The sequence below is a fragment of the Neltuma alba genome, unplaced genomic scaffold (assembly GCF_004799145.2).
Source record: "Neltuma alba isolate B1F8T4 unplaced genomic scaffold, ASM479914v2 tig00008138_pilon, whole genome shotgun sequence".
NCBI classification, from domain to species: Eukaryota; Viridiplantae; Streptophyta; class Magnoliopsida; order Fabales; family Fabaceae; genus Neltuma; species Neltuma alba.
The window spans coordinates 1-51,544 of NW_021634957.1; the positions used below are offsets into that span (position 1 = coordinate 1).

General features: G+C 35.1%; 7 protein-coding genes across 8 annotated transcripts; 1 reads left to right on the forward strand and 6 right to left on the reverse strand.

The window, feature by feature from the left end:
- Positions 1–5,375: 5,375 nt before the first annotated feature.
- Positions 5,376–6,989, reverse strand: LOC114753779 (uncharacterized protein At4g22758-like). The gene is made up of 2 exons (XM_028942491.1): positions 6,141–6,989; positions 5,376–6,015 (listed from the first exon to the last, which is right to left on the reverse strand). The coding sequence occupies exons 1-2, from the start codon at positions 6,370–6,372 to the stop codon at positions 5,831–5,833; spliced, it is 417 nt and encodes a 138-aa protein (XP_028798324.1). The 5' UTR covers positions 6,373–6,989; the 3' UTR covers positions 5,376–5,830.
- An 11,481-nt stretch (positions 6,990–18,470) lies between these two features.
- LOC114753778 (protein C2-DOMAIN ABA-RELATED 7-like) lies at positions 18,471–20,794 on the forward strand. The gene is made up of 3 exons (XM_028942490.1): positions 18,471–18,636; positions 19,813–19,908; positions 20,232–20,794. Exons 1-3 carry the CDS (start codon positions 18,526–18,528, stop codon positions 20,535–20,537), a joined length of 513 nt encoding a protein of 170 aa, XP_028798323.1. The 5' UTR covers positions 18,471–18,525; the 3' UTR covers positions 20,538–20,794.
- A 9,804-nt stretch (positions 20,795–30,598) lies between these two features.
- On the reverse strand, positions 30,599–31,139 carry LOC114753776 (MLP-like protein 43). Its single transcript, XM_028942487.1, has 2 exons — positions 30,970–31,139; positions 30,599–30,872 (listed from the first exon to the last, which is right to left on the reverse strand). Exons 1-2 carry the CDS (start codon positions 31,137–31,139, stop codon positions 30,599–30,601), a joined length of 444 nt encoding a protein of 147 aa, XP_028798320.1.
- Positions 31,140–33,342: 2,203 nt separating this feature from the next.
- On the reverse strand, positions 33,343–34,330 carry LOC114753782 (MLP-like protein 34). Its single transcript, XM_028942495.1, has 2 exons — positions 34,105–34,330; positions 33,343–33,993 (listed from the first exon to the last, which is right to left on the reverse strand). The coding sequence occupies exons 1-2, from the start codon at positions 34,292–34,294 to the stop codon at positions 33,725–33,727; spliced, it is 459 nt and encodes a 152-aa protein (XP_028798328.1). The 5' UTR covers positions 34,295–34,330; the 3' UTR covers positions 33,343–33,724.
- A 4,234-nt stretch (positions 34,331–38,564) lies between these two features.
- LOC114753780 (MLP-like protein 43) lies at positions 38,565–39,461 on the reverse strand. The gene is made up of 2 exons (XM_028942492.1): positions 39,220–39,461; positions 38,565–39,082 (listed from the first exon to the last, which is right to left on the reverse strand). The coding sequence occupies exons 1-2, from the start codon at positions 39,407–39,409 to the stop codon at positions 38,808–38,810; spliced, it is 465 nt and encodes a 154-aa protein (XP_028798325.1). The 5' UTR covers positions 39,410–39,461; the 3' UTR covers positions 38,565–38,807.
- A 2,236-nt stretch (positions 39,462–41,697) lies between these two features.
- LOC114753777 (MLP-like protein 34) lies at positions 41,698–42,466 on the reverse strand. Of its 2 annotated transcripts, none has more exons than XM_028942489.1 (2): positions 42,265–42,466; positions 41,698–42,063 (listed from the first exon to the last, which is right to left on the reverse strand). In XM_028942489.1, exons 1-2 carry the CDS (start codon positions 42,452–42,454, stop codon positions 41,798–41,800), a joined length of 456 nt encoding a protein of 151 aa, XP_028798322.1. In that variant the 5' UTR covers positions 42,455–42,466; the 3' UTR covers positions 41,698–41,797. The 2 variants fall into 2 exon arrangements, with proteins under 2 accessions (XP_028798322.1, XP_028798321.1); XM_028942488.1 differs by having other exon boundaries at positions 41,698–42,072.
- Positions 42,467–46,308: 3,842 nt separating this feature from the next.
- LOC114753781 (MLP-like protein 28) lies at positions 46,309–47,265 on the reverse strand. Its single transcript, XM_028942493.1, has 2 exons — positions 47,020–47,265; positions 46,309–46,829 (listed from the first exon to the last, which is right to left on the reverse strand). Exons 1-2 carry the CDS (start codon positions 47,198–47,200, stop codon positions 46,555–46,557), a joined length of 456 nt encoding a protein of 151 aa, XP_028798326.1. The 5' UTR covers positions 47,201–47,265; the 3' UTR covers positions 46,309–46,554.
- Between the last annotated feature and the right edge of the window lie 4,279 nt (positions 47,266–51,544).

Below are 51,544 nucleotides of genomic sequence, written 5' to 3' on the forward strand. Positions count from 1 at the left end.
CTCCCTCTCTTACTAAAAATCCTTTTCCCACAACAAAACCCGACCAAATCAACAATTGTCTACAGAATAGCGATTGCAGAGGAATAAGATAATAGCACTTCCAGCATTCTTCTTTCCTTCTTCCTGTTTCATCAACGTCTTCTTCTGTTGCTTTTCTTCTCACTTTCAGCTCCTTTTTACCTCACTTATCGGGGCAATTCGGTCATTAGGCCAAAAATAAAATTCCAAATTGGTACCAATGCCCTATATTCATTTTGCTTATTCATCTGCCTTATTTGTCTTTTTAAAAATTCACATAGTATTTTGCTGTCATTTTTTTTTAAAAAAATCCTAAAATTTGAAAAACGCAGATAAAACCCACAATAACTATTAAATAAAGGAGAAATTACGTAGATTATCGCATCATGAAGTTGGAATATAACGTATTGCTGGCAAAAAATTAAAGTTATAAACACGACAGGTAATGCGACACAACAAGAGCAAGTGGGCTGATGGGCTGGGCCGTGAAAATAGATAGGGGAGCCCACTAAATGTCCACTGTATGTTGGGCCAACCGAATGGGCCAGGCCGGTCCATATTGCCCCTCATCGTTTACTGTCCCATTCAGGCTGGGGTGGGCTGTGCGGACCCCAATCCATTGGTGACGATTGGCACAGGCACACACTGACGATTCAAACTCGTGAATGTTCTGTTGATTTAGACTGTGAGTTAGATTTTCTTTTAATCAAATCATCTAATATCTAGTGTTTATAAACTATTCTAAACTAAAAACGGATAAATCTACAATTTTTAATTTATAAATATTTAGTTCAAGGTTTTGTATAAATAATCTTGAGTTCCTATTGTTTAATTTTTTCTTATTAGCAGACACAATTCCCGCAACCAGCAGCATTGAGCATGGCATATTTGGAGCCCAGTGTCAGTCCATGCCATGTGCAAGTTATTTAAAGGGAGAGGTCAGGTCAGTCTTCATTTGTTTGTAACGCGGACGCTATACTCTAACTAAACTGTCTCTTGCACACCTACCCCTGGATCTATCTATTTTTAACATAATAAATTTTTGTATAAATTACAATCTCAACTCGTTATTGAATGTAGGCAGCGCAATGTACTGGTCAAAAAAAAAAAGCAGCGCAATGTACAGATCACAAAACCGATTACAAAAAATGTGCAATAACTTATAGGAAAATGACAAAAAAAAACCACCGAAATAGAAAAATACACACAAGAACCGTTTTTAAAATTATTGTTAAAACCCATCCTATCTGTTTATCAAAACCCATACCAATGTTGTTATGTGTCTTTATTTACAATTTTTCTATTTCGATGGCCTTTTTTTTTGCCATTTTTCCTAAATTATAGTTTTATAGGGTTAAATTGCATTTAGCTTCTTTTTTTTTTCAGAAGCACGTATTATTTTAAACTGATTTCTTATTTCATCCAATTACCACGTTAATATCCTAAAATAAACTTTTCGTCCAAGTTAAATTTTTTTTTCTGTAACAATAAGTTCTGGAACTTAAAATACCGAGTACAATTGAAAACAATACTTTGAAGTGCATGACAAAAAAAAAACTACTTTAGAATCATTGAAAAATGATGTGGCTGTAATAAAAAATTAAAAATCGATTTAGGATAATTTAGTCCTATTAGAAAAATACTTGATACTACTATTTATGCTGGTAAGTATGTTACATTTGTTGGAGTTCAGTCTGCTGCAGAGTGCACGGAGTCGGTGATCTAAGACCCGGTTTGGAAACGAATGAAGTTTTGAATAGACTAATCGAAGGCTAATTTGCTAATTTGTTGGTGATATTTTGTTATTGATAATTATGGTGCACATGGCGTTTATGGGGTGTTGAAAATGACAGGTGAGGAGAGGGTCATTGAATTGGAATTGACGAGAAGGGTGAGAAGATTCCGGGCAAGAGCTGGAAAATGATAGCGAAAAGGACGGAGGAGAAGAGTGGAGAGAGTGAGAGCGGGAAAGAAGGGCCAACAGAGAAAGGCATAAAGATAAGTAGGGATCACTTGCTGTTGATCGGGTACAAAAAGGATTTGCCTACCGTACCCGCCCTTCATGCTGATACAGAGATTCCAAAACATATTACTGGGGCAACCTTAGCCTCACTTTTTACATCATGACAAACACAACGATACGAGATCTTTGCTTGATTTTTTGGCAGATCTTTTGCCTGTTCAATTATTTCATGACTCAAAAAGTTTGGAAGACGATCCATTTTCCAGTCATGCCAACAACACATATTAATTCTAAAATATTTCTTCTCGGTCCTAAATATAATACTTTTTTAGTGTAATTTATACTATTAAATGGTACTCCATCCGTTTCTTATTATAAGAGACAGTAACCGAACTATGTTGATAAAAAAACAATTAAAATTAGTCAAGAACATTAATGTGTAAAAAGTATAATTTTTTTCTCTAAAGATACCCTCATTAATAAGGAGAGAGAGCATGAGAAAAAAATTAAATTATTAAAAGAAAGAGAAGTGAGAGGGAGAGAGAGTGTTTAGTTGGAGATAATAAATATGGATAAATATAGAAAATCAACAAAAAAAGTAAAGACAACTTTTAAAGTGTCTCTTATATATAGGAACATGCCATAAGCATCAAATGTCTCTCATAATAAAAAACAGAGAGAGTATAATGTCTCTTATAATAAAGAAAGAGAGAGTATTATATTTAGGACTGGGCGAGTAGCGCTTTTTTTGTTTTGTTTGTTTTAGGTTAGGAAGTTAAAAGTGCGTAAGAGGAGGATGAGTTGAACTGCAAATCTGCTGATTTACGGGAGGTTTCAAGTGGTGGGAGTTTGAGAGCGAAAGGTGGAGAAGAAATGAAGACAAGTTGATGCAAGGAGAGGCGTGCGTGAAATGGCTCATGGGGAAGAGGAAGGGCGGAATAAGAAACGAAACACGTGCTTTTTTATCCATTATTATTTGACTCCAATTACAGTACAAGAAGCAAACGCCCCCATTCCCATTACCGTATCATATGCCGCGGCGCAAGGGCACACGTGAGCCTCACTCCACACTCTCCTCCTAATACAATCAAAACACAGCCACTGTATTGCCCGCTTCCCGTTTCATCCTCTCCATCTCCCCACTCCCCCCTGTTTGCCCCATAAACATCCCTCCCCGCTCAATCCCCATTTCTCCCTCCGACGCTAACGCTATGTTTGGTACGGGATTTTTGGAAGGGAGGGGAGGGGAGTTGCTCCCTTCTCTCCTTGTTTGGCTGGTGTAAATTTTTAGGAGGGGAGGGAAGCCCCTCCCCTTCCCTCGTTTGGTTAAGATGTTTTTTAAAGATGGGAGGGATTCTTCTCCCCTCCTTTTCCTTCTAGCCTCCCCTCCAAAAGTGGGGTTTTTTAGAGGGGAGATGAGAGATAATATTTTAATTCCTTATATACCCTTTTGATTTGTTAACCTCTAATCAGTCGTAAATATTTCTACATAAAAGAGTTTTTTTGAGTATCTAACAAGAGGTTATTAAGATAATTGTTTCCAAAATTAGTGAGCATTTGTAAACTTTTTTTTTCTCTTCTTCTAATTCCAAGAGATTGTTGGTATTTTCTTTCACCTTCAAGGTCTTTTCTCTGATTGAAATCTATCACTCGTGACTTTTTATCTTGATATTTTATAAGTACGTGACTATGTCTTGTAAATCAAATTGGTGAATTGTATTATATATATATAGTTATATCTTAACAAAATAAAAAGTGAGAAAATTCATTTAAATTTTATGAGGTTAAAATAGTCAATTTTTTATTAGAATAAAATAAAGTATTATTAAAATTGCTCCCTCCCCTCCCCTCCAATCAATCCAAACAGGAGATCATTAAAATCCCTCAATCCCTCCCCTCCCTCCTCCTCCCTTGTAGCTACCCTCCCCTTTCCTCCCCTCCCCTTCCCTCTATCGAGCCAAACACAGTGTAAGGGTATGTTTGGCTCAATGAGACAAGGGGAGGGAAGGGATTTTAATGGAGGGAAGAGGAGGAGAGGGTAGTGGAAGGATTTTAATATTATCTTGTTTGGATTTATAAAAAAAAGAGGGGAAGGGAGGGAAAAATATTTTAATATGGACAATTTTGCTCTTATTTTTTTTAAGGCGTGGGCATAATAGTCACAACATGACAAAATATAGACATAATAGTTACAAACATGATAAATATGGGCATAATGGTCATAATATGACAAAATATTACCCTTTCCCTCTAAATCCTCCCAATTTTGGAGGAGAGGGGAAAATTTTAAAAATTTTTCCTTCCCCTCCTAAAATTTGTGTGTTGCCAAACAAGAGGAAAATTAAAATCCTTCTCCTCCCATCCCCTCCCCCCCTCTCCCAAATCCCTCATACCAAACACACCCTAACACACAATCTATGATTACATGAGGTTTATATCTTCAACTTAGACACTAGACACCATCCTAGTGTACGCTTGTTTTATTAAATCACTACCGATCATACCATTTCATTGCCTAGAAAAAACCCCCTCCTAAATCACTACTACTTCATTGTATAACAAAAATCGACATGCTTTTGTGATTAGAATATCCAATTGAACCAAAACAATAATTTATACATGGCACATCAAAAGCTCGGGCGAATAAAATAATCATCCATTGATTGAGACATTACTTTAGTACAACTATCTGAATCATGCACGACGCGGGAGGGCAGTTACCATACGATTTTTTACGGCCATTGCCAACCAGAGTGCTTACTGGTTGCCAACCCTTCAAGATGACGTTGCGCAAAAACGTCCCGATCCCATGGAACCAATATACAACCGTCCATGACGTCCCCAATTCCGTGCTTCACGCGATCCCGTAATATCTACTCATGGCTTCGTTTTATTTGCAGACCCAATACACTGGTTAGGTCACGGTACAATTAATAGACCCCCTCTATTTCACGTTAAAAACTACTAAATAACAGTTTTGATAGAAACATGAACTCAGTTTAAATAACACAAGATAAAGAGGCATATGGCAACTTGTTTCCACCAAGATTATGGTTTTAGTCCTTTCCAAACTAGAAAGGAACACAAAATCAATCCACATTTCTATTACTTGGGGATGATTTTCTGGCTAGGTAATACTCGGTTCGCCAATCACTGAATCTAGTGTGCTTTGTGTCAATTCAATATTGTACCATCAACTAATTTGCACAAGATTGTACATACCTACCGTGCAAGTTGCAACGTGCCTCAGAAGTAGGATCCAAATAAAAGATATTACAATAGTTGGATTTGTTTAGATGTTAATTCCTTTCTCATCCACAAAGTCAACAAACATAACATATTTGATGCCAGGGGCATCCAAATTCTCCGTTCAATGCAACTACAAGAATATACCCAAGAATATTTGCCCCATTCATTGCCTTAATGAAAATGAGAACTACAAAAACTTGGAGAATGTGCCAAGCTAAAGTAGCATGGTGAACAATAAACGTCAACCAATATTCCAGCTTTATTCATAAATAAAAATGAATCTCTGATACGAGAACAACATGAATCCGGCAAGAGTTCGCTGCCCAGAGCAAGCCGTAATTGGTCATAATTTCCGACATAACTCAATGTCAAGGACTCCAAAAAAAAAAAATCTTAGCTAAGGCGAACAGACACCAATAGCTAATTCACAACTTTATTATATCAAAGGTCGAGGACACAATGAATCTCTAAGCCAGAGTTATTTAGAGTTCAGAGTTCACACAAGCCTTTGGCTAATAAGAACAGTAGTGAACAGCAACACAAGATAACTGACCCAATAAAGAACACAAGGTGGAATCAGGGGAAAGCTCAAAACCACGATCAATGGGAAGAAACTTTCAGGCTGAGGGACTTGTTGAACCAATTCTTCCAGCTGCCACTGCCCCCCTTGCGCACAAGTGCTGCAGCCACACTTGCTTGCTCTGCCTCCTTCGCAGGCTGTGGCTTCTTGCAGAGCATGAAGTTCCGAGCTCCAAATGATCCAATTGTATCCCATGGACTAAGAGCTGAAATAACATCCAAATTCAGGACAAAGAAGAAGCATGAATTATCTGAAGTACAAATGAATACATAATGAAGCTGAAATTCCCAGATTATATTTTAAAACAAGTTCACATAGAATGGAACCTACCATCTGATCCAACCTGAGGGGAATAAAGCAAGAAGCCGCTGATATCAGACCCCAGAACGGGAAGCCGACCCTCACGCGCATACAATTTCAGGACGTTGTCGATGACCGCAGCGACAAGCTCCTCCTCATAAACGACGAAGCGGATCGGGCCGGCGCTACCGAGCACATTGATGCTGATCAAGAGCCTCTTGCCATTAGCGTTCTGGCTCTTCTTGGGCTTGGAAAGCAACATTGTGTCACAGTCACGAATCAAAATCTCAAATCACGAATCAGCGATCGAAAACCCGGGACCCAAAATCCCAAAGAAAGAAAGGATCTAAGAATTGAACCGAACGGAGATCAGAAGAGGATGCGAGAGATGACGAATCAGGCGCAGGATTGATTAAAAAAGCAAAACGAAGGGGGTTGGGTCCGCACGGCGAGTTCAGGGGTCAACGCCGAGGCAGCGGTAGTACCAGCCTTCCTTGCAGGAGCCGAAAGCGAAAGCAGAAGCAGGGAGAAGAGCGCTCGCCCTCGACGGGGAGAAGGAGAGCATGAAATCGGAGGTACTCAGGGTTTCTACCATTCACAACGAACTATGAGACTCGGGAACGTGGGTGGGAAATTGGGATTGAAGGGACAAGAACCCAGTGGAAGAACAGGAACCAGACCAATCCAGAAATCAATTGGAGAAAGGTGGGGGGTTAATGGAGATGGGGAAAAGAGAAGAAGGCGGATTTGGGTGAGGGAGACAGAGAAGGTGGGGGATATTTAAACGGGAGGGAAAGCTTGAGGGAAGGGATTAGGGTTAGGGCTAAGGCTGGCGCTGGCGGAGGTGGGATTCGGAAATCAATCTTTTTTCTTTTTTTTCTTTCCCCTGGTTGGTTGACCAATGGATATCGGTTGGTTTCATGGTTTGGAAGTATCTGAAGTTGCGGAATTGCTTTTGAGTTGAAGCGTGGCGAGGTAACCGCTTCCGCTAATTTTACCCACCTCACATATATTCTCCCTTCATCTGCGCGCCTCAGTCGCCCGTCGCTCGGCCCTTTTTTTTTTTTTTTGCATCGAAAGTAAGTAACCGTGCACTGTGGAATACTTTCCCCTTTTAGCAAACTTAATAAACAACCGTAGTAATTACTCCCTCATGTGCTTTTTATCAGTTATAATTTTTTAAACGACTCTAATTTTTCTTTAAGTTATAGAAATTTTTGGAATTTTAATATATTTTTTTATTTTGAATTAATGATATGTTTTTGCATTATAACCGTTTTTTCACTTTTTCCCTTACTTAACTTCTCTTTAACTTGTAATTTATGTTTTAATTATTTGTAACTCATAATTTAGTAAGTGGTATTCATTGCAAGCTTTTCTTTATTGTTTAATGTTTCGTAGGGTGTGTTTGGATGAAACCAAACCGTGGTTTGGAAAAGTGATTCTGGAGAATAGATTCTGAAGAGAATAGATTCTGTGAAGAATAGATTTTGTAAAAAAATGATTCTGAGAAGTGAGAGTGTTTAGATAGTTGTTATCAGAAGTACTTTTTATATATACAAATTACTAAAAAAAAAAGGCATAAGTTAATATGATAATTACAGAAAAAATAGATTTTATGATATATTTTAATTTGAAGGAATAAAATTGTTAATAATATATTTTTTACCAACATAATTAATAATATATAAGATAATATAACTAATAAATAATTAATGTGTATATATTTATAAAATATAAGATTAAATATGTTTATCAAAAAATATGTTTATAAAAAAATAACAAGATACATATCATATAGGCTCTCACACTCTCCCTTTTTTCTCCAAAAGCAAAAAAATTTTGCTTTTTCCAAAACCATGGTTTTGACCCAAAACCATGGTTTTGGTTTTTAGAGGGGGTGTTTGGGTGATTGACACCCCAAACCATGGTTTGGGTCCCCAAATCATGGTTTGGGGTGTCACCCAAACACACCTGTAGGCTAGTTGATCACACATATTTAATTAAAATGTCAATTAGGGATCAATTAAGTTGTCATGGGGTAGAAAAGGTTTATTGTGACGCTAAGATCAGAACTAAATAAATATATAGTTTAATATAAAATTTATTTAATTAATTTGATCAGGAGGTAATTTACCTCCTAACAATATGTTGTGAATGTTATATTTTTAAAAAAAATAAAGAGTAGGGATATATAACAACAACTTAAATAGTAAATTATTGTCTCGGCATGATTCTCTTGGATTCGATCAAAGGATGAGATCCAGCTGCAGATAATCTGTCGACACTTTTCTCCGCCGTTGTTCAGAGCAATGAAACTTTTTCGTCTCGTCTCTTGAAATATGTTTAATTCGTGCATTTTATTTATTTATATGCAACCAGATGTTGATTTGATGATTATAAAAATTATTTTGTGTGGCGAGGAAAACCTATGACACAATTTTCTAAAGGAAAAAAAACCCTATGATTGATTTAGGTACTGAAAAAAAAAAAGTTAAATACCAAACACGAATCAGTCATAAAAAATTAAATTCATAAGGAGCCTCTTACTTGTTAACGGTGAATAATAAATAATACTCTTCTGGTCTTTAATATAAGACTCATTTAACTAATTCGATTAGATTAAGGAAGTTAGGTAAGTTAGTTAATTATAAAAAAAGTGATACATTTTTCCTAAAACATCATAATCATATTTCTTAATACACATTCTCCCTCTTATACTTGATTGTGGTTAATAGAGTATCCATAGGGACAATTTAGAGAAAATTGATAAATATGATAAATGGGTCTTATATTTAAGATCAAAACCAACTCAAAAAATTGAGTCTTATATTAAGAACCGGATGAGCACTAACTCATTCTTGAAGCACTCAAAAAAATCTAATGTGGTAGCAATTGAAAGAAGAAAATATCCGCCTTCGATTGAGAGTAATATTTCTGAAAAATTATTATTAAAAAACTTGGAAAGGAAAATCACTACAAGATCCCACAAAAATATAATCACAAAAAAGTCTTAATAATAAGTAAACAGCATGCACTTTATTATTATTTTTTTTTGAATTCAAACTTGTTATTTTGGTTATTACATTCCTTAATTAAAATCACAGAATAATATTTCTATTAAAATTCTATTTAATTTGAAAAGCCGGGCTTTGAAATTTTTAAAATCTAAGAATGGAATTAGTGTAATTTAATAATAATAATAATATTTGCTCAAAAAATAATAATAAGTACCATACTTGCATTAAATTTCTTATATTCATCAGGTTAGCTCTCCAATAACACACGATCACTTATCCTATTTTTAAAATATTATCATCTAATTAACGACTCATATGGGGGAAAAATAACACTTGTTCATATATATATATATAATTGAGAAACTTATTATAATAGATATAAAAATTTGAGTTGAGAATTTGCCTAATAGTAATTGTTGTGATGTTTGTGGTAATCATATTTTCTAGAATATTTTCAATTTAAATTTGTATTTGAACATAGAATCTTAAATATGTATGGTAGTAAGGGCAGGGCGGTGCGGACGGAGGAGCAAGAGGCGTGGAGGAGGCCATGAAATGCGAGGAATAATGGACGTACAGGGGGCTTCACATGTGGTGTCGCTATCTTACTTGTTGAGGAGTATAGGGGTTGCTTGCGTGCTGCCACACAGGACCACAGTCAGCCTGGGAGAGCATCGAGTTTCGAAAAGAGGGGTTTATAATGAGATGCTGTGGCCGGTTGGAATCATATACCATGTTAGGGCAGGGACGCCCGTGATCTCAAATCAACCATCCATGAGGGCGAATCATGCAGTTGTAGATTTGCGTCCAATCAAAATCAGTCTGAAATTCTACTGGATGAACGGTGCTCTGCTTCAGAAAAATATAAACAACGGGGAAAAAAAATAAAATAAAGCAGGGGTCTCCAATTGGTCACGCTCCTCGTCAGCATCAAGTAATCTACTGAGACGTAGCGTCCTCCCAACTTGCGCTCAGAATCACATTCCCCCCGTTACGCCCCGCCCCCACAACTTGGCGTACCCATCTCATTCTCATCAGCGCCTACGTACCCTCGGCGTCTGATTTTCACATTTTCTTTCTTTTTTTATTCTGCTTCGCACTATGACTTCATTTGCGTAAATGAGTTAACATCTTGCCAACAATGTAAATCAACTCCTTGCCAATTAAAATTAATTTATGTTGGCCTCTTAATTTTTAACGCGATAGCGGTCTCATTGGTCGCGTAGAATAGTATATCTTGATCTTCTTTTCACCCAAAAGAGGGCAATTTACGGTTTAACACGGGAATGTCAGGTGGAAATCCTGAAAGAGTGGGTAGTCTCCCAGTTACTGTTTCGTTTTCAGCTTTCAACCTTATCTTACGGTCAAGACAGCACACGTTTGCACTGAGAATGAACATCGCAATGCGCATCACCATGTGGATATTCCAATTCAGCGGTCTTTAGACCGTTTCTTTAATACTTCTCTGGTTCTAAATATAATATTTATTTTATAGTGTATATATGGGTTTTATATTTAAAACTGAAGGAGTACTAAAATTCCTATATGACTTCACTTATCTCAAAATGATTTTAACAAGACCTCCGGAAATAAGAAAGCTTAATAAGCAAATTATGAACGAGTTTTCCAGTTAGGTACTCAAAAAATATAATTAGCCCAGCCAGGCAACCGAACAGGAGTTTACACCAGTGTCATGATTCATGAAAGAATAAAATAAATAGAAAAGACATTTGAGAAAGTTTCAGGTCTGCGCCCTACATATATCCCGTATAAGCAGTCACGGATTTTCGGCAGCAAAAAAAAAAAACAGTCACACGTTTTGGATGGATGTCCTGTTTAAAATGTTGAAATTACGAAAGCAACAGGAGTAAGTCTCTAACGATTTCCTTTTTGTTTCTTTTTTATCTCAAGAGAATAATATAACAAGAAAGTTAAAAATTACTAAATTTCAACTCAAGTTTGATAATACTATTTTGGTTTTAAATATAAGACTTACTCTATAGTGTAACTTATATGATAAAATATGTCTTGTATTTAAAATTAAAAGAGTCATATTTTATTTGGTGTAAACAATACTGAATTTGTAAATGATAAAAAAATTTGTTGATTTCTTATTTAGCATTTATAAATTTCCAAAATTTTTGTTGTTTTCCCCCGGGGGGGTCCTATCTCACTGGCGGGCGTCACATTCATAATTGAAGGTCAATTTTTACAGCCGAAAACTTCAACAACAGAACAGTCAAAATAGTCGAAATCCAGAAAAAGAGGCTGCTCGATGGCAAAGAGGAAAAAAAAAGGGAAGAGAGGCGGCGGAAATCCCGAAGAGAGTGGAATCTCACCAATAGTTTCATCCGGCCTTCAACCTTACCCCGTCCGCACAAAAACCGGTCTGCATTAAAACGCATCCCAGAACATCCTGAGTGGGACCAAATAAGATCGATTAAAATATAATTTAACTAGAAAAAGTCTAAAATCTATCGATATACGTTATTAATAAAAATATTCATTTATTATGAATAATTAAATTAATTTTTTAATATTGGTAAATTAATTATCCAGCGGGACGAGCCGATAACATTAGACTGGCCAACAGCAAATATAAATGGCTTAATGTGGCGATGCCATTATTGGATACTGGCACAGAGAAAGTAGTCAGAGATCCGTGGCCCAAATGAAATCGAACGTCTTCTACACCTGTAGCTCAGTGTGAAATGTTTATAATCTTTAAAAAAAAACAAGAGTTGATCAAAGTAGAAAGAACTTAGATATTTTAAATATAATGTTTTAGGTTTGATTCTTGGGACAGTATGTATAAAAATTATTTTGCGTGGCGAGGAAAACCTATGACACAGTTTTTTTAAAGGAAAAAAAAACCTATGATTGATTTGGGTACTTTAAAAAAAGTTAAATAACAAACACTAATCAGTCATAAAAAATAAAATTCATAAGGAGCCTCTTACTTGTTGATGGTCAATGATAAATAATACTCCTCCGGTCCTAATTATAAGACCCAATTGACTTATTTGAGGAGATTAAGGAAGTAAGTTAAGTTGGTTATTTATAATAAATAAGTGTTGTCATTCCTAAAATATCCTTGCTAATTAAGTATATTGGCTAAAACTATCATTATTAGAAGGATTGTCTTGGAAAAAAATGCATAAATATAAGAGACAAAATGGATTGGGTCTTATAATTAGGACCAAATAAAAAGTCAAATGGGGTCTTATAATAAGGACCGGAGGAGTAGTAGCTCATTCTTTAAGCTCTCTGAGAGGTCTAATGTGGTAGCAACTGAAAGAAGAAAATATCCGCCTTCAATTGAACGTCATATTTTTGAAAAATTATTATTGAAGACATTGGAAAAGAAAATCACTACAAGATCCCACAAAAATATAATCACGAAAAAAGTCTTAATAATAAATAAACAGCATGCATTTTTTTTTGGCATTCAAGCTTGTTATTTTGGTTATTACATTCCTTAATTAAAATCACAAAATAATCTTTCTATTAAAATTCTGTTTAATTTGAAAGGCGGCTTTGAAATTTTTAAAATCTAAGAACAGAATTTGTGTAATTTAATAATAATAATAATAATAATAATAATAATAATAAATATTATACTTACATTGAATTTCTTATATTCATTATGTTAGCTCTTCAATAACACATGATCACGTGTCTTATTTTTAAAATATTATCATCTAATTAAAAGACTCATATGGGAAAAACAATAACACTTGTTTATATATATAATTAAGAAACTTGATACAATGAATATAAAAAATTTGAGTTAAGAATTTGCCTAATAGTAATCGTTGTGATGTTTATAGTAATCATATTTTCTAGAATATTTTCAATTTGAATTTGTATTTGAACATGGAATCTTAAATATGGATGCTGGGCAGGGCAGAGCAGCGTGGACGGAGGAGGCACGGAGGAGGCCATGAAATGCAGGGAATAATGGACGTACAGGGGGCTTCACATGTGGTGTCGCTATCTTACTTGTTGAAGAGGATAGGGTTGCTGCGTGCTGCCCACACAGGAACACAGTCAGCCTGGGAGAGCATCGAGTTTCGAAGAGAGGGGCTTATAATAAGATGCTGTGGCCGGTTGGAATCATACGCCATGTTAGAGCAGGAATGCCTGTGATCTCATATCAGTCATCCATGAAGACGAATCATGCAGTTGTAGATTTGGGTCCAATCAAAATCAATCTGAAATTCTACTGGACGAACGATGCTCTGCTACAGAAAAAATATAAACAAGGGGGAAAATAAATAAATAAAGCAGGGGTCCCAAATTGGTCAGACTCCTCGTCAGCATCAAGCAATCTCCTGAGAGGCAGCGTCCTCCCAACTTGCGCTCGGAATCACATTCCTCCCTTTACGCCCCGCGCCCGCAACTTTGCGTACCCATCTCATTCTCATCACCCCCTACGTACCCTGTGCGTCTGATCTTCACATTTTCTTCTTTTTTTTATTCTGCTTCATACTATGACTTCATTTGCGTAAATTCATAATCTTATAAGTTACGAGTCAATATCTTATCAGTAAAATAAATAAACTCTGCTGGCCTGTTAATTTTTAACGTGATAGCGGTCTCCTTGGTTGCGTAAAATATTATATCCTGATCTTTTTTTTCATCCAAAAGAGGGCAATTTACGTTTTAACACGGGAGTGTCAGGTAGAAATCCTCAAAGAGTGGGGAGTCTCCCAATTACTGTTTCATTTTCAACCTTCAACCTTATCCCACGGTCAAGATGGCACAGGTTTGCACTGGGAATGAGCATCACAATGGCCATCACCATGTGGATAATCCAACTCAGCAGTCTTCCGACCGTTTCTTTAGTACTGAAATTCCCATATGACTATACTTATCTCAAAATGATTTTAACTCCTCCAGAAACAAGAAAGCTTAATGAGCAAATGATGAACGAGTTTGCGAGTTAGGTACTTAAGGAATATAATTAGCCCAGCCAGGCAACCAATGATTTTATTTCTGTTTAAAAAAAGTCGGTTAAACTAAACAAACAGGGCCATGGTTCATGAAAGAATAAAATACACAGAAAAGACATTGGAGAAAGTTTCAGGTCCGCGTCCTAGATATATCCCGTATAAACTATAAGCGGTCACAAATTTTCGGCCCCAAAAAAACGCAGTCACATGTTTTGGATGGATGTTCTGTTTAAAATGTTAAAATTACGAAAGCAACAGGAGTTAATCTCTAACGATTTCCTTTTGGTTTCTTTTTATCTTAAGAGAATAACAGGAAAAAAGTTAAAAATTACTAAATTTCAAATTAAATTTGATTATAACATTTTATTTGGTGTTGACAACACTGAATTTACAAATAACAAAAAAAATTTGTTGATATTTCTTATTTAGTATTTGTAAATTTCCAAAATTTTTTTGTTATTTTTGCTTTTTTTCTTTTGTTTTTCGGGGGCTGGGGGAGTCTGTCTCACAGGTAGGCGTCACATTCACAAGTGAAGGTCAATTTTTACAGCCGAAAACTTCAACAACAGAACAGTCAAAATAGTAGAAATCCAGAAAAAGAGGCTGCTCCTGGCCAAAAAAAAAAACGGAAGAGAGCCCAGCTGCCAACCACAATAACAATAACAACAAGGGTATACCAAAAAAAAAAAAAAACAACAAGGGGAAAAGAAATAAAGAAATCCATAAGAGAGTGGAATCTCGCCAATATTGTTTCATCCGGCATTCAACCTTACCACGTCAGCACAAAAGCGGGTCTGCATTGAAAACGCAACCCAGAACATCCTGGATGGGACCAAATAAGATCGATTAAAAAATAATTTGACTAGAAAAAGTCTTATTAATAAATATATTTTTTAAAAAGACATTTACTTATTTTAAATAATTAACTTAATTAATTTTTTTTAATATTTATAAATTAATTATCCGGTAAGAAGTCATTAGACTGGCCACCAGCAAATATACACACGACTTAATGTGGCGATGCTATTATTGGATACCGACACAGCGAAAGTAGTCAGAGATTCGTGGCTCAAATGAGATCTTGTAGCTCAGTGTGAATTGTTTATAATCCGGGGATTTTGTATTTCACCACAAAAAGAAACACAGAAGAGGATATTCCATTATACATTCGATGTGGGCTCTCCTGGAAATTGCCGGGCGAGCTCAACATGACTGACGGCGCCTTCCTAGTCAATATTTCTACTTTTTTCCTACTGTGTTGGTCCAACCTGGCCCATGGTGGCTTCCTAGTTTCATCTTCCTCCATTAATTCATTTTAATATCTTCTTCTTTGTTTTTTTTAAAAAAATTGTTCATCCCAAAGAATGCATCGTTTTTCACGTTCCTTTTTGGTTTAATCATTTTTAACTAATTAGTTTATAAAATTGCTGACTGGTGAGCTGTTGATGAAGTTGCCCAAGAACTTAACAAAAGTCCCTTCCTTTTCTTCTCTGACATGTTGTGTTTTAAATACACCCCGTCACCCACCCTCATTTTTCACATCTTCGTTATCCAACTTGTTAACGCTAGCATGATAAATTGTTAGTTGCACGACAACGCAACATGGCAGGGTTATCAATCAATCAAACAAATACTATATGTTTTTTCATAGTGCGCGGGCCCAGCATGACGAGCTTAAATAAATTTTAATTTACAATTGATGTATGTTTATAAAATTAATATACTCTTATTTCTTTTATAATGTAAATTAAATTATAAAAAGAGTTTTATATTTAGAACGAGAGAGGAATATTATAGTTATATATAGTCAACATAATTATAGTCTTTCAAACAATTAATTGTATATAACTTTTTTTAATAACATTTTATACATATTAAATGAGAACAAGATATGTTCACATTTTCAATCATTGTTTGTGTGTCTATAAATACTGAAATACAATAAATATTTGTGCATGTTAAAAATAAAATTAATATACTCTCAGTCTCAGCCAAGAAGTCCCAAACAGAAAACAAAGTCTCGTGATTCATTCTGGAAAAGTAGACGGATTCGTTCATTCGGCCTTTGGCGGTCTACGGAGCTCGAGCGTTTTAATTTATCTCAATCTGTTTTTAAAAAGAATGAAAAGCTATTTTCTTAATTTATATTTTAGACAACTAAGAACTAACCCAGTCAAAGATGATCACAAGTGGTGGATGTCAAATTAAGAAGCATGTTTATATTTAGACCTCTAGAGATCACTTGCGATCTTGTTACTAAGTCCTAGTAGCCTCGATTTTGCATTAAAGATGATGTCACCCACTTGTACAACTAAAATAACGACGACTGGGGTATATTAATGATATATTAATATTTTATGTTACTTGCGGGTCAGTTCAATTGAAAATCCGCCGCAACTCTGCATGATTTTAAAATTCACAAACCTAAATCATGGTCTACATTCATCTGGATGACTGAATCCGATGGCGAAGCTGATAGATTGGGCCTGATATTTTAGACAGACTATGTGGATCTGTCTTTGGGCTTTTAACCGAAATGGGCCTAATATTTCTGGCCTGTTTCATATTAACCAGGCCCATATATGGAAATCTGTCCGCTTTCCGGCTATCGGGAGGCCACGCACGCCAGAAGCGTGGCAGAACCTGGGATCATTTTTCATTAAAAAAGTAAAATAAAACCGGGATTATCTTCGAGGAGGCTCTGAAGCGTCGATTTCTGAAACGCAAAATTAGTGGTAAAAAAAAAATGATATGATGTGAATTGAAATTTATGAAATGCAGATGTGTAGATATATGTGTTTTTTTTGCGTTGAGGACGAATAAATGTGGAGGTGTTGGATGAGGGTCGGATAGGGACGATGGAAGGCAAGAACCACACCTTGAGGAATCCATCGTTTTCTGTGTCAGCGGAAGGCATGCGGAGGCGGGAGGGAATCCAAAGTCCGTCCAAAATAGAGAATTAGAGATGGAGCGCTGGTGAATGAAATGGATGAGGATAACACATAAATTGTGGTGTAATTAGAGAGATCAATTTATAGACGGCTTTAGAACCTGATATTTTCCCATGTCAGGAGCTTCAATGTTGGGGTCTTCCTGTGCCAGATAGTCAGCACGTCCAGTAATTTCCCCGCAAGTGTGGTGCATCTCCACATTCCAGTAATCTATCAAGGAGCATCATGTCCCTAGCTGATATCCATAATGACCAACCTGTCTATGCCGATGATCTGGCTCATAATCCCCTCATCAGTTCGGCTTCAGTAACTGAACACAACCCAACTTCTTTATGGGATCTCGTAAGCCATTCGCTGTTAGGATCTGTGGCTACTCCCCCACATGCCGTTTGGTGATGTTCACAAACTGATCCATTCATATCAACACGTTTGTTAAATGTGCAATCCATCAGGTTTTAACAAGTCAAACTCTGTGTTAAGCTTTTGTCGAACGTTGCAGATAACAGTATATTACTGCACACCCTTTTGCTTTTTGCAACTTTGCTATTCCCCAACGCGTTGCACGCGGAGCCACTCCAAACCTCTTTCCCCTCATCTCCATTTGTTTAAGAAGGTCCAAACACTCATTATCTCTACGTGACCGTCCTCCTCCCTTTATTTTTGGGAGATAACTTTTTTTTCCCCCCAAATATTTAAAAGGCAAACAAGCGTGGAGAAACGGGACAGCCACACAGTGTGAAAGCAGGAGAACAGGGATGCGATTATTGTGCAGGTGGGGACGCTCAAGCATGTGCAGAACCTGCCATAACCACCCATGTTTTTCACGTTGTGCTTGTCCTCACATTGATCAATGCCTTTAATTGCTCGCGTTGAATAAAAAATAAGTGAATTCTCTTCCCTATCCATACCTAAAACAAAAATATGTTTTTTTTTTAAACTTAAACATCAAAACTTCACAGTCTCTTCAAATCTATTTTCTGAAAGTTGGATCGCACCAAAAAAAAAACAGTTTTTTAATTTGAAGGTTTAAATCTTAAGAGTAAACAAAATTATGCTAGTTAAATTAAACAAGTAAATGATAATTTATTCATCATTCATTTTTTCATAAAAACGTTTGTAGTTAATATTTGTATAGTAAAAATCTCTATGCTCTGCTTTGGAACCACCCAACTTTGTGAGGCGGACAGTGTCCATGGTTTCGGCTCACATTCAGGCCCCAATAATCCGTCCCATCTCATTACGGTGTCTTTTGCCCTGACATGTCATTTTCAGGATCTGGGACTCTCTATTCTTACTTCTTTAAACCCATCTAATGCTACTAATCAACGCTACTATGATGTATTAATTAGATATTATAAAGACTCACGAGGTCAATTCACCTCTGTCCATATAAGCAGCTCGACCTCACTCCTTGCTTTATCAGTCTTCTTGCTTCTCTCCTTCTCGATCGCCTTCCTTCTTCCTCCTGTGATTTCTAAGCCACTTTGCAATGGATAACGTTCTGGGTCTTCTCAAACTTCGTATCAAAAGAGGTATTTCTCTCGCGATTCGTGATACTCGTAGCAGTGATCCTTATGTCGTTGCCACCTTGGGCGACCAGGTCAGTAGAACCCTCCTGCTCTTTGCGTGGTTTTGAATCAATCTATCTTACCTCTGTGGCTGCCTCCTCATGAAATGGCTTGTTGTGGCCAATAATAATATTCAATTTCTCCGAGAATTTGGAGAGTTTCGTTCTCTTTCTAGTTTTCCCAACTTTCCCTTTTGAAATGTTTAGGTTTTTAAATTTTAATAATTTCTGTTTTTGTTCCGTAAGTTCTCTCTGTTTCATAAATGCTGGTCTGTACTGCATTCGTGGGGTGGAAAACACCCTTTTGGGCGTTCATCGTTTGAGATTATACGATGTTCACCTGCCCTGTAATCAAGTAGGAGTTAGGAGTTGGGAGTTCAGTCTTTTCAATCTTCATTTCTCACAATTAAACGGAAGCTTTTCCCACTTTAAGCCCAAAAGATTTATGTAACTTTGCCTGATAAAGTTAAATATTTTCATTAGTGATTGTTATTGTATTAAATCATCTTCTATTTAGTATACACTCCTGGAACTGATGTCATATTTAAGGCACATCATATATTTGGAAAATTCAAAGTTGAAGCCTGATGTGTAAAAGATATCTGGATATGTGTAGCTGTTTCTTTTGGCAAAACGCATGTGGCTGTTAACTGCCCATAATATTAGTTAATTGTGTTGAACAATGAGAATGACTTCATCGTAATTACTACAATTGATAACTGCCCACTAAGTCATTGATTACAAAATAAATAATTAATTAAGATAAACTGAATAATAAAATGAAAATTAAAATAACAGAAAGTCCTAGATATCTGCATCAACAGTTTTGCAGCTTGACAAAATAGCAAGTAGGAAGCCTTCGTTTTGGAGCCCTGCACTGCCATTTGAACTATTCTTAATTTAGTACAAAGGAAGTTCATGGCCGATCTGGATTCTTCATGTAAAAGCTCTTGCATTTTTAGTCTATTTTGAAGGATGGAGTGGATTACGGATACCTTGTTTTGATAATCCTACTATGACCTGTTCTATGCCTCTTCTTTTAGATGTAAATTATCATCATATTCTTAAATCTTAATGACTGATTGTTTGAAAGGTTATCACCACGCTTTGAACTTGAGAAGTTTGGATTTCTTGATGCTGCTTGAGTATCGTTGATTCCACATTTTGTTGCTGTGCCTTGCTTGATTTGAAGTTTATTTGTTGGAACAGAAAGTGAAGACTCGTGTCGTGAAGAATAACCGCAACCCTCAGTGGGATGATGAATTGACACTCTCTGTTAAGGACGTCAACTCTCCAGTTCATCTTGTAAGTACTAAACCAAGCTGCCTCATACCATCAGTGATATTGCTGTTTGCAGATTCACATCCTTATTAGGTGAAGCAGTCATTAGTGGGACAAGGAGGAATTGCTTTTTAAGTTCTTCGAGTGTTTATGCCATCAGGTTCTCTGATAAAATAATTATCACATGTTGAGGTGCTTTCCTCAAGAAGTCAATAATATGGTGCTGCTGCTGAATTTTCTTTTGCAGATATTTGATAGCAGACACCTAAAGAATTTAATCTAAGTCTAGGTCCTATCCTCATGCTCACTTGTTGATGGTGGCTATGAAATTTGCTTGACCCTTGCAGGCAGTTTTCGACCATGACACATTCACCGGGGATGACACAATGGGGGATGCAGAAATAGACATAAAGCCATATCTTCAGTGTCTGAAGATGAACTTGACCAACCTGCCGAGTGGTTGTATAGTGAAGAGAGTTCAACCAGATGGGAAAAACTACCTTGCTGAGGAGAGCAGCTGCATATGGAAGAATGGAAAAATCACCCAAGAAATGACTCTTGCTTTGAGAAACGTGGAATGTGGCTACGTAGTTGTCGAAATTGAGTGGAAGGAAATTCCAGGTTGCAAGGGCTTATCTGGGATTGAGATCTAAGTCTTCTGCACAATGTTTAATGAGGATTAGAGCTAGACTCTCCTCATGTGTCATGAAGGGTTGTATTTGGTAGGATATTTCTATCATGAATCCACGGTGTTACCCGTGTGATGGTGAGTGTATTCGTATTATCAATAATCTGAGACTGCTTAGTTTATATTCGGCAGAGTTGAAGCAGAACCATTTAGTGTCATGTAGAAATGTGGAATCAGTATCAGTTAACATAATGATCTGTGCTAGTAACCAAGCAATGTGATTATTGTTCCTTTTTTCCCCCTATGTATAGGTATCTTCTTATTGGAGGTAATCCTATTTGAGACATTGTTGGGTACTAAATATGATTGTCCATTGTGAATATGCTTAGTCCAACATACTGGGTATAGGTTTAAGCCTACAGTTTTGCTCAAGCCCATCTTATTAGGCCTATGCACTTAAAGGCTCGGCCTAAGGTTTATCCATCGGCACGGTTGATTACTTGACTGTTGATATGGGCCTAAACCAACATAGGTTGAAGTCTGACCCAGCCCATGACGAGATGCAGTTGGTTTATTTGTGTGTCAGAAGAGGTGTTTGGAAAGTCACCAAAAAAAAAAATTAAAAAGTATTTTCATGTCAATCAAAATAAATTTTTTTATATATTTATTTTGTACACCATAAAATTATTATTAAAATCATAATTTGGTTTTTACTTGAAACAAGCAACATTGATCCAACTTAAGTTTTGAGATTGAGGAGGAACCGCGGGGTGTTCAAAACAATTTTCCTCGCAAACTGTATTTTGCCCCAACCCGCGTGATTCGTGTTGAGAAGTTCAAATCATACTGTTGGCCAGTGAGTATTTTATAATATCTAGCGAGGATCTCCGCAAAATTCTGATCTCATCTTATCGTAGAGACAGATACAGGATGATTGAAGGGGAGGATGTGATACCTCGACACCTTCAACGATTTGATCCATTTATCTGTAGATGTCATGCATTGTGAGCGGGAAAAATGAGTTATTATTATTATAATATAATATAGATATAGATATAGTAATCCGTTATTACGTCACACTGTCACATATTACATTAATAATATAATAACTTCAAATCAGTTTTACTTTTTATACTATAATAGTAATTAACGATACATAAAAATAAATGAAAATACATTTTCTTATTATAGGATTTTGAAATTCAAATGACTTTTTTAGTTTTTCCTTATAAAAAATATTATTGTAACATAGGCATCATAATCCGTACGACTTAAAGCAAGGGTATGAATTCAAAAGAAAAATGGAAACAAGCTTTTATTGAAAAAAAGGGTGTTAATGGATAGGTACTTAATGAATGGTTCAAACAAAAAAAAAATGAAAATGAAAAAAGTAAGGGTAGAAATACACAGGACTTTTTAATGAATAATTCAAATCCGGCTCATCAAATAATTCGAATCAAACAATTCAAAATCATTTTGTTGCGCAAGTGGTCAAGCTTGTGATTATTTTAACTTGTATATAAGGAGCCGCTACCTTCTATCTAATCTAAACATATTGTATTCACGTTGGCCTTTTTATTCGAAAAAAGTCATAAATTGAAAAAAATGATGCGTGAAAGTTAAGTCACCTGGAAAAAAAAAAAGACAAATAAGTCTTCAAGAATTCAGGAGGCGTATCACCCACGCAACCGCTTTATCTCTCAACGGCTATATTTATCCCTGCTTTTCACATCCTGCTGGGAAAAGCTTGTTTCTCTTCTCTGGAAATTTGCGGTGATTGGCTTCTTGAATGAGGAATTTTTCAACGAATGAATTCTTGCTTGACAGTGCGGGAAACAGAAGCAAGCTTCCCCTGTTGCTGAAAAGTTCAACTCGCCTCGTTGGATGACCCACCGACATGCATTGTTTGTTCAGCCATTCATTCTTTTTGACTGGTTTGTTGGGTTTCTCCGCTTTCTTCAATCGCAGATCTTCAGCAGTTGATCATCGCCTTTGGGTCTGTGTTCTGCTATACTAGTGGTATAGCAACAAGGGATTGCGTTCGGTTCCGACAACAAGATCTCCTGCTAGTGAATTCTTCGCCCGCAAGGTTTCAAATCGTTAGCTCTTTTGTTATTCTTTGATTTTTCCTCCCTTCTCTTTCGATATCATTTGACAGAACCGATTTTATAGCTTTTATTGGCTTCATTGGATTCTGATAGGCAATGATTTTGGAGGCTTGTATTGGAATTTATCGTAGTCGGTGGATGTATTTCCCCTTTAAAACATATATTTCTTGTTGATTTTCCCGTCAGTATTATTACGTTAAAGTTATCCAAACTATATCGCTGATTGAATTTTCTAGTGATTATTTTCTTCCCGAATTTTCCTCCCTTGTTCATCATTGTGATGTCTAATCAAACTGTGAGAGAGTAATTCAGAGAGAGAGAGAAAGATCTCCAGCATAGTTCAAAACACTGACAGCAAAATTGGCATTGCTTTGTTGGAATTTCTTGCTTTCTTGCGTCTTGAATTTTTCTTTGTCAAGGTAATGAGGGAATGTTTTATTGACAAGCACTGATATGGTCTGGGCTTGGTCCTTCATTCTCTGATAAATTATTCCTTGCGTCCGTAGGATCCATATATATCAGTACACCACTATTTGCTTTGTTGGTCTTCTTTTACTCTCAGCGATGTTGAAACAATTCAAATGGTGATCTTAGTAGTTTCATAGTTATTTAGTTGATGGAACGGCATATAATATCATGTTTGTAGAAAACAGATACGAATAGGATGATTGCATTTGCATCAATGCCTGTTCACTTTTTCCTCTGCTAAAAGGGTTGCGCCCTGCAGCCAATCTCTATTGCAAACTACTAATCTTAAAGAGAGTTGTTAATGGTTGGCATAGGCTAGCTTGATGGGCTGCCTCTAACTCGTGGGGATTAGTACAAATGGGTACGACCCGTTTGTAACTCGGTAAAGTGGGCTGGACTAATTAATTAGTATGGGCTAACCCATTTTCAAGACATGCAAAACCCATTTTCAAGACATGCAAAATCTCGTCTAATGTCTTCCCCTCGCCATTTCTTCTCGTACTTGTTCAATTACCTGTTCCAGATGATCCAGCAGGGTTTGCATGGGGTTAGGCGGTGGTCTCTCATTACTTGCAGGGTTCCTACTGGCCGCCCCTCTTTTTAGATGTAACCATATTTTACTAATTTTCCTATAACTGATTATTTGTTAGTGAGGTGAGGAACTCAGTTGGCTTTCTTCCATTCATCGCGATATCGCGTTGTCCCTTTCTCTCTCACATCCGAAGACAGTGGTGACAAGGTGAGGAAGGAGAAGAAGTAATAAATCAGAAATGCCATCGCCACAGTGATTTCTTTTCTAGCAGCTCCTTTAATCCCCTTTTCTCCTTAAGGTTAGATGATTAAATTTAAAAAAAAAAAATAATGTAGTCCGGTAGAATGTTCCCCAACCTGGGAGACCAAGCCTCGTATTAAGCTCGGGTTGGACCAGACCATGGTCAGCCTTACTTAGCACAAGCCTTTTTCTAGACTAGACCATTGGTTAGGCACTAACTCAATATTGGTCTAGTATATACATAGCCCTAGGTAAGACAATCTCTACTAAGGTCAAGCTCTTTATTAAGCTTTCCTTTATTAGCCTACCTAAGGGTACTTGCTTGCCACTTTGATTAGATGATCCTACACCTTGGGCCATGTCCTATAACGCTTTAGTAAGCACATAACACTTAGTAGGGCTGCACAAAGACCAAACTAAATCGATCGGGTTCAAGCTCAACCTGAGGTCTGGTATGAAATTACCTCGGGTTATATTTTGTTGCCCAAGGTGTGGCTAATCTAGGACAAACCTAAGGGTAGACCAAACCAAGTTTGGTCCTTTGGGTTCAAAACTGGTCTATTAGACCATTTTATAAAAATAAAAAAAAGTTAAATGCCTCGAATTATTAGATTGGTTTGGTCTAGGACAAACCCGTGGGTAAACTAAACCGAGTTTGGTCGTTCGAGTTCAAGATTGGTCTATAAGACCATTGTGTAAAAACAAGAAAAAAAGGTTAAATGCCTTGAGTGATCAAGCATTCCCTTTCTTTTACCCCATCTCTAGCTTCAATGGGTTGTCGAAATGTTGCTCCTTGCAACTAACTTCTAGTGTTCCCACGCCACAAAAATAAAGCAATTTTAAGTTGCTAATCTAAGGAGAAGAAGGGGAGAAGCCACAAGAAAAATACACTCAAGTGTCTAAGCGATGGATCTTCTTCTTTTTTGATTTCTTCTTCTTAAGTTGGTGATCGTTTTGTTATTTGATTTCTTCTTCATCTCTAGGTTAGCATTCGTCTTCTTCTTTAACAAATCTATTAGCTGTTCAGTCTTCAACCATCATTTATACTTTTTATTGTGAACATCTCCAAATCAAAAGAAATAGATGGCGCAAGTTGCGAGAAAGAGATTGCGACTATTCTATTCTTTCATGTTAGAGAAAAGAAGAGAGAGAAGAAATTAACAAGGTGCTGGAGAGGGGGATTGCAACCGCAAAAGAATAAGAGAAGTAAATTGAAGGAAGAAGAGAAGTTGAAGAAAGAGGTGTTGGCCGCGAAGGAAGAGGAGAAGTTGAAGAATAGGTGTCGATTGAATTGATGTACTAGGGTTCAGAAAAAAAATTAGTAAATAGGAAAGAAAATAGTAAGGAATTAAAATGACGTTGCTTAAGTTTTTTACATGTCCGGCTGGACTATACTAGACTACACGGTCTTTGGGGTTAGCCCGAAATCTGGTTTGACTCGATGATCAACTCAATCTGTTCTAGTTGGTTTTATGGCTTGGGCTGTTTTTTTGGGGTTAGACTGGACCAAGTTACCTGGACCACCAGATTTTTTTTCACAACCCTAACACTTAGAAAGGGTTTGAAATTCCTCACATCACTCAGGATGCAATAATAAGAATTGGCTTAACTGACAAATGGTCCACAAAAATCCTTAATCAAAGGAAACCTAGCTCCACATTACAAGAAGAATCGGAGATATCAGTAATTGGATGGCTATGGTAGGAGGGTAAGTAATCTCATAGGCTAAAAGAAAGAAGAACCAAGTAAATGCAGGGTAGGGACATCTACTTCAAGAGGAGGAGGAGGAGGAAGAGGAAGAAAAGCAAAGAGAGTATAGTGGAGCAGCTTGAAGCCATGAATATTGAGGAAATGAAGTTATAAAATTGAGGTGGAGATATGCACCGATGATGAATGTGATGAAGACATGCACCGATCTTCAATCTTCAATCACTTATTGACTTTTGGATGAAGCATGTGCGAGATTTTATATGTGTGACTTCATCCGATGATCCATTTGCGTGACTTCACGAATTTATATGGTATGCAGTTTCCTAATATGGAGTTGAATGCTGCTGTGGATGATCTTAGATGACAATTTTTGGGGACTTATCAAGACACAAATTCTAGATAATTTAGACACGTTGTCATTTGATAGTACAGCCATAGAGTTGACATTATATGAGGAAACGAGAATTGTTAACAATTGGATAAGAACTGCAGCACTTGCTTGATTCGCTAGCAGAAGCAACGTTCGTGGTATGAGGTGTATGAATAGGTAAGCGTAATAATTGGTTGATGAATACCATGAGGAACTATCCCATTAGCTGAACTAATGGATAAATTAGGAAAGAACCTCATTAATACTGAAGTGGGACACTATCAATCCTACCTGTTTTCTCGAAGAGGAATGGAAAGAATGCAATCTCAGTAAATGCCTTCTACCCACGGGGCATGACACAAAAGCTTTCACTTCAAGACCTGGAATTGAATATAATTCAAAAGATTATAGTGTCCATTTTAAATTTTTATGGTCAGTTGAGGTCTTGAGGAATAAGTTATAGGTTTAAGCAAGTGTTATGGTGTATTCAAAGTTTCCTACGACCCTTACCTGAAATATGAATGAAAAATATGCTTGTTTTATTTCTAATCTCAAATATTGAATAAAGTCAATAAGACTTTGAGAGGCAACAAGTCTAAAAGATGGAGTAAGGCGATAGAAGTACAGGAACCTGGAGAGGCCGCAATGGTGGGTTTATCATTTAAAAATTTTCTCACCGTTATACCGACGACATGACGGACATTCCATGTTATAATTTTAATAATTTAATTTTTAACTCATTGAAACTACAATGACATATTCAGAACAAAAAATAAATCTTGTTTAGGACTAGAAGGTTCTAAAATTTCACATCGATGTTTTGAAGTTGTGCTCCTATCAAATTTTGGAATCTTAGTGCTAAACTTTGGATATTAGAATCAAATTTCTTAGTGTCTTTTGATCTTCTACTAAAATTATTAGCATTTGATAGAAGTTTTTAATGTCAAATTTTGAAATATCAATATCAAATTTAAATCATACATGTGTGTGTGAGAGGGAATGATTTTGTGTTAATTTAATTTATTGATTATTTTATTCGATAACACAAGGTTCTATGATTAAAATTTTAGAGCAAAACACATACTGTTGTTTCTCAACTTCTTTTGTAATTCAGAATTGGGTCGAAAAACAAAGCGTCCTCAATTACCTATTTCAAAATGAGAATGGTGTATTAACGTTATGTCTAGAGGCATGTTCTGATTGGTAAGTTTTTGAAATTCAACTTACCCAAACTTTTCATTTAACAGAAAAAAGAATGAGAATGATATCTCTATTCAAGTCCTATATTATACCACGAACTAATCTGGCTTTAAGGATTATATAAACTAAAAACTATAATAATACTGACAAAGATAAGTGTGTATCAAAAAACTTAATAATCACAGACACTCACAAAGATCAAACATTTTTAACACAAGAGCAGTGAACTTGGACACGTATCGTTATTCTTGATACCAACAATACCATATACTCCTCCGACCTTAAATATAAGACCCTTATAGACATTATATACATTATATAAGGGTCTTATATATATATATATATTATATAAGGGTCTTATATATATATTATATAATATATAATATATATATATAAGACCCTTATATAATATATATATATATATATAAGACCCTTATATAATGTATATAATGTCTATAAGGGTCTTATATTTAGGGCCGGAGGAGTATATAAGCTGACACCATTGGGATAAGGGCCCTCTCATAACCACAAGCTAATTCCTAGTATTCCTTCTCTCTGATATTTGAGGGCTATGCCTTCATAAGATGAGCATCAATATGTTCAGTAATGTTAGTGATAAGGGTCCAAGTGGCCTTCCGGAGGAGGCACGCCCTCATGCAGCTTCTCGTATTCAAAAGCCCACTATGTAAGCGCACCATTACCCTTCTCAATCACATGAAGCTTCATCTTCAAGCTCTTTAATTTGTCATATCGCGAGACCTCAAGGAATAGGGAGAGATTGTTGTGGAGTACTGGAAGGAACCTTTGAGCCTTATAAAGAATAGACAGACATGCATATCTCTACTGAATCACTCACAATAATTTTATTATTTGAGCGGTTGAGAATATGAGAATATATATCTATGCTACTTGCTAAAAGGTTAGCTAAAATATCACAGATAATTAAAAATATACATTTAACTACTACCTCCAGTCCTTACTATAAAAAATTGTTCGACTTTTATTTTAATCCTAAATATAAGATCATAATTCATTATGTTTCTTATATTTATCCATTTGTTTCTAAGATAGTCCTTGTAATAACAGTAGTTCTAACCAATACACTTGATTAGCAAGAATATTTTAGAAAAAACAACACCTCTTTATTATAAAATAATTAACTTAACTAATTTTCTTAATCTACTCAAATTAGTCCACTAATTCTTATATTAAAGATCAGAGGCGTAGTACTTTATAAGGAAATTATATATAGACACACTTTGGTACCTATTTCGAAACAGCAGTTCATTAATGAGGTATGATATGGTCATTAATCTCCGTAGGATAAATTACAAATAAATGTGCTTATGATACTGATGAAGCATCAATAATTTCTTTTACGAGTTACCCTAAGGTTATTCTCCCTAAGTGATTTATTATAATTTTCACACACACACACACACACACACACATTCCTTTTAAGGAAGAGCATAGTATATAACTTATTGGACTCGACACTTTACACTGTGTAGCCTGCATAATATTGTTTATTGCTTAATTATGATTTAAATCATCAAGTAAAATATTATGTTAAGTTTGATAAAAAAAGTGTACGATAAATAAAATGACATAATGTGAACTATAAATTACGTTATCACTTATCATTTTAAATGAAACGATGAAGTATAAAGTTCCACAATATAATGATGAGCGCCCACTACGTACTTAATCTCTCTCAAGGGTCGTAGCACCACCCAAACCCAAATAATAATAATAATAATAATAATCATAATAATCAAGGATTTGAATAGCCATTTGCAGCTCAGCTGCATTAGCTAACACATATTTATAATATACTGTTTGAATGCTTGTTAAGAATAGTAGACACATATAGGAAAGGGACAATGAAGCAGCTTCATACCTGAGCTAATAATTTGTAAATTATTAGAGTTGGTTGGGGGTACCTTATATTTATGAGGTGTTGATTGAATGCTGAAACTTATGAAAATTTAAAAAACTGGAGATATTTAAGAAGAGGGGGACCATTGCCCCTTCTTTGTCACCTATTTATTAGCTTTTCTCTAACATCTCCATCAAACAGCTGCTCCAATCTGAATGACTTGTTCTCATGATCAATCTCTTCAAAGTTCTCCTTGCAAAGTTCCACTAATTATCATTTTAACATACTTAAGATCAAGTAGATTAACCAATATAAACTTTTCACTTATATATAAGTGAATCAGCATGAGAATTATGTAGCGTAAACTAAGCCTAATTTACAATTCATCTTAATTCCTTTGCTATCCCTTCGGCAGGTAATTCTATATTCTGAGCTATTAGTAAACTAATATATTCCTGTGTATATACATGCAAATTAATCTCTCGATCGAGACTTATAATCTGTTTCGCCCGTAGTATGAATTGTTACAGTAGAGTAAATATTCCATCTCATGCAATGAAGGGAATTGCAATTTGAAGTACGTAATCTACACAGTTTTAATAAGGGACAGACCATGTAAAAGAATATATAAATTCAATTAAGGAATTAAAGTGTCAAAAGATATACTATTTGCGGTCTTATTTATAAGATCTTGTTTAAAAACTACAAATGAGATCTTATAATTAGGACCGGAGGTAATATGTTGCAGGGACTGAACTCCTAGCTTCCTATATGAAATTACAAGGGATTGCATATCATAGTTTAAATTAGAGAAATAAAATGATTTGACGACAAAACTCACTGCATTATTAAACCAAGAAGCAAAATTTAAACTCTTGCAACTGCTTCATCATAACGGGACACATAATTTTGGTGTGCCAAAGAATGGCAAGATTTTGTGAAAGCTTACCAAATTAGCAGGGGCACACAACTCCTATCTATCGTCACTTTTAATATAGTTGCTATCAAATCTCTTCCTCTTAAATTTGTGTACAATTATAACAATATTTTTGGTAACGACTTCCAATAGTTTCCATAAAAAAATTTGTCTTGGTAAACTTTTCTATAGTTACTGCAAATGGACACTTTGAATATCTTGTTTTCTAGGACTCAACCACCTGAGCCAGTAGCCACACACAAGCCTTCCCGTCTAAACCAGCTGAGCTTTCAGAGAATTTATTGATAGAGCTTGGTTGAGATTTATGACAATCATATTGACAGATTTGAGTTTCAACTGGCTTTTAGGATCAAGCTAACATTTAAAATCATAGGGACAAAGATATGATCTCTGCATCACATTAATATAATCAACATATATTTTATAACATTAAGCGCACTTACAAAGGTCAAAAACTTTAATATACATTAATACATGTGAAGGAATCGCTTCTCTCCCTGCTGGTGGAAGGAAATTCCCATCCTTATTTATAGGTACCAACATTATAGGTTCACGCACATTATTTAGATTATAAAACCCCTCTAATTAATAACCACACACAAGCCAAATTACATATATTCCTTCTGCTCGATGTTTTGAGGGCTATGCCTTTGTGAGATGAGCATCAAGATCCTTGGTAACCTTAGTGACAAAGTCCAAGTAAGCTTGTGGGGGAGGGACTTCCTGGCTGAGCTTGTCATATTCGTAAGTCCATTTGGCAAGGGCACCACTGCCCTTATCGGCCACTTGAAGCTTTGCCTTTAAGCTCTTATACTTTTCTCCAATTGCTCCATCAAACAGGTTGAATGTGCATGACTTGTTCTCATGATCAATCTCTTCGAAGCTCTCCTTACAAGTTTCTACCTTACCTTCTGTACTTAAGATCGATCAACATTAGCAAGTGAGCTTAATTAATCAGTACGGGTAGTTTTCGTGTATTTGGTGAAAGCTTACCGGCAGTATAAGTTCAGTGCTTAACAGAATCAGAGCCAACGCCGTGCCAGTCTCCCTGATGCACCTTAGTTTCGTGCACAAGATCACTAATGTTCTGAACATGATGAAGTTGCGTTACGCAGAAGTTGAAGAACTTAGCAGCAGGTGATTGCAACTCAACTTCAGCCTCCAATTTTCCAGAGAGAGCCATTTCTCTTTGATATTGAGCTCAAGATGAAACAAGGAGAGTAATGGATATGTGGCAGGAGAGAGGCTTGTTTGTTGGACCTTAAATAGAACAAACTTTCTTTACTGTACCTTAAATGTTGCTTTCTTTGCATGTTCCCTCACGTTTTTCTTAGGGTAAAGAACATTCAATATCTCCTGATTTTTTTTTTTTCAAATACATCCAACATCCTAACGTATGGTGCATAACATTTTGATGTTATTTGTATCTATAGTGTGTTTCTGGGACCTTAAATTATAAATAATATTATGACGTTGGATATAATAAAAAATAGCACATGGAGACGAGATGTATTAAATTCATCATAAATAAGATTAGGCTAATAGATGCACCAGTGATATAGCATAATTAAGGGCCATATGGTTATACTTAAGTTTTTTATTAAAAATAAAATAATTACATCAATATTTAATAATAATGTGATGAACCTACAATCTACGAAAAATAAACTTTATTAAATGAATGAAATGATGGTTTATAAAAATATATATATTTTTATTCTATGATAATTAAAAAATCCATATAGTTAGCTGAGGATTTATTTTAATTTATATTGCTGTACTTTTGCAGTATTAATTGGTGATTAAGTTGGCTCATCGTTCATTGTGACTGGAACAATAACTTACGGGACGAGAAATAAATTTTCATCACCTATAGGAATCTACGAAAAACAATTCAAACCGATATATGATAAAAATTAAATAGTAAAAATAGATTAAGAAGCACCACCGTCTTAAACATGAGAAAACTCCTCAAAGGTAAGAGCAAGAACCGCGGGTCATGTATGTGGACCCATAAAACAACTGTCAACATATAACTATAAAGAGCCTTAATCAAATTCACTAATGAATGCTAACGGTCATAGAACTAAATCAACATTCTTACAAAATTACAGACTAACGGCCTAAGTGTTATTATCGACGCTATAAGGTTGTTGGCAATCCAAGCAACTAATTGATGATCCAATTGTTGAAAATAAGGAGCTAGATGTCTTCAAACCTGCTAACAAACTTATAACCTGATCCAGTAATTAATGAAATTTATATAAAATCCTATCAATATAATGACTATCATAGGAATATACAAGAATGGTTTCCCCCCCCCCCCTCTGTCGCAAGATGCGTGCTTTTCTGCTTTTCCTTCTTTTAGCATCCCTTCTCTCTCTTGCCCTGATCTAACTTCTGTCCACTTTAAGTGCTGAATATATAATTAATGTGCTTCTAATTCCAGGCCTTCATCCAAATAGAAACTGAGCCCCACTCAACATTAATTGAATCCACTAGTTACGTCCACATGCATTCTGTTTGACGGTTTGTTAAGAACAGCAGATGTATTATTAGAAGGGCAACTGCTGAAATAGAGCTCATCACTTTTAATGTCGTAGCTACAGTACGTGTCGGTGTCAAATGCAGTGTTGTTAATTACTTCTCTAGTCCTGTATATGAGGTATATTTAACTAATTTGATTAAATTAAGTAAATTAGATAAGTTAATTAATTATAAAAATATGATATGTTTTTTTTTAAAACACTATAATCATCTTTTTTAATAACTCTTCTTCCTCTCTTATTTGATTATGGTTGACAGAGTATTAATAGAGGCAATTTAGAAAAAAAATTGAGAAATATGAGAAATAAATACGTTTATGACTAAATCAATTCAATAATTAGGTTCTATATTAAGGACTGGAGGATTTGTTAGGAGGTACATTTCCCAGTCGTTGATTCATGTATTTAATTGAATTTATGAAATGACTACACGCTAAAATAATTTTATCCTCTTCAATTCTCGTGTACTGTGTGTCTATTATACACACCCACACAGATATATATATATATATATATGTATATATAGATCCTTGTATAAAATTAACACTCCTCATATTTCCTTTTCGTTATATATAAGGCAAAACATGGTAAAGCAGGTCTTTTCCGGGTATGAGATTAAAAAAAATGGTAGGTACCTTAAACTGAATGTCTTCAATAACATAACTTTTTCCTCCTTTTATTATTTACAGTTTTATTAATTTTCTTCGTACAAATTACATATATTAAGAGTGTCAAAACAATATAGAATGAGCTGTAATAATGAAATTTAATGAATACTAGCAAAATTTTAGCGGCAAGGACTAAATTAAAAAAAAATTGATGTAAATCATAGGGATTTAATTATAAAGGACTAGTTAAAATTGAATAAAATGACGAAGACAATAAACTTAACTGTCCCATTAACAGAACCAACGTTTCATAACGAAGCACAATGCTAAAAACATCAAGCACACTAGTACAAAATACTAACATAATTACTCGATTTTGCTTTGTCATTAAAGGAACAGAAGTGGTAGCTAATTAATTCATCATGTTTCGGCTTCTGTTTATATTCAGCAGACGCCATAAGTTGTTTACGGCGTCTGGTGCTTATTTTAACACACAAGTATGCATCTTTTTCGCCTAAGAGCGAAACATGCATTCTTATTCTTGGCACACACAGTTGGTTCACATAAAACCCTAACAAAAACCACAAAGCCAAATCTATATTGCTTTTAAAGGGCTATGCCTTTATGAGATGAGCATCAACATCCTTAGTAACCTTAGTGGCAAAGTCCAAGTAGCCTTGCGGAGGAGGGACTTCCGGGCTGAGCTTCTCATACTCGTAAGTCCATTTGGCAAGGGCACCACTGCCCTTTTCAGCGACTTGAAGCTTTGCCTTTAAGCTTTTATACTTTTCTCCAACATCTCCATCAAACAGGTTGAATGTGAGTGACTTGTTCTCATGATCAATCTCTTCAAAGTGCTCCTTGCAGTTCACTACCTTATCTCCTGTATGTAATTAACATACATCAACATTAGCAAAATAAGCGAAATTGATCAAAAACCCTTGAAATTAATCGCATGATGATGGGTAAGGGTATTTGGTAAAAGCTTCGTTACCGATAGTATAAGTCCAGTGCTTAACAGAATCAGAGCCAACACCGTGCCAGTCTCCCTGATGCACCTTAGTTTCGTGCACTAGATCACTAATGTTCTGAACATGGTGAAGTTGAGTTACGAAGAGGCTGAAGAACTTGGCAGCAGGTGAATGAACCTCAACTTCAGCCTCCAATTTTCCAGCCAGAGCCATTTCTCACTGATTTCAGCTCAAGAAAAGAAGAGAGCGATATGGATCGGATGGGTTGGAGATGCTTGCTTGTTGCACCTTAAATACAAGAAACTTTCTCTACTATGCACCTAAAATTTCATTTTCTTTTTTTCTTTTTGATGCAAAAATATTAGGTAGGGGTTTGGGCTCAACCCAAGCTAAGGGTAGGGCGCTTAATTTGCTTTTCTTAAGTGATACTGATGTTTTATAATTTTCACGTTTTTCTTATGTACTTTCACGTTTTTCTTTTTGAGATTTTGTCTGTTGTGCATGTCCTGTGTATGTGGGGGATCGGGCTCCAAACTGAATTTCAAAACATGAAGAAAATCAGATTGTGATAAATGATATCATATAACTAAATTATCAAATGTTAAAAATCTCAACTAAACCCACCATCGTTTGTTGGTCCTATCATCATCCTTTATTTCCTTTGCTTGTAGTATCATTTATGACCTAGCTAACTACTCATGTCCACAGATCGTGGCCCAATATCAGGTGAGCATTCTTGATTTCATGTGCTAAGAGGGCATCCTATGCCGGGTTGATCCTTTTGAGGCCGAAATTAAACTGTGAAATTAAATGGACCTTCGACCAATTGACAAGAATATATATTAGTTAAATCCAATAAATAATTATAATATTATGTCATTATTTTGGATTTTAGAATATTTAACCTCGGCTATACTGATTTTCTTTTAAAAAACCAGATATCTGTTACGCTGACCAAAAACCAAAAAAAAGACAAAATATCGACTCAATAATGATCAAGTAGAAAATTAATAATTTTTCCACAAATATGACAGAGAATTGGCTTATTATACTAATTAACATTTTTTGTCCGTTATGATACTAGTCAACTGTATGGATTGAATTTGAATATCTTACACTTTTCAAGAATAATTTAAAAGGATTTAACGTATTACATTATTTGTGGCTTCCAAACATAAAATTGTTAGTTTTATAGAAGTTAGTAGTCAAGTTCTGATTGTCTTAAGTTGCGCATAAAATCAACAATTTAAACGCGCCTCCAATAGTTTATCTAGAAATGAGAGTATCTACTATAAATTATGTCAACATTAGCTTGCCAATTTGATTTAAATTAAATCAACCATCAATTTTTTTGCCAAGTCAACATCCTTTAACAACATCAAGATATCAGTGATCTAAATCTGAATATTTAATGTCAGTCGTCGTACAAGCGACAACTGTGATTAGGGACCATAAATTATTTTCCATTTTTGGGCAAACAATAAAACGATGTTGATAAATGATAATCCAAGATTGCACAGATAATGAGAAACTATATAGCGCCACACAGCCACAGCGCCAAAACCGTCCATAGAGAAAGAAGATGAAGAATCTTGGGAGAAAATGAACTACAAATATGTTTGGAATATAACTATATAAGCAGTTTGCCATGTTCTCTGCACGTGGTAAATTATATCATTATTTCACACCGTTTCTTGTTGTGCATTATTATTATTCCAGATCAAACTGCAAACTGATATACTACAGGCTCTTAACTGTACAGAAGAAGCCAAATTCAGTTGTATTGGGCGTATCTCGTCTTCCTCCTCCTCACACATTTCACATATAACTTAGGGTTTATGCCATACGAAGATAGGTATCATAATACGGGCCTCCTATGTTGTGATATTTGTGTGGGTGTGTCAAAGAAAGGATACTGCGTTAATTGGGAATGTAGGAAGATAAAAACAAATTGAACATTAATCATGGACAGATTTTCTTATTATTATTAGGAATAGGAAAATCAAATGTTAAATAGTTTTAATGTTATAAATGGATTTTCAATGCCTTAGAGATTTAAAAGTGGCCCATTAAAATCCTAAACCGAAAAATCCTTGAATGCATTGAAGCATTTAAATTGCTGAACGGAAATTTTCTATAATTGTCTAATGGCTTGAAAGGTTTGAAATCCTGGTGCTTTTAAACTTTTTTGATGTATCAAAAGATGATTATGAAATTTAAAACAGAATGCTTTCTTCCTTTGCCTCCAACAGTTCAGATTATGCAATTAAATTATTCAATGATTTTCAACATTCAGAACTGAAATTTTATTATCATTAAGAGGCAAGCAACGTTTAGATCATGGAGGCCTATAAAAATGTGCTTCAATCTAAAGTTCAGAACACATAGCTCTAGAGTTTTCGAGCTCCTCTCTTACCCCTCTTGTGTGTTTTTTTACCTATTGAGTTTACTATTATCTTATGTTATTCTGCTCATCCTGTTTCACACGAAGAATTTGTTCAATCCTGGGGAGTGCTGCATTCTTATCTGTCGGTGATTACGGAATAGCTCTTAAAGATAGTATCCTTAGAACGTGACTCGGATTAATTGTTTCTTTGCAGGTGCTACTGCTAATATCCTCACCTCATATTATTGTAGTTTCAAATTCAAATAGGCCTTATCAACCCATCTAACTATTTAATTTATATTAAGCATTCAACAAGTCATCATCATATGACTTTTGGAACCCAATTAGAAACGATATTAGCTATATCTATTTGTATTATTTAATTAGGGAATATAGGAAGTAGTCGCAGGTGCATTTTATTTACTGGTATTAGCTTAGCTACGTGCAAATGCTCGCATATATAGCTGACAAAGTCATGCTCTGTTTGGCAATCGGCACACCAACTTGATTACCCACAACATATGGGCAACTTAGCATGTGTTTGGATCTCCGCTTTGAGATCAAAACATGCATTGGAATGTGCAAAACGTGAGTTGGTGGCATGTTTGAAGACAAATGTTCGTTTGGATTAACTTTTTCTCAATATGACTTACAGGAGTAAAAGCATAGTACCGTGGAAGCCACAAGATGCTACGGTCAACGGTGGAGAAGTCATTTTACCGTTACTGGTCTTCTGAAAATTTTACCAACCCTTATCTACCCCTTCTCTCTCATGCCTCTTTCCCATTACCTCTCTGGCCAAGAACGTCTCTGGCTCATGATTATCTTTCGAATCTCTGGTTTTCAACCACCAGGCTCGCGATTGTCCTTTGTCTTTGGTCTTGATCAGCCACCTAGTTCGCAATCGCCTTCCCGTTCCTATTTCTCGCCCCAGAAGAATGATGATGGTTTGCTGTATTTTTTTGGAGTGTGGCAGCTTATGGTGATGATTCAAGAGGAAGAAAAGGCGAAGGCGTATGAATGAGGATGAAGATGGCGACCTCCCTTCTCCTCTAAATTGCCCGATGGAATTTGCAAACAATTTACCCTCATGCTTTCATTCACAACACCCCGTTTTTGTGGTCATTCCCTTTTATTATTTATTTTTTCTTTTCTTTGCAGTTTTTTTTCCCCTTATCTTCTTTCTTCAAAGACCTGCTTCAGTGTACAATAGCTTTAATGTCTAGATGAGGTTGCCAACTTAAGCATGCATCAACGTCCGTAACTTTTGTTTTGATCGATTGAGGTTGGGATACAAGTTGATTAGTTTGATCAGAAAAAAAAAATTTAGTTTTAATTTTGAATTAATATAGTTGAAGCTATTGTACACATCCAACAGATCTCCCTGTATCACTTTGAATGTGACCCATAGTTATATTATACGCCCAAAACATCAATTGCCATATGTAGCTATAACCAAACCTTTTTAGTGCGTGAAATGGAAGAACAACCACACAGTAGGAAGATCATATGCAGAAAAATAGAGTAGTGATCAGACTGGTCGGGGAAAAAACAAAAGACTTTGTATGATGTCAAGCGAGGTAAAGGCAACCTCATGTGTTTTGCTTGAAAATTCAAAATATTCTTAACTCAAATTCAGAATTTTTTTAAAAATAATAGTAAAACTACCACAAATTTGCTTCGTTATTTTTTTTTTCTTGTAAAAGCAATGGCTTATTGTACTAATATAACATACTCTAGTTCACTTGACGATATATATATATATATATATATATATATATCTAGTTGTTGTGCTTACAAAAAGTGTTTTATCTGCACGCGTGTGCGCGCGCACACATAATTTTATTGGATACAGATTAATTATTTCAAATTTAAGATCAACTACTAAAATATTTAATTGAAGACAGTTTTTTTTTTTTGGGTGAACATAATAAGGAGTCGACCCGGCCCACTGACATTAGAGATCATCAACGAGTTGTAATTCTGCATTCATGTTAATTAATTATATCATCGCTCCTGTAGAATAGGCAAAGTCGATCGACTGATTATTTTAGCCAATGAAGTAAAAAAAAAAAAAATTTCAGGGGATCATGGAAATGTATCATTAATAGGCCATAAGATCACTCGCACCATTTTCATTTATACCTAATATAACCAACATCTCGTCATTAAGCACACGAATCAAAGATCAAACACTTTATTACACGCATCTTTATTTAATTTTCGGCACCAATAACGATATTATAGATGAGTTCACACGCTTGGCTAATATAATTAATTATAGATAGATTCCCTTTTTCCTGAAGAAGCAAAACATGAAGCCATAGTTCTATTTGATGTTTATGCTTTTAAAAGATGAGCATCGATATCTTTAGTGGTCTTAATGACAAAGTCCAAGTAGGCTTGTGGAGGAGGCACATCCTCACGGAGCTGCTCATACTGGTAAGTCCATTTCGCAACGGCCCCATTATTAATGCCCCTTTCAACCACCTCAAGCTTAGACTTTAAAGTCTTGTACTTCTCACCAACATGTCCATCAAAATTGTTGAACGTGATCGACTTCTTCTCTCGATCAATCTCTTCAATGTGCTCCCTACAAGTTTCCACCTTACCATCTGTAATAATGATCGTCAATAATGCTTACTAAATAAGTGAACCATATATGAGTGAAGCATTAGATAATGCATGGAGAGAAAATTAATTTGAAACAACGAAAGGACTGAAGAATGAATTGACTATGAGGAAGGCTTACCGACGGTAAAAGTCCAGTGCTTGACGTGATCAGAACCAACGCTGTGCCAGTCTCCTTGATGCACCTTAGTTTCATGGACGTGATCGGTGATGTTCTGAACATGGTGAAGTTTAGTTACAAGGAAGTTGAAGAACTTATCAGCAGGCGAATGGATCTCAACTTCACCCTCCAAGGTACCGGCGAGAGCCATGCCTCTGTGTCTCTGATAGCTAGCTAGCAAGCTACAGAGATAAGGACAGAGATGTGGAAGATATGCTTGCTTATTGGACCTTAAATAGAAGAAAGTTTCTCCCAGTGCTGATCAGGTGGTTAATAATGTCGACTTAACCCAATTTCTCAATCTCTCTCACGAATTCTCGTGCTTACTAGCTAGATTTTTCTACTTGGTGCATATATTTTGTCTTCCCTATCAAAATATTATAACCTCTGGGTAATATAAGAGCTTTATTTGATTTTAATTTAGTCTTAAATATAAGACCTCAATTTACTTTATCTTTCATTTTTTTTTTTAGTCCTTGTAGTAGTTACACATGTTAAAAATTTCATCAGATCACAATTTTAGCTAATATATATGATTAGCAAGGGTATTCTCGGAAAGACAACACCTATTTATAATAAGTAACTAATTTCTTTAATCTCCGTAACTAGATCTTACATTAAGAACCGAGGTAGTACTATTTCTTTTCCCAATCTAGGAATGAAACAGAGCCATGTAAAAATTATACTGTTTGGCTTTGATGTTACATGATTAATTTTTGAAGGCGACAACTCAATATTTCATTAATTAGATTAGTAATGGGTTTGATGGTAGGTGAGTAATGTAACATGTGGTGAGATGTGGAACTGTATAAAGGCGGAGAAGGATGATGATGGAGAGTGGGAGTGAGGGAGTGGTGCTCAACAAGACGCATGGTTGCAGCGTGCTTTTATTAGCTTGGGGCCATTTGCTTTTCGATGGGTCAACAAATATCATTCAGTTATTAAAATTAGTAATTTTATGTGATGGTTAATGCGAGTTAAATTAACCTTATGGCCAACGAATAATATAATTACTTTAAACCAGCGGCTCTGCGTTTTAAACCTTGTTTTGGTTGGATGGATCTGGTACACATTATTTTTCCCCTCCTCATCATTTGTTCCAACATTATTTATGATTTGATTAATCTTTAAATATGAACCGCTCAACTTGTCTCCTTGGTCTCAAGGCCAGTACAAAAGCAAGGCTTTATATGAAAACACAAAAGGTTAAGTCGAGAAGGGAGGGATAGATAGGATGACACGAATGGCGATCGAATGGTCTCAGTGACAAGGCTAATCAAAATAATGGTGGCCGACAAATTGAATGATTTTTGCCCCCATGGGTTACATGTGGAGGGTTGGAGTTTGATTTCTATCCAAACATCATCCTACTCTTATCACCTAAGATAATTTCACGCGATTATTGGTCAGTTGTGATTGTACTTCCTATTAAAGTGAAACAGTCAGATTCGGTTGTATTCAAGAGAAAAAGAAAAAACACATTACAGGAAAAAAAGGATTTGGCGTATCTCCCTCAACATTATTATCTTTCAACCTGCTAAACTTAAACACTTGTCGTATATTATCTTCAGTTCTTAATATAAAAGCTATATATATAATTAATTTCAAGATATTAAAAAAATTTGTTAAATTAGTTATTTATAACAAATATGTATTGACTTTTTAAAATTATCTTCCTTAATCGTGTATGCTGGAACTAGTTCTCGGTGAACTCTTTACACTCAATAGGAATATTTTGACAAACAATTATAAATTTGGAAAATAAATTGAATAGATATCTTATATTTATAACTAGATTTAATTTAAGTTCCAGCTCTTATACTAATTAAGGATGCATCCTTTCCTGGAATGCTATCTATCTTCCATCCTGTAATTTGATTCTTAGCTAACCTTAGTCTGACCTGGGCTGGCGGGAGGCATCTTTGGGCTAGGCTTGGTCACTCGATTGAGATGATGTCCAGCCTATGAACTCTCTGTTTGTGTCCGCGTCTCTATTTGTATTTCCAATTGGTCATATATAATTGTTACAAAATAAGTGGACGAAAAGAGAGACATCAGATTTGGTTTCAAAGCAATCTACTGGGTGTTTCTATTTATACACAGTAAATACCTTACAAGAGAAAAGAAAGAGGATCATTCAATTAACATATTTCATTGTATTTCTACTCATATTGGTCATCCCTATGTATAGAGTGGATGATGCGATATTTATTTATATCCCATATCCACCGTTTGAATAATAAATAGGTTAGTGTAATCGATATTAGAAACATTTCTCAATCACTTATAATATCTTAGTTTATCCGAAATACAACAATAATAAATAAAGCATATATATATTGAAGAGGTGGCTCATGTAAAGCGCGCCGTTAAACTCATTTTCTTATAAGTACAGCAAAACACAAAGATACACGCATCGGGGAAAAGACAAGCTGACAAAGTCAACTTTTATTTGACACACAAACTTGTTCAAGCAGTAGGGCAGCTTAATTACGAGCAAGAGATCAAGATGGAGTAATAATTATGAATTGGAAGGTCTCTAGATGAGGTTGCTGACATAAGCATCAACGTCTTTGGAGACTTGAATGGCAGTTTCCATCAAGGAGGTTGGATCTGCAGTGTCTGAGCTTGGCTTCTCATATTCAAAGGTCCAATGCAATACGCTTCCCGACAGTAAATTTGGAGTTAGTTTCAGATAAACCATGAAGCTATTATACACATCCAACAGATCTCCCTCTATCACTCTGAACGTCATTGATAGGTCTACTAAGTTTATGCTTTCCACCACCAGCTTAGCTACTTGTGCTGTACCATCTGATTTAAAAGTGTTAATCACAGTGCTGATGAAATTAGAATCAAGATTTCATATTATAAGATTAACTGCAGGTTTCAGCTTCATGGATGAGAATTAAATTGAAATTAGTGTTAAGATTCAAAAGGAATCATACATATGTACGTGAAGCAGTAATTTAAAAGGTAGAGAGTGAAGTTGAAGGTGGCTTTCACCTAGCAGGGTATAATGAGAGAGGAAGACGAAGCCTGAAGTGCCCCATTCACCTTCAACAATTTCAATGCTTTGTATAATCTCAGGTGAGATTGTGAGAAGCTCATATATTCTGGTCGAAAATATTTCAAGAAACTTCACAGCTGAAGTATTGAGTTCAAGATCTGCCTCCAGACTGCTAACCACAGACATCTCTCTCTTTCTCTCTCACAACTTAGATTTCACTTGCGTGTAATAAGAAGACGAATGGTTGGGGAAGATTGGTGTTATTCAAGGTCCCTTAAATACGTACGAAATCTGTAATGCATTCTGGTCCTTGGGAGGATATATTATTGTTGGTTAGCTAATCGAAGATGTGGGGGAATGACGTTTCTTATATCTTTTATTTACATTATCCGTATTTTTTTATTTTTATAATATAGAATACATGTATAAAGTATATGTCATGTCAGAAAAACTCTTGTTTGATAGATCGCAATTATTGAAGAAAATATCATTAAATTTTAACAAAATGATTGATTTGTTCAGCTGAACGAGTCCAGGGCCAACGGGAAAAAAAAACGTTTTAGCAATGACTTTTGTAGCACCTGAAAATAAAATCGTTGCTAAAAGAAGTGTCGTAGCAATTTCTTTTACGTAGCTGTTATAATCTTGAATAAAATAATAGTGAGGGATTAACTATTAGGTCTGCGAAAATCAATATAATTATATAATTAGGTCCCAAAAGTAAACAATCTTCAGTTATAATTATTAGTAGAATAGTTGCAAATTACACGTTACAAAGTTGAAAATAAAGAAGTATATTAATTATAGAGAGAGAGAGAGGGTACATCAAAAAAGAGAGAGAGACAGAGAGAGAGATGTCTGTGGTTAGTTCTGGAGGCTGATGTTGAGCTCAAGACTTCAGCTGTGAAGGTTCTTGACTTCTTGAAATATTCTCGACCAGATTATATATATAAATATATATATATATATATATATATATGAGCTTCTCACTAGCTATTTCCCCTGACATCGCACAAAGACTTGAACTTGTTGGAGGTGAATGCGGTACTGTAAGCTTCCTCTTCCTCCCACTATATATACCATAGGTAAGTGATTGAATTCTAATTATTGCTTCACTGAAGAATTCTTTTGAAAATCTTAAACACTATATATAGTCGTCCATATAGAGTTGAAAATTAACCAGTTATGCTTTTTTGTGGGAAAACGTACACGGATGGGAAACCACAGGTGGTTAAGGAGATGGTGGAAAGTATAAACATAATCACACAGAGCTATCAGTCACATTCAAAGTGATAGAGGGAGATCTGTTGGAGATACACGACAACTTCAAGTTTCTTCTGAAGCTGACTCCAAACGTTTTGTCGGGAAGCGTTTTAAATTTGACCTCGGAATATGATCAGAAGCCAGACGATGACACTTCAGACCCAACCTCCTTGCTTCAAGCTGTTATTCAATTATCCAAAGACGCGGATGCTTATGTTAGCAACCTCATCTAGACATACATTAATAATTATTTGCTTTCTTGCTTACTCTCATGAGCTGCCCCTCTCTAATTATAACTAATTAATGAAGTTTGTGTATCAAATAAAAGTTGACTTTCTCGCCTTCTCTTTTCCCCGCTGCGTATATCTTTGCATTGCTATATATATTTAGGAAGAGCGGTCAAATCATTCAATGTATTATACTATTATTATACGTCACTGCATATTTTGAATGACTTTTTAAATTGATTTTCATATTTTGCTTTAGTCATAAACTAACTCTCTTATTATGTTGCCGAGAATTTGCAGTAAATTGCGTATTTTTAATTAACCTACCTTTTAACTTATAAAAACCCACTTTCTTTTTGTTTTTCACTTTTCACTTTAGCTGAATTTGTGATATCCTATTCCAGATATGCTATAATCGTACGTGAATTTATAGAGGAACTCGCATATATAAAAATTAAATTATACAAGCAGATGCGCTTGTTCATGTCAAGCGCGGTAACAAACAGAATGTAATAAACATACACGCATATATATAGGAAACAGCGGACAAAGTCAACTTTTATTTGACAGACGCCACCCTTAATTGAGTATATACGTATTACATTGTTTTAAGTAATGTCTAGATGAGGTTGGCAACGTGAGCATCAACGTCTTTGGAGAGTTGAATAACCTCTTTCATCAGTGAGGTTGGATCTGCAGTGTCATCGCTTCGCTTCTCATATTCCATAGTCCAGTGCACTACGCTTCCCGACAGTACATTTGGAGTGAGTTTCAGAATAAATTTGAAGCTATCGTACACATCCAACAGATCTCCCTCTATCACTTTGAATACGGCTGATAGGTCTATTAAGTTTATGCTTTCCACCACATCCTTAGCCACTTGTGGCATCCCATCTGTTGTGTACACATACATATATAAGCAAAAGATCTTTTGTGTAATCAAGTGTAAGCAAACACGAAGGAACAAGATTATATAATCACGCCCGCCCTCAAAACAAGATTTCATAATGATCATGCGCCGCGCGCGCGCGCACACACATATATAACTGGTTTCAACTGCATATATGGGCAGCATTAAGGCCTAAAAGAAATCATAATAAGCGACGTTGTGATTTGAAAAATAGAGTGACGTTGCCTGACCTAACGTGTAGTTGATGACGAAGGAGAAGCCTGCAGTGCCCCATTACCAGAAACAATTTCAACACTTGAACGATGTCAGGGGAGATAGTGGCAAGCTCATATGTTTTGGTGGAAAATATCTGCAGAAACTTCGAAGCTGAAGTTTGGAGTTCAACATCTGCCTCCAAAGCACTCACCATCTCTGATCTCTCTCTCTCTCTCTCTCACTTCAATTAGATCGCAGACAAGACAATACTTGCAACGTAAAAAGATGACAAATGCTTGTGGAAAGCATTGGGGTCCTACGATGGCCTTTATTTGCATATATAGAAAACACCATATGTGATGCGTGTTGGGGGATATATATTTTGTAGGTTATTGGTTGAAAAGATCATATTTAATTAATTACCCCCTCTTCTTTTTCTAGGCTGAATATTAGGGGTTTTGTTATTTTATAATATATATTATTATTATTATTATTATTATTATTATAGTGGGAACTCGGAATGAATCAGCCGTAGTAAAATTATCTTGATTTAGCCCTTCCATATAGTCTCTTTGAGAATACTTGAGAGATTTTCCTACTATTAAAAATTAACAATTTCAATCCCAGAGGATTTGCATGCGTTTACCCATGGCACAAGGTTTTAATGGCTAAACTCAAACCCAGTTCTTAAAATTTTTACACAACTCACCCAGAATGAAATACACAGGATTCTTACACTAGATAACGCTTGTGTGGGTTTTGTCTCCGCCTCATGAGTTTGTTGTTTACTTGTTTTTTCTTAGTCATATTTCATTTAATGAAAGAAAGTCACGCATTTATCATATTTACCGAGACTCGCGTAATTTTTTAATTCAACCAAGACTTTGATGTATTGTATTTGTATACCATATAATATATTATATATATTAATTGGTTGGTGGTTAGCTCATATCAAACTTTATTATCATTTCATATAATATTATATAATAGTATCCTAGGCAAATCATATCACATTTATGATAATTAATTTACTTATTTAATTTTCTTAAACTAATCAGATTAATTATGATGGCCCCAAAATCTCGACTAAACCCACTGCCGTTCACAAAGTGACAAATTAAAGAATTGTGTGGGGAGACGAATTTGTTTGAAAAAAGACCTTCTCCAAAGGAGCAAAAACATAAACGTGTGAAGTGCAACACAAAAATCAAAGCTATGGTGGGAACGGGTGAGAAAAGGAGGATTAGAGGATTGGAACAAGGCAAATTATATATTTGGACTAAACAAGAAGAATAATGACTAACACCTTAACAAGACTAACTTTTTTATATGTCAGTTGAAAACCTTTGTCTTTGGTTGATATTTGAAAATTAATTTCCTAAACTACCTCTTGTCTATATATAAGTTAGAGATTTTGAAAAGTTAAGTCGGCAATTCCGCAAGGCTCAGCTGAAATGAAATTCAATCCATTCATACTTCAATGTTAAAAAGCACTGTATGTAAGTTGAAAATGCCAGAAGAATGAACACACTGACATGCGCTTGTTGATGTGAAGCGCTGTAACAAGAACAGAATATAATAAGCACACACGCATGTGGGCGCGCGCAACAGTTGACAAAGTCAACTTTTATTTTACAGACTCATACACCAACCTTAATTAATACACGCGCATTAAAGTAAGTAATGTCTAACTAAATGAGGCCGCTAACGAAGGCATCAACATCTTTTGAAACTTGAATAACCTCTTTCATCAACGAGGTTGGGTCTGCAGTGTCATCGCTTGGCTTCTCATATTCCAAAGTCCAGTGCACTACGCTGCCCGACAGTACATTCGGAGTGATTTTCAGAATAAACCTGAAGCTATTGTACACATCCAACAGATCTCCCTCTATCACTTTGAATGTTATTGATCGCTCTATTAAGTTTATGCTTTCCACCACCTCCTTCGCTACCTGTGCTGTTCCCTCTGTGTCCATGCATGTACACATAAACATAAAAGGATCATATTAAAAAGAATTGTCAATTCATCACCCTGATGAAAACAGGATTTCATATTAATCGTATATAACTGGTTTCAACTGCATCAAGAGAGGAAAGAAATCATAAGGGAAGCAGTAATTTCAAAAGCAGCTAGAGAGTGATGGATGTTGGCTGACCCACGGTGTAATGCACGAGGAAGGAGAAGCCTGCGGTGCCCCAGTCACCGCCAATAATTTCGAGGCTTTGAATGATGTCGGGGGAGATCGTGGCAAGCTTGTATGTTTTGGTCGAGAATATCTCCAGAAACTTCAAAGCTGAAGTTTGGAGTTCAACATCTGCTTCCAGAGTACTCACCATATCTCTCTCACTCCGATTAGATTGCACGGAAAGAACAATACTCACAATGTAACAAGATGTCAAGTTCTTGTGGATACTATTGCTATCCTACAATGACCTTTATATAACAAAATTCGTGATGTGGATATATTTGTGTAGGTTAGTTTTGAATATCATTTTTAATTTCCCACTCTTCTTTTTCCCGGCTGCATATTAGAAGTTTTGTCATTTTATAACATTTCCTCTCATCTATATAACAGTTTTACTTAGTTAATTTGAATAGATTGGAAAAGTCAAACATCTCTCTAAGATATCTATATATAACGTTATATTATATTAATTTATAAATTAAGTAAATTAATTTTAGAAAATATGATAAATACGGGAGATAAAATATTTTTTTATATTAATATCCTATATTTAAGATGAGATTTAACTTCCCGACTATATTATATATTATAGGCTGTGTGTGTTTACCCATGGCACAAGGTTTTCATGGCTGAACTCAACCCCAATTCTCAAAATTTTTACACATCAAGTCACTCAGAATGAAGTTGTTAAATTAAAAAAAAATGCTCGAATGCTTGCATATCCAACTCTTTGAATAATTCTCTCTGTTTTTTTAAATCAATTTTTATCGGTGTCCACTTTTTTTTAATCAATAATGCTCGACCAATGTTAATCATTGAGGTTACGGTCACACAAGCGATGGATCATATTAATTTAGAAATTTTAAAATTTTATAATGTTCAATATTTTTTGGCCGGAATTATAATATTATAATCAAATTATGTTGTAGCCATCTCAGATACAATATTAAATTCCAAGCAATTATTATACATGAAATTAAAAATATTCTTTTTTATTTCTTGACCAGATAATCAGAATGCAGTTTCACGTGTTATGAAGTTCCATCGTTGATGTTGGCCACATGAAAAAGTTCCCGGCCTCACTGATATTATGTTAATTAGTCATCATTATCGAATGATTAGCCAACAACTCACGCTATTTATTTTTTATTTAAAAAATCACAGCTGAGATTACTATATGCAATTTGCTGTCTGAAAAATCTGATTATTTAAGTGAGATTATTATTTTAGTGTTATCCACTTCTAATGGATGTGATATTTCTCACTATATGACAAAGATATTATTATAAAAACTGAAAAACAAAAATGCTTGTGTGGTCTTTTTAATTTCCCCGCCTGGGTGTGTTGTTTGAATTTCGTTTACAAAAACGGCAGACGAAAGTAATGTTTTTTTCACGTTGATAATAATTTATTATTATACTACTGTTAAATATTGGTAATCAATATATCTTTATTTATTTATTTATTTTCTAAAAATATCATGAAAAATAAAAAAATCAGGAAAAAGCCCCCTATTAAAAATTCTGTACTCTGTGTGTGCAGAATTTGCAGAGTCCAGTACTCTCTATGTATAAAAATTTACCAGATCACTCACACTAATAAAACTTTGAATGAAAGACTTCTCCGCAATTTTTCCCCAAAACAATTGAATCAGGTAAAAGAAACTCCATTTTCTGTTAAATAAGACGTTTGATTTAGGCGGTGGATGTGGCTATACTTATTGGATAAAGACTACCATATCCGTGACTAAAGAGCTGTATGCATACATCTCAACCGAAATACTCATATTTAAATTTAAATTGATGATAGTTGCTACTCTCCCTCCATCCTTTTTTTTTTTTATAATAATTAACAATCACTGTCCTTTCCTTGTTCCCAAATATAAGTAGCATTTACAAACTATCTTAAATTTTTGTAATTAATTTTCTATTTTGCCGATATTAAATACTTATTTTAATGGTTAATATATATATTACCTGAAACATTATCTTCTAGATAATTAATGTTCTGAAGATTATATTTTAATATAATTTCTCTTCATTACATATTTTCATTCTCTAACAATTCTCTTTATTATAATAATTTTGTTATTCTCTTTCTTATACTTTCTCCTTATAAATAAGGACATATAATTTGTCAAAAAAATTTCAATTTTAACACATTAAGATTTAGTGCAAGGTTGCTCACAGAAGGAGTAATTATTAAGATTGATTGTGGGGCTAGTTAGAGAAATCCATCATGATTGAGATTTTGAGGGATTTTCCCGACATGGTAGTTGAACTTTAAAACACTGGAAATTCGCATAAAATTAATGCAAGTAGGATAAGACGACAACGAAATCTCCACTAAATCCACGCCATTCACAAAGTGACGAGTTAAAAGAATTATATGGAGAGACAAATTTGTCTGAAAATTAAAAACGACCTTCCAGATAACCGAAAACACAAATGTGTGGTGTGCATCCCGACGAGAGATCAAATCTATGGTGGGAACGGGTTAGAGAAGGAGGATTTGATGATTAGAACAAGACAAATGCTCCTCCGGTCCTTAATATAAGGCCTATTTAACTAATTTAATTAGATTAAGAAAGTTAGGTAAGTAGAAAAAAAATGACACATTTTTCCTAAAACACCATAATCATCTTTTTTAATACCTTCTCTCTCTCTTCTACTTGATTATGGTTGAGCGAGTATCTATAGGGGTAATTTAGAAAAAATTGATAAATATGAGAAATGGATCTTATATTTAGGATCAAAATCAACTCAACAATTAGGTCCTATATTAAGAACCGGAGGAGTATTATATATTTGGACTAATAAAAATAATAATGACACATTCATTGTGAGGACATTTTAGTTCAATAATACTACTTCCATTCTTTAACATAAGAACTAGTTTGAGATTCAATTTGGTTTTAAATATAAGATCACAATTCACTTTGTCTCTTATGTTAAAGGTTTCTACAAATGGTAGTTTTAGCTAATACACATGATTAACATTGATAGTTTAAGGAAGACAACATCTATTTATTAGAAATAATTAACTTAACTAATTTTTTTAAAATATTCAAATAGTTAACTAGTTCTTATATTAAGAATTGGATGTAGTATTACATACTATGCTTATACTACTCTTAAATTTTTTTAAAGTATGAGACTGCTGGCGAGTTTAGACTCTCTGTAAATATCACAAATGCAGGAGTTCTTTCATAGTCTTATTGGGTGTTGGATGATAAAGAAAAAATACTCCAAACTTTTCATATACATGTCAATTGAAATCATTGGTATTTTATTGATATTTGGAAATCAATTTACTAAAATACCCTTCTTTATGTTTAAGTTGGAGATTTTAAAAAGTTAGGTTGGAAATTCCGAAGGGGCTCAGCTGAAATCGATGACTTTCAATTAGTTCATGTTTTAATTTTAAAATGCTACATGCTAAGTTAAATCAGCAATGCATGTAAGTTGAAAAAATGTCAGGAGAATGAATATAAAAAAAAAGCTGTTTAATTAAGATCTCAATTCAACTCGAGGGACTATATGTAAACATGAGTTTTTTTTTTCTGGAGCAAAAAGGTTAGACTCTTCAGGCCTCACTACCTCAAGAATTGTTCCGGTTTTGAATAAATAAATTGAACGTTTTGACCCATTTTACACCGAAAAAAAAGACTAAAGGTCCTTAATGAATAAATGGTCATTTTTCAATGAAAATCCTTAAATAATGATATTTTAAACTTCTCGAACTTAAAACCCAAAATGTGATATTCGTATTCGAATGAGTCCGTGGATTTAAAAAAAGAAAAAGAAGAAGAAGAAGGGAACCATCTGTAGGCCGTAGATTTTGTTCGCCCAAGGCCACATTCGTAAAGGCTTCGTCTCTGTCATGCACCGAGAAAGGGATCTTCTAGACACTATTGTAAAGATTCCTTCGTAAAATCCGCAAGCTAAGAGCGCCAGAGCCCTGACGTCTACCAAGGAATTGTCGCTCGCACAGTGGCACTAATACATCTACTTCCTCCAATACTAAATATGAAATATCTTTCAAGGATTTATTTTAATTCTAAATATAAAATCTTATTAATGCATTTTATTTTTTAAATTTTTTCCAATTATTCCTACCAATTACATATATTATACTTGCAGCAAAATTACATTGTGCAGCACATAACTTGCTCTTGCTCACATACTTATATATGACAAAGTCAACTTTTATTTGACAAACATATATTATACTGCGATAACAAAGCAGGGATATATATGATCAGCACACACGCCTATATATGAAACAGCTGACAAAGTCACCTTTTATTTGACACACAGAGACCTCAATTATCAATAATACCTCAGGTCCCAATTATAAAACTTTGTTTATAATCTACAAACGATGTCTTATAATTAGGACTGAAGGTAGTACATTGTATAATTACGTGGTTTAAAATAATTAGTTGATTAACATCTTTTGTTACTGGGATAACCTCCTCCATGAGCGAGGTTGG

Coding starts and splice junctions, on each gene's coding strand:
- LOC114753777 (XM_028942488.1), bottom strand. CDS start 42,454: ATGTCTGTGGTTAGCAGTCTGGAGGCAGATCTTGAACTCAATACTTCA. Junction 42,073..42,264: donor CTCTCATTATACCCTGCTAG/GTGAAAGCCACC, acceptor CTTTTAAATCAG/ATGGTACAGCACAAGTAGCT.
- LOC114753776 (XM_028942487.1), bottom strand. CDS start 31,139: ATGGCTCTCTCTGGAAAATTGGAGGCTGAAGTTGAGTTGCAATCACCT. Junction 30,873..30,969: donor GTTGGCTCTGATTCTGTTAA/GCACTGAACTTA, acceptor ATCGATCTTAAG/TACAGAAGGTAAGGTAGAAA.
- LOC114753780 (XM_028942492.1), bottom strand. CDS start 39,409: ATGGCTCTCGCCGGTACCTTGGAGGGTGAAGTTGAGATCCATTCGCCT. Junction 39,083..39,219: donor GCACTGGACTTTTACCGTCG/GTAAGCCTTCCT, acceptor TCATTATTACAG/ATGGTAAGGTGGAAACTTGT.
- LOC114753778 (XM_028942490.1), top strand. CDS start 18,526: ATGGATAACGTTCTGGGTCTTCTCAAACTTCGTATCAAAAGAGGTATT. Junction 18,637..19,812: donor TTGCCACCTTGGGCGACCAG/GTCAGTAGAACC, acceptor TTGTTGGAACAG/AAAGTGAAGACTCGTGTCGT. Junction 19,909..20,231: donor TCAACTCTCCAGTTCATCTT/GTAAGTACTAAA, acceptor TGACCCTTGCAG/GCAGTTTTCGACCATGACAC.
- LOC114753781 (XM_028942493.1), bottom strand. CDS start 47,200: ATGGTGAGTACTCTGGAAGCAGATGTTGAACTCCAAACTTCAGCTTTG. Junction 46,830..47,019: donor CCTCGTGCATTACACCGTGG/GTCAGCCAACAT, acceptor GCATGGACACAG/AGGGAACAGCACAGGTAGCG.
- LOC114753779 (XM_028942491.1), bottom strand. CDS start 6,372: ATGTTGCTTTCCAAGCCCAAGAAGAGCCAGAACGCTAATGGCAAGAGG. Junction 6,016..6,140: donor CCCTCAGGTTGGATCAGATG/GTAGGTTCCATT, acceptor ATGTTATTTCAG/CTCTTAGTCCATGGGATACA.
- LOC114753782 (XM_028942495.1), bottom strand. CDS start 34,294: ATGGCTCTGGCTGGAAAATTGGAGGCTGAAGTTGAGGTTCATTCACCT. Junction 33,994..34,104: donor GCACTGGACTTATACTATCG/GTAACGAAGCTT, acceptor AATTACATACAG/GAGATAAGGTAGTGAACTGC.